The sequence below is a fragment of the Rousettus aegyptiacus genome, unplaced genomic scaffold (assembly GCF_014176215.1).
Source record: "Rousettus aegyptiacus isolate mRouAeg1 unplaced genomic scaffold, mRouAeg1.p scaffold_m13_p_2, whole genome shotgun sequence".
Taxonomy (NCBI): Eukaryota; Metazoa; Chordata; class Mammalia; order Chiroptera; family Pteropodidae; genus Rousettus; species Rousettus aegyptiacus.
In genome coordinates this window covers 37,133,283-37,205,371 of record NW_023416295.1, presented here as the reverse complement: position 1 = coordinate 37,205,371, position 72,089 = coordinate 37,133,283, and the positions used below count along the sequence as shown (strand labels likewise).

The 72,089-nt window shown below is 33.9% G+C and overlaps 1 protein-coding gene and 3 pseudogenes across 1 annotated transcript; 3 read left to right on the top strand and 1 right to left on the bottom strand.

The window, feature by feature from the left end:
- Positions 1-23,567: 23,567 nt before the first annotated feature.
- On the top strand, positions 23,568-23,686 carry LOC118614857 (annotated as a pseudogene).
- A 13,623-nt stretch (positions 23,687-37,309) lies between these two features.
- Positions 37,310-56,820, top strand: ZC3H15 (zinc finger CCCH-type containing 15). The gene is made up of 10 exons (XM_016151286.2): positions 37,310-37,531; positions 44,236-44,337; positions 48,641-48,752; positions 49,419-49,571; positions 49,997-50,088; positions 51,259-51,441; positions 53,049-53,195; positions 53,358-53,459; positions 54,174-54,297; positions 55,995-56,820. The coding sequence occupies exons 1-10, from the start codon at positions 37,457-37,459 to the stop codon at positions 56,183-56,185; spliced, it is 1,281 nt and encodes a 426-aa protein (XP_016006772.1). The 5' UTR covers positions 37,310-37,456; the 3' UTR covers positions 56,186-56,820.
- On the top strand, positions 42,367-42,485 carry LOC118614252 (annotated as a pseudogene).
- On the bottom strand, positions 52,509-52,627 carry LOC118614558 (annotated as a pseudogene).
- Positions 56,821-72,089: the final 15,269 nt, after the last annotated feature.

Below are 72,089 nucleotides of genomic sequence, written 5' to 3'. Positions count from 1 at the left end.
CTTTGCCACATTTCTCTGAAAAGATCATTTTTTAAAAATATTTAAGATAAACATTGTTTTCTCTTTTCTGGAGTATTCACAGATGCTTTCTCCAGCATAGTTAGTTGTTCATTCATCTGTCTTCCCTCAGTATGTTAAATACATCAGTAGTAGAATAGTAAAACATAAGATATTACATTGTATTCACTGGATGTATTTTCACCTCTTCTCTCATACTGTGACCTTCCTAGGGAAAGGAATCTTGCTTGTCTTTTATTCCGAGTACTTGAGTCTGCTAAATGAGACATACTAGGAATTCAGTGTTTGTTGAATAAATGAATTAGTAAATTAACAAAAGTTTGAATGCACTATCTCTTTTACCTCTTTCTCCTTCCTTCTCTCAACATTAAATTGGTCACAAGTTTCTATTTCTTTTCTTTCAAATTGTCTCCTCAACCCATTCTTCCTTCTTTCCCCCATTTTCACTGCCTTGCCAGAAAACTTGGATGCAAAGGAATGCAAAATTCTCTAAGCAAGGGATGTAAAAACAAACAAACAAACAAATAAAGTTTTTGATATTTTTTAATATTATATGAGAGTTAGGACAGAGAAGAAAAGGCTTAATGCCTGAACACTGACACTTGGATAGATTCTGTATTTGACTATCAAAACTAAATGAGCAATAAAATGATCATTAGAACCTCAACATGGTATTTTTGTGGCCCATAGAAAGTTCTGGATTATCTAGTAGCTGGATATACAATTACATTTTATGTTTAGTTATTCTAATGTGTCTGACTTTCATCATTTCTCTAAGTTAACTACACTACCATGTCTTTAGGAACCATCAAACAACACATTTTTGACCAAGTCAAATCACTTGCCATTTTAATAAATTTCTAATGTTTGCTAGCTCATCATAACTCTTTGACTTTGTGTGTTTGTACATTTATATGTGTGTCAAACACCATTAAATATATTCTATTGTTGAAAGAACTAATGTCATTAAAAACTTAAGTAGGGGCAAATCCCAGAGTACTCTACACAATTTTATTTTAAGATAACAGAATCGTAAATGATGTATAGGAAACATCTAATTTCATGGCTTCAAATGACAGAATCAAATTTCTATCCCAAGTGAAAGATTTTCTCTATGTTTACACAAGTAAAGGACAAACTGTAATCCAGTTTGCCTATTCATTACATGCTCAAACTGGTGGATTTGCTAAATAATTGCCTCATGCCATTGGTGTTAAACACAATACAAGGAAAAAACAGAACATTTATGTAAAGTAGATTCAAAATAAACTTTTAGCCAAAATACCACACTCATTTTAAAAATTTTCCAAAAAAGGAAATTGTTTACCTTTAATTCATTAATAAATTAAAGAGAAATTATCAAACTCACTTAACCTATTCAAATGATCAGGAAACAAAAAATAAAAACCTAATTGTGCAAGACAATATCAGTTTATTCAAATGAGTTCACTCAATTTTTTAAAACTTCTGTTAATATAGTATTTATCTGTCTACATAGTATTATAGCCTATGCTCTAATCTACATTTCTGCACTTTTGTAGTTAGAAAATAAGAATGGCTACATTTTCCATATAATATTGTCCTATATTTTGTGCTGAATTCTAGGTTAAAATTTTATCTAAGATTTTTGCTTTGCAATATTGAGTAACTGGTACTGGATTAACTATCCTACTTTTAAACACTATACAACTAAACATAATATATGGATCAAAATGTTCCATTTTTGATGGCAGGTAGCACAGAACTGCAATTCACGAGAAGGGAAACCAATGTGATTCCCACAATAACCCAGACTTTTGGTCTGGAGGCACTTCCCAAACCACTGCACAAAGATGTGGAGCCCAGGTAAAACAAACATAGCAGGCTCCTTCCTCTTTGTAGAAATTGACAAAGCTGTTTACACTTTATATGTGAGTGAAAAAGATACAGAATAGCCAAAATGATCTTGAAAAATAAAAACAAAGTTGGAGGATTCACATTACCTGCTTTCAAAACTTACTATAAAAATTACAGTAATCAAGACACTGTGGTATTGGCTTAAGAATAGACAGATAGATCAATGTATTTGATGCTTGAGAGCTTGTCTGGGCAGGAGTCCAGAGTGACCCCAACCGGAAGCTCCGGTGACTAGGTTTTTGTCTTTTGCCACAAAAAAGAATTCAAGGATTCAACAAACAGCAAGCAGGAAAAGCGCTAATTTTAATAAAGTGAAAGTACACCCTTAAAAGAAGTGCAGGAAGCTCAGAGAGAGAGTCTGCCCCAAGCTGTCTGAATCGTGGGCTTTTGTTTTCTTGGGGGTGTCTCAAGGCTATCCAGCCTGCCTCCTGGTCTTGGCCTGTTTCTATGTAACCTGGAGAGGGGGAGGCAGCCCAAGGCCATCTATCCAGTCTCCTCACCTTGGCTTCTTTCTCCTGCTGGGGTCTCACACTTGAAATCAAAACAGAGAGAGGGCTGAGTTAGGGAAGAGGTTGGAATTTCAGTATGGCAGGGAGAGGACTGAAGAAGGGACTGAGGAAAAAATTCTAGAACCACATCTTGGAGGCTGAGAGAATGCCCATAGACTACCCTGCCTCAGAATAGAATAGAGAGTACAGAAGTAGACGCACAGTTATATGGTCAATTGATTTTTACAAAGGCATCAAAATACTTCAATGGAGAAAGGAAAGTCATTTCAACAAAGAGTATTGGAAAAACGATATCTGTGTGAAAAAAAATTAACTTTAGGTGTCTCTCACAATACTCAAAAACTAATTTGAGAAGGATGATAGATCTAAACACAAAAGCTATTATTATTGGGTTTTAGGAACTCTTTTCATATTCTGATAGGTTATTTTTTTAAATAAGTAGTTCTCAAATATTCTGAAAAAAAGCCAATTTAACTGACACATGACCCACAGTCAATCTTTCTGACTCTCGACTTACAAATTTTCAGAACACTATGTATTAACTATCTTTAGCAAGAGAGAAATAAATTATTTTAAAGTTTCCAATTTTTATGTAGTCTAATTTTTCATCTTATTCTTTTACGGTTTGAGCTTTCTGTGTCTTGTCTAAGAAATCTTTGACCCTAAAATTGCAAAGATGTTCTTTATGTTCTCTTTGCTGTATAGAGGCTCAAAATCAAAATGTATGTAATGACTACTCCAATATCTTCTTTAGTGGATATTTTCTAAATAAATGATTTACCAAAGGTTGCTAAAAACATTAACTAACACTTCTAGACCAGACCATTTGTGAAGGGGCACAAAAGGTAGATACAAATGGCAATCTTCTCTTACTTTAAATACAATGTCTCAAAGTTTGATCCAGAGAGAAAAAATAACAGCATGTCTTGCTCAATTTTCTTGCATTCCTTAAGAACAGGCAATATAGAGCATTAAAATAAAATTAAAAAGAATAAAAACAAATTAATTTGACCCATATGACATTGTGTGCCAAAAAAAAGAAAAAAAAGTGTTAAGCTCCATAGAACTGTTTCACCAATATTGTATTTTCAATCCAGCACCATGATGAAATTATGATAGATCCTTGCCATCTGTTTCTGAAGTGCCCTTTATCTGATCATTTAAACTACAGAAAACTCTACCCAAATCTATTCGGCTACACAAGCTACACCTTGTATGAAATTTAAGGAAATCATCATATGTTATAGCCTGGCCTGACATACAAAAAAAAAAAAAATAGAACTTGGGTGTGGATTGAGCCATTGCCTTATAAGGCAGTAGGTAGAACATTGAGTGCTGGCCTGACCACTTCCCTAGCTGATGCAGTCTCTCCCTTGGTTTCTTGTCTACATTCTAACACTGTGGCTACTACATCGATCATCAGACCAAGGACATATCTCTATGAAAAACTGGAAATTTGTAAAAACTATATCTATTTATATATGCCCATCTGGTGGCATATAACCTTTGCGTTTCTGACTGCTGATTCATCAGAAAATCAACGAGAAAGCTACATAAGCCAAATAAGATTCACAATGTGTACAAATCCATAAACGTCAACCAGCCTTTTAAATCTGTTAGTAAATGCCCAGACTTGTACTAGGTTTTGGGAATACAGAGATAAACGCGACAAAACTTAAACTCCAAAACTGAAATTGTTCTCAAATATTCTGAATGAAGCCAATTTAACTGACACATGACCCACAGTCAATCTTTCTCTCGACTTACAAATTTTCAGAACACTATGCATTAACTATCTTTAGCAAGAGAGAAATAAATTATTTTAAAGTAGAATCCATCTGTGCCTTAAGTCTATAATATTGCAATATTTTTGTTAATGAAAGTATACATTGCTGAATACTATTGGATTAAATGAGCAACCCCAAATTGATAAATCATTGATAACATGACATCAAAATATTGTGATTTTTAATTTAAAATCAAGAGTAGCAGCAATTTAGAAATCACAAATAAGAGATGAAAATATCCTTCTTGAAATTACTGAGAATTACAACTAAAAAACATTTGGGGAAAAGAGAATTCCAGGAGGAATATAAAATGTAATAATAGCACGATAGAGTTATGATAGAAATTTCGGTAATCTTCATTACTCATTTTATAAGCAATTCTTTGCCTTTATGAAAAATTTATTTTGAAGGTCTTACATGTTTTAAGCACTACATTACATGCTAGAAGTCTAATGGTGAGCACAACAATACCAGAAATAATTATAACATCATGGCGCAACCACTCTAATTGAGGAAACATATCAATAATTAATTAATTATGAATAAACAGGAAATAGGAACTATGAAATTATAAATATGCTTCATGTGTATATACATGTGTGTATCCACTAACGCACACACACACACAAACACACAAAGACTTTTGCTTAGTCACAAGGTCAGAGGAGGTCTCATGAGAAAATGACACTTCGGTTAAGATCTGAAAGATTAGCATGAGTTAATTAAAAGAAGAAGAAGATGGTTACATTCGTTTGGAACATCAGGAAGAACACACGCAACGCCTAGGTGGGAACAAGCTTGGGGAATACAATAGAGTCATCGAAAACCTGTATAGCTGAAATAGTGAGAAGGAAAGCACAGTGTGTGATGAGAATGGAAAATTGGGGTAGGAAGAGGATATGCAAGACCTTGAAAGCTTTTTTTTTCAACATAAACATCTAACAAAATGTGGTGTTTCAATTTAGTATTTACAGGACATACTGATGAGATTGTGAGTAAACCAGAAGAGAAATTAATATCTGCTATAAGAAATACTTGGTGTCTTCCATTTTAGGGGAGATAGCACATTTTTATATATAAGAGATAGCTGTGTTATGCTGCATGGTATAGTCACTATTGCCTAATTGTATATAATTCAAATTTGGATGGTGCGAACTGTGTTAGATAGTGTGTATTGATACTCGATAGAATAATATATAAGCTCCAGGACCATATGAATATAATACATATTATATTTCTAAACATGCATTATTAATACATGAGAATGTGATTAAAGATAGTCAACATAATCCTTGCCTTTCTAAACAAATATTCCCCCAGTACCACAAATACTAAGAGTCTAAAATCTACATTTCATTGGTACTTTTGCAAGCAATTTTCTGGTCTAAATTCTGTCAAAGAGAAGCACTCTCATAGCATGTGAAAGGTCGAAGAGAAAGAGAAGTATTATTCTCCTCCAAAGTAATGGGTAAAACCTGTGTCTTGACCATGAACAAGTCTTTGAGTACAAATACCTTGTTTTGGAATTGATCCAGGAGCAGGAGAAAAAGAGTGGAGAAATAAAATAGGGAAGGAAAGAAGGCCAATAAAAAGACATTCACATGTGGATTATTACAACTGTAGTCAAAGAGAACTCATGCCTGCTGAAGATAACTCCGAGAGACTACGTAGAACATATTTCAGAATTGTTCCATTTAAGGCAAGGAACTTGCTGACTCTCAGTAGTTTAGAGTTGCACCTATAGCATTCACTCCCTGGCCCTTATGGCCTGGTCTACGTGCAGTGCCCTTATAGCCAGATAAAACCCTCATACAGAGGGGCATAGCTTCTGAATGTATAAAAATTGATCCTATAAAGTCTCAGGAGATGTTCAGGATGAGCCAAGAAGACAGAGCTCTTAGGTCTTGCTTCAGCACTGCAGAAAATAGAGATCATTGGCATTGACTTTCCTGTGATTCTTGCATTTATAAATTTTCTAAATACCAGAAACACTTTCTTCTGATCTCCAGTCTCTCAGACTTCAAGTGTTGTGTCTAATTTTTTGTATCAAATACCTTTCACCTGAAATGGTTTTTGTTTTCCTGACCACACTAGCTGTTATAGATGATGTAAAAATAAAGATGTGGAGATATTCAAGAAATATTTAATATCTAGTAAAATTTCCCTTGGCCTAATAGGATGGAAGGGGAAGTGAAAGGTGAAAAAATCTATAACAAGTAAAATAGGTGAAATAGATAAATAAATAAATACACACACACACACACACACACACACACGCATACAGCATATTTGTTCAAGTTGAAGTGAAGGACAGGAGAGGGAGATAATTCTCTTTTGTTTATGTTAAGTTTGATGAGAGTCCAGGACACCTAGGACACCTAGATAGGAATTATATTTAGGAGGCAGTTTGATAAATATATGAGTCTGCACTTCAGAAAAGATGTTTGGGCTGATTACATAGATTTAGAGGTCATATGAGTTCCAGCAATATTTGAAGCTAGATTAGACTTCCTAGGAAGACTGTTTAAAATTAAGAGTAGATACAAACACTGAAGGTGTAAGTGGAGAGAACCTGTAGAGAAAGTTATGAAACAGCAAATAAAAAGTAAAAGGAAAACTAGGAGAGAATGATGTCAAGGAAGCCAAGGAAGAAGAAAATTGCAAGACTGACCACAGTATCAAATTGAACAGATTTGGCAAGAAAGATAAGTCTTAAAGTGTCCTTTGAAATGGACAATGATGAGATGATTGGCAGTTGGAGCAAGAGCATTTTCAGTGATATAACTGGGACAAAGCTTGACTGAAGTAGGTTGAAATTTAGAAATTTAGCTGTGAAAGTGAAAAAGGAATGAGGGAGGTTGCTAGAAAAAAATACATGTAAATGTCTGTGTTATGAATTCCATAATTAAATTATTCATTTACCTATGTGTACTCAAGTTCATAAAAACACTGTAAATACAAGTACTTATTAAGTTTTCAAAATTTATTCAACATTTTCATTAGTTTTGAAGGTGTTCATATTGAAAAAGGATATATTATTGAATTGTACATTGGAAACCTATATAATTTTTTTAAACTGATGTCACTACAATAAATTTAATTTTTTAAAAAGCTCATAATTTTAAAAAAGGATAATCTTCTGTTGGTTAATTAGTTTAACTCTGAGTAGTCATTTTAAGTGTACAACTTTTCCTCACATTTAAGTAGTATAAACAAAAATTTGAGCTCCCTTATATACTCAAGTCATTTAGCTCTTATGCTCTTTCCACACTGAAAGTGATAAAGCTTTTAATACACTGGAACTGCCTACTGGAAGCATAGAAATGCTTGTATTAATTGAGAATTTGTCAGTATATTACCCCTGGATACATGTGGATAAGTCACACTGGTATTAGTAAAATCACAAAAATGCAATACAATAAGCCTTTTGTTTTTAACACAACTCATGGCTCATGGCATATGCTACCTCTTAAGATATGAATTTAGAAAATCTTATGCTGAGCACAATGGAAGCATTTTTTTTTTCTATATTAGAATTTACATCTGCTGTGCTATCTAAAATGATTCTGTAGGTCTATATTCCACCAACAGTGCCAGATCCTCAGCACCAGGAAGACATGCCTCAGAGTAATTGTTTTTCAAACCACAGCTTGAGATCAATTAGAGATTTGTTAAATCAATATATTGGGTTACAGTAATGTTTCTAAAGAAATGGAATGGAATGGAAATTATCAGAGTACATTTCCCATAGTATATATAAATATTGCTCCATGAAATTTAATTTGAATTTTATGCATAACTCATATAAAATGTATTTCTTACTATGGTTGAAGGCAAAAAGATTTGAAAGCTACTGTTGTGTCTAGAATATCTCATAGACTGGGGTAGCATTTGAGGGAGGAGGGGGATGTTTGGTGATAGATAAAGAGAGCATTAATTGTAATGTAAGTGCTATGATAAAATAATATTCAGGGTTGTATAGAAGCTGGAGAAAAGGTATTTGCTTAACCCAGTCTGAAGAGAAACAGGAATCTTTAAGAAGAAAATAAATGAAGTTATCTACCAGTTTTACTATTTAACAATGTGAGGTTATTTATTAAATAAAATTCTAAGTGCATTATGTAAAATTAATTTGAAGTACTCCTCTTAGAAATGTTTTTATGCATCATGAAATTCTGTACAATACTGCTTAGATATTAAGACTTCACAGGGTACAACCTGGCCTTTTATCAAATTAAGAAAACGTTATATGATCATTTTATCCACAAATTGTTTTAAAGTACACTTTTCTATTTATAGTTATAAAATGTCTTTAAACAAAGATTATATTATTCACATATGGATACTTTTTCAAAGTAAATTTTTTTACTATTTAAAGTAGTTAGCTCTATATTAAAGAAAAAATAGTACAGATCCAAAATGCGACATACATATTTAAAACACTTGTGTTAGGCTTTAGAATATTATTGTGAAACAAATGGAGACATTCACCTCGATTCTAACCTTGATTTTTATACTGTACAGGACCTCTAAGGAGGGGAGCGTTTCCAGTTTCAATAACCACTTACGCAAGGATAACTCCTAAGTTTGTTTTCAGTTCCAGATCCACCGCTTGTACTGAATTCCCCACAAATTGCTCAAATGCAACATTTTCAAGATAAACTTATTATCTTATTCTGAAAAATAGAATTATCTTTTATGTATCGTACCCGGTCAGTGGCATCACGATCTAACCAGTCACCTGAGCCAGGAACCTAGAAGATATCCTAGATCCCTTCCTCTCCATCATATATTATTTCCAATTAGTTAATAAAACAAATGGGTCTTCCAAATTAAACTTACCCTCTCCTCTTTTTTATTCACCTTCCACTGCCTTTGTTCAACCGATCTCTTATAAAAGTTTAGAAGCCCTGCGACCTCCCATTTTGGTTCCCTGTAATCCAAACTCTTTTCTGCTGTCAGAGTTATGTTCCTATAAAAGATATCAAAGGATATTTTTCTTCTAGTTTAAAATCTTTAATAGTTCCTTTCTTATTTTTAAAGTATTTTATTTTTTATTTTTTATTATGTTTTATTTTTCAAATACAGTTGACATACAATATTATATTGTTTGAGGTGTATAACATAGTGATTAGATACTTATATAACTTATGAAGGGTTCACTCTGATAAATCTAATACCCATCTGACACCATACATTGTTATTATATTATTGACTATATTCCCTATGCTATACTTTATATCCCCATGACTATTTTGTAACTATCAATTGTACTTCTAAATCCCTTTTCACCCATTCCCCCAACCATCCTCTCATTTGGCAACTCTCAAAATGTTCTCTGTATCTACACGTTTATTTCTGTTTTGTTTGTTTATTCACTTCGTTCTTTAGCTTCCACATGTAAGTGAAATCATAATATTTGTCTTTCTCTGATTTACTCCACGCAGCACAATACCCTCTAGGTCTATCCATGTTGTTGCAGATGGCAAGGTCTCATTCTTTATCGTGACTTAGTAATATTCCGTGGTATACATGGACCACCTCTTTTTTATCCATTCATTCACTGATGAACACCCAGGTTGGCTCCATATCTTGGCGACTGTTAATAATGCTGTAATGAGCATAAGAATGTACATGTTCCTCTAAAGTAGAGTTTTGAGTTTCTTCAGATAAATATCAAAAATAGAATTACTGGGTCCTTCTTTGTCTCTTGTTATAACCTTTGTTTTAAAGTCTATTTTGTCTTATATAAGCATTACTACTACAGCTTTTCTTTTTCCATATTCATGAAATTTTTTCAATCCTTTACTTTTCAGTCTGTACGTGTCTTTTAATTTGAAGTGAGTCTCTCACAGGCAGCTTATGTAAAGGTTTTTGTTCTTATCCATTCAGCCACCCTATGTCTTTGATTGGAGTATTTAGTTTGTTTACATTTAAAGTAATTGTTGATAGATATGTAGTTATTGCTATTTTATTATTCATATTTTTTATCTTTTTCTCCTACTTAGAGAAGACCCTTTAACATTTTTTGTAATATTGGTTTGATAGAAATGAACTCCTTTAGCTTTTTCTTCTCTAGGAAGCTCTTTTTTCTGTCCTTCGATTCTAAACAATAGCCTTACTGGGTAGAGTAATCTTGGTTGTAGGTCCTTGCTTTCCATCGCCTAGAATATTTCATGTCAATCCCTTCTGGCGTGCAAAGTTTCTGTTGAGAAATTAGCTTATAGTCTTATGGGTACACTCTTGTAGGTAATAACTGTTTTCTTTTTACTGTTTTTAAAATTCTTCTGTCTTTAACTTTTGATATTTTAATTATGATGTGTCGTAATGTGTGGGCCTTTAGGGGTTCACCATGTTTGGGATTCTCTGCACTTTCTAGGCTTGTATGTCTGTTTCCTTCACCAGGTTAGAGAAGTTTTCCACCATCATTTTTTCACATAGGCTTTCCAGTCTTCATTCTCTCTCTTTTCCTTCTGGTACACCTACAGTACAAATGTTGGTATGCCTGATGTTGCCTTAGAGACCCTTAAACTATCCTTATTTTTTTAGGGAGAGGGTGGATTTTTTTTTCTTGTTGCTGTTCTGATCGAATGGTTTCAGCTACTGTATCTCTCAAATTGCAGATTCAACCCTCTCCTTCATCTAATCTAATAGTGTTGATTCCCTCTAATGTATTCTTCATTTCAGTTATTGCATTTTTTCATTTCTAACTGGTTCTTTATGTTTTCTATCTCCATTTTTAGGTTTCCTATCCCTTTGTTGACATTCTCACTGAGATCACAAAGCTTCCTCATAGCCATTGTTTTGGACTCTGCATCTGGTAGATTGCTTGTCTCTATTTTGTTCTTTTCTGGAGAATAGTTCCTTATTTCTTAAAATATAAGATCTTTAGGATACAAGGCCCTTCTAGTAGCTTGCCTTCAGAGACAGTAATCCTATTTTACCGTAATCGTTTCTCCAGACCAACAATTTATTAACATACTTCTTGTCAGATATTTTTTCTTGGTCGGTACCTGTTTTCCAGACAAAACTCTCATCACCCTTTTCCCATCACATACACATTATTTTCTAGCAATACTAAGCCACTTGCCAATACCTGAGGACACAATTTTTTCTCAAGTTGTGACTTCATAGACTAGTTCTTTTTCTTACAGTTATAGATTTTCTTTTACCATTTTTGCTTCAAGACTCAATATAAATATCCCCACATTGTTTCATGCCTATCTTCTTTTCTAAAGTTTTTGAAATTTTCTTTTCTAAAATTTCTGAATTATCAAGGGAAAGTTAATTATTGCCTCTTCTGTATTTTCATTATCCCTCATAGTTTTATTATAATATTTATAGTATGTTTTTATTAATTTAGTATATTAATTATAGTATTATCCTATAATACTTATAATATTGTCATAATTATTTATGTTTTTATCCCCACTACTAGATATCAAACCTTCACGGTTTGGGTCTCTATTCATCTTTGTATTCTGAGCATGTAGCACACTCTGGCACATAGGAAATAAAATTTAATAAAGATATGTGGAATAAATAAGTCAATGTAAGATAAGAACAGATACATCATTAAGGGATTGTTATATTAAATACTTGCTCTTCTCTGAAAAGGCTCCATGATAAGAATACGTGATCATGAGGGTATCTCCAAATTAAACTTGAAGATGATTATCATTGTCATGCTTACACACAATCAAAACCTATAGTTATTATGTTACTTCTATTTTTTCAGTTTTGGAGAGACTAGTTTTGACTTTGTCAGGATCCTTTTATACACCTCGCTATATTCACTTTGCATCAAATATATTTTCAACATGGAAAAGCAAGTTGGGGGAACAAAAGAAAGACTAATTTGGCATGAATTGATCTTGCCACAAATAATGCTTTCTCTTCATGACTTGTTTAACAGTTTCTTCGACATTTACTCAGAATCCATTTTTAGACAGCAATTTTTAGGATTCACTTTTTCTCTTCCTAAAAATTAAAACTGTTTTGCTCCAGTTGTTTATTTAAAAATTAAAGTTGTTTATCTCATGTTCTTTAGGATTCCTCAAAAGTTTTTTACAGTTCTTTGATCACGTATTTTAAGGTAGTATTTATGTATTTTTTAAAAATATAATTCGACCAGCCCAAGGAGATAAATTCACTAAGTGACTATACTTTTTAATTTCATCTTACCAGTCTTTTATGTTTGCTTCATAATTTAAAGCTCATTCTATTTTAATAGGTAAAATGAGAACAAATACATATTGATAATAGGGCTTTTTCTTAACATCTGTTAACACTGTACCAACAGCTCCAAACAGCAAGCCTGCCCCTACTTCATTCTCCTCCTCCTTTTTCTTGCTTGAAAATATGTTTCAATTTCATTTTTTAATTATTTGTAGCATACTTCAAAAAGTGAATTCATTGTGAACTTAGTTATCCTAATTACTGCATTTATAGGCCCATACCACTCTTGGTTTTTATTTTCTTCCCATCTTCTATATGTAGCCTGTAAAGTCTCCCTTCGGCATTTTATTTACTGTGATTTCTTCTATTGCAGACCCCTATTCATTTTTAGTAGAATACATTGTACATTCACATTTAATTTAACTTCTCAACTATCTTGAGCCACATTTCCATCTCTAGTCATAGTTTCATGCCTCTTTTTTCCTGAAGTTCTGAAATTTTCTTTTCTAAAATCCACTGTATGTACTTGACTATGCTCAGTGTCCCATAGATTTTTCTCTCAAGTGACATTCATTCCACATCATCAATCAATTCTTTCATATTTAGAATTAACTACAGAATAGCTATTCCCTGTAGTCTCTTTTGACCTTTTGAGAGATGAGACTGTGAGCAAAATATAGCGAGAATTTATCAGAAGATCTACTTTTACAGAATTTGATTTCTTGTAGATGTGGAGATGGGTGTGATAAAGAACAATACATTCAAAATAACTATGAATTGGGTTCATGGGCTTTAGATAATGCTCTACCACTTATTATTATATGTGTCTTAAGAAAATTACTTATTATCTCTGATCCTATTTCTTCATCTGTAAAATTAAGTTGAAAATACCTTCTAGAGTTGTTACGAAGATCAAATGAAGTGATTATATATATTTAATTAGCATATGGCAAGTAGAAATATAGGTAACATACTCTATAAAATATTTTAATTAGATTATTATCAATGTTATCTTTCTAAAAACATTTGATGAAGCATGATATATTTAAAAGTAGAAAATAACCAAAAAGACCCCCCCCAAAAATGTTAATAACAGAAAAGAGCAAAGGTGAAGAGTATTATGAGCTAAATCTATTTTATCAGCTTCATTGAGTTATAATTCACAGATACATTGTGAAAGGATTCCCACCATAGAGTTAATTAACATATCCATTACCTCACATATTTACCTATTTTTCTGTATATATGTGAAAACATTTAAGTCCCACTCTCTTAGCAAATTTTTCAGTTATAAGGTTGGCCTTTTTAATAGCCTCTCCCAATTTCTCCAGCCCTCAGGCCCTGGCAATCACCATTCTACTATCTATTTCTGTGAGCTTGACTATTTGTATATTATATTTATCATGTAAATGAAACCATGCTTAATTTGTCTTTCCTGTCTGGCCTATTTCCACTAGTATAATGCCCTCTAGCTTTGTCTATGCTGTCACAAATGGCAGGATTTTCTTCTTTTTTAAAGCTGAATAGTATGCCATTTTAAAAAATATATTTATGTATAAATATATTCAACCATCAATTGCCACTTAGTTTGTTGCCGTGTTCTTAGCTATTATAAATAATGTTTCAATGAACATAGGAATAAAGATACCTCTTCAATATAGTGATTTTGTTTTCTTTAGATATATACCTAGAAGTGGGGTTGCTGGATCATATTTTTAATCTTTTAGGACCCTTCATACTGTTTCCCTTAGTGGCAATTTTTGAGGAACAGAAAAAAACAAAAAACAAAAAACAAAAACAAAAACAGACAATATAGGCTATGACATTTGTGGTAGATTGATTGCAAAGGGTATCAACGCCCTTTGCAACATGATTTTATAACAGTTCTCACCAAGAAGTAAAATCTATTTCCCCAACCCTCAAAGCCTTGGCCAATTAACATGTTCTGGAAGTCATAATGTGCCAGTTCCAAGCCTAAGATCCAAGAATTCTTGTGCACTTCCACTACCTTTTAGAACCCTACCATCACCATGAGAATAAGCCTTGACTAGGATGAGCAACCATAAGAAACACAGCTAAATCATCCCAGACAAGGTCACGGTAGCCTAACCAGTCCCCAGTGGGCCCCCAACTGACCTCAGCCCCATGAGTGAGCCCAGGTGACATCAGTCAAACCCGGCCCAGTACAGGAGATAAGACCAGCTTACCAACAAATTCATATGTAAAAAATAAGTGTGTTTTTCATGTCACTGAGGCTTTGTGGTTGCTTATTTCACAGCATTGTTGTGTTAATAGATAGCTTATACAGATTTCTAGTTAAGAGCATCTCCAGTTAAAATACACCAGACAGTCATAACAATTGACTAGCCCTTCAGTCTATCTATTTATAGCAATTTTTCAAGTATTAGACTTTATGTTTCCTTTATCTTTTTCCACTGATAAGAGATAAGGCATGGAAGGCAAATGAGAAGAATTAGACATGAGCATCTAGAATGCAAATTTTAGTTATGGCTGCGCCACTAAGTAACAGGGGCCTTGAATAAGGTAAATAGTTTCCCTGGGACAGTTGTTCTTAAATCTGGCTATGGAGGAAAAGTATTGGAGATCTTTTTTTGTTTGGGTTGTTATTTTTATTTTTTAAATAGATTCCTCATGGATCAGAAGTGTTACCAGAAAATAAAAATAAAGCTGGTTATCTGAAAGATATGGAATCTCAAAGCCTCACCTTTGCTGTTTATAAGTAATTTCTATGGATTATTCCAAATAACTTTCTTTGTTATCAATCTTTTCTTTGATGAGTTATTTGTATAAATAAGTTTACTGCGAAATAAGTGAAATAAAATAATATTGAATGTCAACTATAATTGAAAAATAAAAATTAAAAAAAGAAATGTCACATTAGCATTAATAAATTGAAGATCCTTGCTAGCAGCGAATTAACCACTTTCATGTGCATACTCTATGTAAGATGGTGTTTGTAAGAACAATAAATACAGTCTGTTCTAGTAAGAAGAATTCTAAAATGGCCATCGAGATTCCTGGCCCCTATCATGCACACATACCTTCTCTTAATTATTTAATCAAACGATAATCTAAGTGCTAGGGTGAAGGCATTTTGTAGATATAATTAAAGTCCTAAAAAATATAATAATAATAATTAAGGTCCTAAGTCATTTGACATAATGAAGAAATTATCCTCTGTGAGTCTGACCTAATCAGGTGAGCCCTTAAAAGAAACCAAGTTCTTCCTGGAAAAGAAATTTTAAACATGAGGAAAATTTGTGTGAGGAAGACTCTCTACTCCTGACTTTACATGCATAGCAAGGAATTTCAATGGCTTCTAAGAGTTGAGAACACTCTCAGCCAAACAACCACAAGAATCTGAATCTTGCCACACCCATATGAATTCCAGATAAGAACACAGCTAACCAGTACCTTGAACTGAGAACAGAGTTGCGCTATGCCCAGACTTATGACTTGTAGAACTGTGAGTTAATAAATGAGTGTTTTTTTTAAAGCCACTACGTTTGTGGTAATTTGTTGGACGGCATTAAAAAACTAACACACTGATATAAAGAGTTTCTTATTTGAATGCTGGAACTCAGGGAAGCTGAGTTCCCAAGTCCATAGCTGTAATTGACTGATGGTCAGAAAATAGGGCGATGCCTTTCCTTACTCTGCTAAATCCTATAACAAAAGTAGCTTAATGTTAGACAAAGTAATAGATCCAGTTTAAAATGGCTTCTTAAAACAAATACATGAGTAAAATCTTCACTATATTGGTCCTCTTTTCTTGCTTATGAAGAATCTCTCCTATCTGCCATAAAAATTAGTTAATTTCAATTATGAATTTTAAAAGTGTTATTCAAAAAAAACCCAGCTAACAGTTCTGACATACTTTCTAGATGATATTATTAGTATTTTACATGTTTAATTTTTAATATCTCTGAAATATTCTTTAATATTACATTTTATTGGTTAATCCTACTGCTCTATAAGTAATTCTAGGTTAATATTCTGGCAGAAACCACTGCTCTGAAGCAGGGGGATATGAGGAGAGAGAGAGTAATCCATTCAGTTTGCCTTGTAAAATATTCTGAAAAATCTCTTTAAAGCACACTTACACAATGAGATAGCCACATTTAGAATTTCTGTAGTTTTTATTCTTTTAGTGATTGCTTCGGTGCTGATGTTATTAAAGAAATCACATGAAGATTACCATGTCAACATAATTCATTCATTTTACAAAAGGTGTTGGCTGCCATCTCTTGGACTGTCTGAGAATTGTATTTTCATAAAACAAACAAATTAGAATTTCAGCCTTTAACATTGCTATAATTTCTTCAAAAAAGACAAGAAAGTTGTGACATTATTTATATGTACTTGATTATCTCACTAAAAAGCTTACTTATAAAACATTTATACATGTGGTTAAATTTCCCTGAATGTGTTGAAAAGAGGTTTATTCAAACAAGTGGCCAAAAAAAAAAAAAAAAAAAAAAAGAGTGTACATTATCCTAACTTTAAACTTTACGTTTTTATTTACTAGTTGCACACTCCCACTTTCTGAGTCTTCCATCTTATAACATAGTTATGGCTATAAAACTAGTCACTTCTAATGAATTCATAAGTTGCCAAGCCTGGATCAGTCCTTCTGAAGTTAGTTATTAATGTGAATCCTCAAAATATAAATCATTTTTATATAATATGTAATATTTATATATGATAATAATTACAATCAAGTTTGTTTTTATTATGTGGACATAATACAATGAGACTAACAGGACAAAGAGAAGGCTTAATTATTGGTATAAAACTACAATCCAGGTAAACTATACTCATTTTATAGTAGTTAATGACAAAAATTCACATTTTAATTTCTTCACCATGCATGATTGCTTCTGTATGGCATCCGTTCAAATATTTTTTAAAATATTGTATAAATTAATACTTTCTATAAATTAAGGAGAAAGTACTTGAGATACCATGATCTCCATATATTTAGTTTTACTTAGGAAATCTTTAAAGTGTGAGACTATAAAAATTGAAACAACAGAATATTACAACAAAAACTGTTTATCTGTTATTTAAAAAGAAAACCTATAACAGCATTCAAATAATTAAATAAAAATTCTTAAGCTTTTCAAAGTAATATGTTAATAAGCTCAAACATCATAATTCCATTGAGCTGTGTGAAAAGTAGAAATCTTAATTGCCAATCAGTAAATTGCAAATGGCATGAAAATAAAAGAACATTTTGTCACTTTTTAAAACTTTGGTTTTCTATATTTAATGTGTCCTATTAAACAATTTGAGAAGGTAAAAAGAGCATCATTTAACGGCCTATCAGGTTGTAAAAATTGTTTGGGTATTCGAAATGATCTAACTTTAAAGTAATTTCTGTTATGTCGTTAAGTATGGCATATACTTGAATTCATAATCATTTGCTCTCACCAAGATCATCTAGGATGAGCTAACAGAAAAATTAAGGAATGGTGAGTCTAATATACAAATCATTTTGAATTCAAATTCATTTGTTTAAGTAAAATTCATATTGCTTGTCATCTTTCTTACGTAGGCAAAAACCTCAAGTGAAGGTGCAAACACATGAGAAGTCAAAAATACGTGAAAATAAAAATCGAATCTCAACAGTTGTTACCAAGAGAGAAGAAATTTGTTGGTACCTCTGGCTTAGTTGTAAACTCATTGTGACACCTGGTGGATATTGTTGAAAAGGCAAGTAATAGCCACTTGCTTCCAATACAAGCAGCCACTAAGCCACCTGTAGCTATCAAACACTTCTAAAATGGCTAACCTAAATTGAGATGTATGTTCAAAGACTTAATATGGAAAAAAGAAATGCATTATATCTCACTGGTAATGTTCTATATTGATTACACATTGAAATGATAATATTCTGAATATGTCTGTTAAACAAACTGTATTGTTAAAATTAATGTCACATTTCTATTCACTTATGTGGGTACTAAAAATTTTTAAGTTATATTTCTAATAGAAATATAAATACAAATATGAGCCACATAAATAACATCTAAGCCTTAGATATTATAAAGGTATAAAATTTCTCAGCTCGTGAAAATTGGAAGAATATTTGTAATTTAAGATATATGTTAGTAGGCAGAATTTTAAGATGACTGCCAATGATCCCCATACTTGTGTGATTTCTCCCTACCTTGAGTATGGGCATGATCCATGAATACGATGAGATATCATTCCCTTGATTAGGGTACAATATATGACAAAAATGAAGAGATTTTTGCATATGTAATTAAGGTCCTTAATTAGTTGACATTGAGTTAATCAAAAAGGAGATTACTCTGGGTGGGGTCTGCCCTAATCAGAGGCACCCTTAAAAGAGTCTCAAAGCAGCAATAGAAACTATCCTGTTGGCTTAGAGAGTCATAGCAAAGAATAACAGTCATTCTAGGGACTGAGGGCCTCAGATCTTCGGCTAGGAGAAACCAAATTCTACCAATAACCTGTGAGCCTGGACGAGGACTCAAACTTCAGACGACCTGCAGCTCTGTCTGACAGCTTCAATGCAGCCTCCTGGAGACTCTGAGACAGAGGCCCCAGCTAAGCTGTGCCTGGACTCCTGCCTGACCCACGGAAACTGCAAGACAATAAATATTGTTGTTTTAAACTACAAAGTTTGTGATAATTTGTTATGCAACAGTAGAAAACTAATACATTATGCCTTCGAGCCATTTTTTATTTTACTTTTTGTGTTATTGTATTGCTAATATAGTTCATGAGGTTTTTTCTTTTTCACCTAAGATGTAATCATCAAAATCAGCAATGAAAATCATCTTTATTATAGAACATACTTTATAACTTTATTGTCACATGTACTTTATCATAGCATATACAATGGAAACAGAAATAAATACAAGGAAATTATATAAAGTCTAATAGAAAACTCTGAGTAGAGCTGTGCGACTATGTAAATCATAGTAGCCCCAATTCAGAGCTTTTTTAAATTTAAAGCAGTGATACATTCTTTTTTCCTCATCATTTTGTGCTCTTTTGGTAGTGAATTTCTCTAGACTTCTAATGGTGAAGAAAATGGGTGCTAGTAAAGGGAAATCCAGGGTTCATGGAGAGTTGTGACCCCTAAACAGAACTCCTAATGATTTAAAATTTCCTCTATGAGAGACCTTCCGCTCTGCTGCCTTGAATTACTGAAATGTATACCATAGTCTTGACCTATGGGTCAATTCCTCAAATTGAAGATTAGCTCAAAGAATAGTGGCACACGAAGGGCTGTGCTCTGCAGCTTACAAACAATTCTGAAAGTGGTGGCTGTCGAATTTCCCCTCTTAACTTAGTATTCATCAAGCTTATAACTTTTCTATACTCTTGAGCCTTTGCAGACACATTTTGCTTTTCCTGTAATTAATTTTCTTTTGCTTCCATGCTGGGAAAAGGTCACCTCTCCTGTGAACTTTTCCCATTACCTTCTTTTGACTTCCAGGATAGCTTTTGCTTTTTCCCAGTTAAAGGTTTCTTCTGTTCAGTGAGGCCAACTAGGAGAACAAGTGTGACAACATGGTGTGGCAATTTTGTGATTTATCATCTCTACATTGATTTCATCAGAGTCAATGAGTGAAGCTGTAGGTTGGTAAAAAAAGTTCTCAAGTGCGCTTGGATATACACTCTTATACAAAAAATACTTTTCCCTTTGTTTCCTCTCTTGACCACTTCCCTTGGGATTGTGATTAGACCCGGGCCTTGGTTTCTCCCATTTGCATGTTATTATAATACAGGGAGCTACCTATCCCCCTTCTTGTTATAGCTCGCTAATATCTGCTGGCATTAAGCCAAAAAGTCTGTTTTCTCACTATCTTTGTATTTTAACTTCTGATTCTTAGAAGGCTTTGTTTCTTAATCTACTCTTTTACTATGTCAACACAATTCCAAAATACAATTAGATCTACTTCTATACCATATTACATTTCTTGTCACTCTAGGATGGAATTAATGGTTCTTAGTACTATAGTTTCAGAACACTCTGCAGACTTCCACTCCAGAATTTGCCATGTTGTAACTACTTAATGTCTATATCCACCATTAAACTAAAAACAGGGGCCATGCCTTGCTCAACATGGCATCCCTAATCTCAAAAAGGCAACAAAACACACCACCTAATTTAGCTTAATTAAAATGTTTAAGACAAGCTTGTATTATCACTAATACTAAACTTCCTATCCCTCTGCAATTAGCTGATTTCAGTTGGTTGAACCTATGGGGAAGGGGGAAGGTGAGGGAAGAGTAAGCATGAGGTTCCAACTCTTAGGTCTCCTCTCCAGCTCCCACACATCTCAGAGCCAGAACCTCTTTGATAAGTCTGTAATTGCTAAAAGTGTGACTTTTCTGTAGGTGAAACTGAAGTTGTGGTTTGTAGAAGAAGAAAGAGAGCAGGTGAAAAAGACATAGTTCTTAAGAAAAAGAGAAAGATTGAAACTATGCTCCAGTTTTCTACATTGAAGGTCATCAGTACCCTTGAGGTATTTTGGTTAGCATCACTTTTCATTACTATTGACATTTATTTTGATAATTATACTGTAGAACTGCTTTTCAAGTGAACACTTTGTGACTCCTATGCTTATCTGAGTTATTATCTCTTATGAGCTGAGCTATTGTTTGAGCCTGTCTCAAACAAGTTTATTGGCAATTGCAGTCTATTTGCCAACAATTTAAGAAGCACTCGTTTTAAACTAAAGCACACCCCAATCCTTAGATACAATCCTGCCTTGGGTTCAAAAAGCCAAATCAATAGACTCATTTGAATCCAAGGTTAACTCTAATCTTGAAACTATACTCATTCCTATTGATTAAACTTTTACTTTTGCTTTATACTGAAGAACAATAGGACCTTGGGAAGGCTAGAGGAAGAAGGCACCATAAATAATCTATTTTATGTCCCTTTGTAATACCAATAAATTCACATAATTTTTACTTCCAACTTCATTCAAAATATAATAGTGTTATTTTATTGTATATAAGAATTATTATTTTCTGATTGTTGAAAGCCTTTTTAAATACCAACTATTTTTAGTATTTCCAAAAAATATTGGGGGAACAAGAGGAAAGGGAATAAATTATATTTACTGCACATGAAACAGACATATTTCTATAAAATATGACAAGAAAAAAACGTGTGTTCATGGGTGCTAATTTCCAAGAATTAATCTGTTTTTAAGGAATTTTAATTTACGTTAGAATTGCCACTATAAAAGTACTTGATATTTTTCTTCTCTCTGCATTTTTCTTATGGATATTTTGATATCCTTTTTATTTTATGGTGAAAAAAGCAAACATACAAGTAAGTGTAGGGATTAATGATTCATAGAGCAAAACTGAAGTGTCCCAAAGAAGAAGGAATTCGGACTCAAGGTGGTCCAAGACTACAACATTGACTCTTGCTTGAGTTGCTGGCCTGTCAGCTTGCCGTACATATTTCGGGCTTGCTAACTCCCAAAAATCACAAGTCAATTTCTTATAACAACACACCACACACAAACATGTTCTTTGGAGAACTCTCACTAATCTAGTAGGTATGTGCCATATTTTCAACTACAAACAATGTATAAGAAATGTCAAATTCCATTATTTCTTCTACATCAAATTAATTCCAGCTCCAAGCTCCCATCTGACATGCCAGCAGGAAGTTCAACCTAGGTTCTTAAGACCTCAACTCTTCTTCCTGTCGTACCCACTGGCTTGGAATGGCGGGGAGGATATCCAGGATGCCAGTTCCAGAGCTTGCTTCAGGAATGCCGGTGACTTTCATTCTTTTGCTGTCTCATAAGCCTCTAGCTCATTCCCCCTTCCCTTTCTGCATTCTGTGTGTAAACCTCCATGGATACCTGATTGGTTCATCTAAGAAAGTTCCCCTCAATAAACCAGGCATTCTGGAAAGACACAAACAAGTCCAAGGGTGTTACTTTGGTAGCTGCCTTCCTTGCTGCACAATGAAAGACCCAAGGCCTGACGCTGATGGGAACTCTATGTAATGAAAATTGACTCAGCCTCTGCTAAACAGGGTAACAGACACAAGGTGTATTTTATTCCTTCAAGACAGACAGAAACTTGGTCTGTTCAACTGTGAACATTCAGTTTTCTACAAGACCTGCCTTATTGGTTACCATTGTTAAAAAGAATACCACAGTTCCAAAATGGTGTTAGTGGCTCATGACACCAAAACCCTACTTACTACCTGACCTAACTGCAGTTTCTACCTTTGCCAGAAATGCAATCCTAATCAACCAGTTTGGAATGTCTCAGATTACCTCATTGGTGTTTACTATTACATGAGCCTTCTCCTTCCTCCCCATCTCCCAAAGAAAGAAGAGGCAATCTGCATGATAAAACTTGTCATTCCCTCCCCGTCTCTCCCCGCCACCTCTGAAAGTCATGTCCTGGTCTGAAAATAATCCTTTTTTTTTCTTTTGCCAGTAACTACCCTACTGCACCCTTTTTACTATAAAAATCTTCAATTTTATACAACCCCTCAGAGTACCTTTCTAGTTACTTGATGGGATGCAGCCTTATTCATGAATTGCCTAATAAAGCCAATTAGATCCTCAAATTTACACAGCTGATTTTTGTTTTTTACCACCGTGCACAACAGTTCTCAAATTAGTTGGTCTCTTGACCACTTTGTGCTCTTAAAAATACTGGAAAACCAAAGAGCTTTCGTTTATGAGGGTTAATCTCTTGATATTTAGCATATTAGAAATTAGTACTGATATATTTATTTAATATTTATTCATTTTAAATTAACAATAATAAACATATTACACTTAACATAAATAGCATATTTTTATAAAAAATAACTATATCTTCCAGAACAAAAAAAAGAGTAGTATTGCTTTACATTTTTGCAAATCTCTTTTCACATCTGCCACTAGAAGATGATTGGATGCTCATATCTGCTTCTTGATTGACATATATGATGAAAATCTAGTCTCGCACAGATATATTGTTAAAGAGAAATATATTTTAATATTTTTCAAATAATTACAAAAAGCATTCTTTGATAATAAACCAAACTCAACAAATGGTACATTAAAATATCCTGTCTTCTCATTTGCCTAGATCTTTTATTTACATATAATTTTAACTCACTTGTTGGTCTTATGAAAAATATTAGTTTGTCTAGGGCCATGCCACCTTGAATAAGCTGGATCCTGTCTGATCTCGAAAGCTAAGCAGGGTCAGGCCTGGTTAGTACTTGGATGGGAGACCGCCTAGGAAGTCCAAGTGCTGTAGGCATAAAGAATTAAAAATAAGAGACTGTAAACTGACAAGGTCCTCGCAACCAAGGGTTACCTCACTATATCTATCTATCTATCTACCTATCTATCTATCTATCTATCTATCTATCAAAATGATTTAAAAATCACATTTGTATTTACCACCACCCATGTCATGAGAAAAATCTATGGGTATCGTGAAGCAGTCAAGTCACAGCAAGCCTACAGTGACAAATACGAGTTTTTCAAAACTCTAAATTTTGCTTGCAAGATTGAATTTTATCATTGGCAGTAAATAATGTTGATGGTTTTCTTTGAAGTGATAGTCTTACTTAGTTTTTTTTTTTTTTTCAAGAAAATATTTGCCAAGTACCCATCTGAATAACCATAATTCAAGTAAAAATTCTGATTCATAAGAAAAGCAACTAATTTAGCTTCCAACCCAACCATTTATTTGACCACATGCTGTTTTTTAAGACCACCATTATATTTCCACATGGACTAGAAAAGCCTTATAAATACTCTTGATTTTGTCAGAGTGCTACAAAGGCATACTTGAGTCAAAGTTTAATAAAATCGGTAGTTTATACTGCTTTATTAAGTACCTTCTTAAGTGACACTTGCTTTTTTTCGATGAGTATATGGCAATGAAAAATACAATGACTACTAGTGCTGTTAGGTGCCCCTGCTTTGATATGTTCTAAGGTGCCAGTCGTGTTACCCACCATTGCTTTTGCATTATCAGTGCAAATGTTAACACCTGTAAAAGCAAAATAAACTCTCAACTTTATTATGAAAATAATTTGACATCATGGGCACCCTGAAAAGATACTGGAGACTCCCTACGTTCAATTTGAGAGTGTCTAATCTACAATGCTGGAGCCCTGGGAAACAAGGAATTGGCACAGTTCTCCCACTTACGTCTTGGCAGAAATGGGCACCTCAGTACCAAATAGCTTCAACTTTAGGTACTAATCCTAAACTAGAAACAGACCTTCAGACTAAGAAGGATGCAAATATCAAGTTTCTGTCAAACAGATTAGAAAAGGAAGACCAGCAGGAGGGCATTTACAATCACAGTGTAATAATAACTTGAAACTAGGGTAGTAAAACACAATTAAAAAAAAAAAAAAAGGAAAGATATGAACCAATTTAAGAGGTATAGGAAAAGTAAATATCTCAATAATACCTTAGCTTTGGAGAAATGTGGTAGAGATGAAGTAAAAGAAGATTTCTCAAGTCCAAGGTTGGTAGTACTAATAGGAGAAAAGTAGAATTAGGAAGAACCACTGGAAAAGAATAGAAATAATAATGATAACAATAATAACTAACATTCACTGAACTTTCACTACTGTATAAAGCAGTATTCTAAGACCTTTGATTTTAGATACCTTTTTGTTTTTAGATTTGAGCTTTGTTTTTGCTTTTAAAGATAAGATAGGATGCTAATAAACTGACAAATTATAAAATTTCTGTCCCACCACTTTGCTAGTAACTCTTCTTTCTCTATTACTGTGATATGAAGAATCCCAGGCATGACTCAAAAGATAACACTGAAATCTTAGCATTTTTAATCTTGGTTAACATGTAAAAAAAAAAAAAAGTAAATGCTTATTTAGTAGAGGGTAATGTGAATTGGTTCACACATTAATTTTTGAAATTACTGCTGTTAAATTAATCAATACAGATTGTGTAGTAAGTACTTTCTAACATGACTCTCAGTGATCCTAGGATCTCTGTCCTGGTAGTCATGCCTTTATGTAATCCCCTCCTCTTGAGCGTGGGCTGGACTTAGTGATTTGCTTTACAAATAGAATACAGTTGACCTTTGAACAATGCAGGAGGGAAAAGGTGCTGACCCCCACACTGCACAGTTGAAAATCCATATACAACTTTGACTCTCCCAAAACTTAATAACTTATAGCCTACTGTTGACTGGAAGCCTTACTGATAATATAGTCTATTAACATATATTTTATATATGGTATTCAGGCAATAAAGTAAACTAGAGAAAAGAAAATGTTATTAAGAAAATCATAAGGAAGAAAAAAATACATTTATCTATTTATTGAAAAAACCATATATAAGTGGACCCACACCACACAGTTCAAACCCACGTTGTTCAAGGGTCCACTACACAACAAAAAATGGCAGGCTAGCACTTCTGAGATTAGGTTACAAGACTTTGACATTCAACTTGCTTGCCCTTTCTTCTCTTACCTGTTCACTCTGATAGAAACCAGCTTTCATTTTGTGACTGTCCAGTGGAAAAACCCACTTTCTAAGGATCTGAGGGAGGTTTCCAATCATAGTTTGTGAGAAATTGAGGCATTCAGTCAAACAGCACACAGGGATATAAATCCTGTCAACAGCCACTCCGGTGAGCTTGGAAGGAGATCCTTCCCTATTTGAACCTTCAAATAAAATTACTGCTTTGGCAACCCCTTGACTTTAGCCAGGGTACCCTGTAAGCCACACTCAGGTTTATGACAAGCAGAACATATAAAATGAAATGTTTGTTATGTTAAGCCACTGAGTGTTGGAGTAATTCATTACACCGACATTGAGGACTAATACAGATGGGAACAGTTGGTCAACATTCATTTATTTAGTGAGTGAATATATATTGAATGTCTCTATGCCAGTTACTGTACCAAGAAGAACAGAAGCAAATGTGACTGTGGGTCTTGTCCTCAAGAAATCAATCTAGTAAGGGAGATAAATAGGTAAATAGATAATACACAATACCTATAATGGAGATAATAGACAAAATTATGTGGGATTGGACGTGGTTCCATAGTGTAGTGGTTAGCATGTCTACTTTACACACAGAAGGTCCTGGGTTTGTGCCCCAGTGGAGCCACAGTCCATGGTCTATGGGCATGCCACCCTGAACAAGCCTGATATCTGATGTCGGAAGCTAAGCGAGGTCAGGCCTCGTTAGTTCTTGGATGGGAGACCACCTACGAAGACCAGGTGCTGTAGACATAAATAATAACTAAATATTATGTGGGATTATAATAAAGAAAATAACTAACTCTATTTGAGATGGCTTCGCTGAGCACCATTTGAGCTAGATTATAAAGCTTGAGCACATTAAGACTCTGGCAAATGGGATTGATTCAGGTGAAGCTGCTACTTCCAGAAATCAAACCAAGAAGACTTCATGTAATTATTGTCAAGACACCTACATGCAGTTAATAGATAAGGGCATGAGAGAGAATAAGATCTCTTCAAAGAAAAAAGCATATGGAGAAAAGCAGAGACCCATGCAGGTAAAATAAGGGAAGATGATATTTGATTGATAAGATGAACAAAGAGGTACATAATTTCCCAAGATATTTAAAACCACAAAATGAAAATTTGAGCTGATATAATTTAATCACTTTTTTTTAAACCCATTTTTTTTTTTACCAAGATAAAAGCACAGTACCAAAAAGCCAATAAATATATGGGTTGAACTGAAAACTAAACACCAGTAAAATCTGTACCATCTAACTACTTAAAAGCCTGCACTCTAAATAAAGAGTTTCTTCTACTTAATAAGTGATTTAAGACAACTAATGTATTTAATGTATTTCACATAAGCCTAAGTTTTCTTATTTGAAAGTCAGAAATTATCGTAACTATATGTTTAAAACCAGATTTTTTTTGAGCTCATATTCAGTAACATATGTGAAAGCACTCTGGAAATGTTTAAATCACTATACAATTCTTACAGCTATTCAAGCAAGGCTATCAGATCACAGTCACTAAGTCTAATTTTCAGATTACAGCAATTTAAAAACCTACTTTCTATTTAACTGACCAAAAAAGCATATTTTGATTTTTAGCCTTGACTTATGGAAATGAAACATGAATTACATATTGGATTCACATGTAAATGTTGGAAAAATTTCCCTGATTTAGAGAATCTGTTGCATTTCCTTAGGAAATTAATAACTTGAACAAAGCCATGAAATAAGGTTTGCTTCATTTACTTTGCTTTCTATTACACAATGGCTTTTTCAAAGCTGTGTGTGTTACCTTCGCCTTACAATATGAAAAGGAGTCCATTTACTGAAGGATACCATTTGCTCTGTGTATTTTTGTGTTTTATTTGCACTTGATGTTTGAATTAATATATCCCAATTCTCCCTCTAATTTACTAGTAGGTTTATTGTAGTTAGTTAAAAAAACAAAAACAAAAACAAAAAAAACCAAACCTGAGGGTAAGTTAGATAATGAAAACTGTGATTTACTAGGAGTCAGAAAGCTGCACAATTAGGCTAATAGTATTTAATAAGACAACTGATAGTGAATCAACATGTCACTTCATTCACACTGTTCTGTAGGTCTCAAAGCAACTAACATATTCTTCCTCTAATAGAAGTTAAGTAGCATATTCATTTTGTTTAAAAAAAAATCCTTTCTCCACAAGAATACATAAGAATATATTTTAAATACATTAAAAAAAACCAATTAACATAATTTTCTCCAGCAGTACTAATAGTAGATAAACTGGAAAGAAAAGATGACTTGTGGAAAGATGGCTAAATCAAGGAAGGAAAAACTAATCTAGAATGGGCTCAGAATGCTTTCCAGTGAGTTCATGAGTTATCTGCCTAATCACCCTGCTTCCCTTCCTTTTAGCCATGATCACTTCAAAAAAAAAAAAAAAAAAGTGAAATAAAAGGAAGAAACTCATCTGTTCTTATCTCTACCTCCAAGTAATTATTTTTGTGTCTATTCATATTCTACTTCTTATTTCATAGAAACTGGTACTTTCTCCACCTTCTCAAGGAGAAAATCTCTTCCTACATTCTCTAATTGTAGTCAGCCTCCCTGATTTTGCTACATCATTAATCCATTTATAACTCCTGCATCTAGGCTATTGGTGATCTTTCAGTCTAGAAATACATTCAAGCTTTCCCAGAATCTCAAACATATCTTTCCCTATTTTTATTAGTCCCTCAATCTACTTTCATTTCTTTTACTACCAATATCCTTGAGTCACTTTTGTTTACGGTTTCCTACTTTCTATTAAATTTTCTACACATTATAATGTAGCTTTCATTGTTATCAACTCTAATAAGATTGATCTCATTTACATCATCAATGCCATTCCAACCAGAACCAATGGACTTTTTTCAATAGTAGTACTATTATCTATAGCATTTGACACAATTCCTTCCCCTAAGAACCCTCCTTTCTTGATCTTTTCAACACTACTCTTTCCTTCTTTCCTTTCTACTTCTCAAATCATTCCTTGTGTTTTTAAAAATATCTTTGCACTATTTATTAGTTATTTATTACTGTGTAACGAATTACCTGAAAATCTAGTGGCTCGAAACAACAAACATTAATTTTCTTAAAGTGTCTATTGGTCAGAAATTGGAGCAGCTTGGGGTTGGAGGACAGGGGTGTTCTGGCTCGAGGTCTCTAATGAGGTTGCAGTGAAGGCCTTGATGGGGACTACAGTGATCCGAAGACTTGAATGAAGCAGGAGGATCTACTTCCATGAATAGTTCACCCATGGCTATTGGCAGATGGCCTCACTTCCTCTTTACCTTTTTATAGATGTTTCAGTTTCTCACTGGCTGTTTACTAGAAGCCTCAGTTCCTCACTACATGGGTCTCTCCATAGGTGGCCTGAGTGTCTTCACGACATGGTAGACAACTACCCCAGATCAAATAAAGAGAGAGAAACAGACGGAAAAGTTGTGATACCTTTTATTCCTCATTCTCTGAAATCGTACACTGTCTCTTCAACTTTAATTCTATTTGTTGGAAGTAAGCCACTAAGTTCAGCTCAACATTCAAGAAGAGAATTACTCTACCTCTATAAGAGTATCAATTAATTTAAGGGCATACTTATATGTTACCACAGATTTCTACATATCATTTCTTGAATGTTACCATTACTTAAGGGGTCTTACCTCAGTCCTTTTACCATCTCACTCTGTTCACTTTTCTTCGGCAATCTCGACTACTCCCACATTTCTAAGTGCCATCTATATTGTTGAATACAGTCATCTATATTGAATCACAAATTATTATTTGATTCATTATTCTAGTCCTGACCTCTCTTCCAAACTTCATATTTGTCTTTTATACTGTCATATATCACCTAGAAAGCCAACTCAGCCTGACCAAAATCAAATTCTTGTTTTCTTCTTCCTCGCTTCCAATTTGGTTCTTTCTTCCATATCTTTAAGTTAGTTGTCTAAGATAGAAAATAAAAAATCATATTCAATTTCTACCTCTCCCCACCACTCATATCCTTTGATATAGATTTATCAATATACCTCCTAAACAATCCTCAACTTATTTCCCCTTTTCCTCATCACTACCTTTATACAGATTGTCATTATTTCTAAGACTACTGCAGTAGCCTAATAATTGATCCCTATGTATAGTCTCTCCTCTTTCTAATTTATCTTTTGTCAGATTTATCTTGGGTAAAATATATATCTGAATGATATATCTCTATAAAAACCTTGAATGGCTCACTAATAACTTCAGTTTAAAGCCCAAGTCCTTTAAAATGATATATAAGGTCCTTTAAAAACTGATCCTGATTTGTTTCTAGCTGCATTTCTTGTCACTGTCTCAACATTGCTTCACCAAATCATTGTTATTCCCCCAAAATGTCATGTATTTTCAGTCATATATTTGCACATGCTATTTTCTCTGCCTGGAATATCCACTACTCCTTACTCTGCTTGGTAAACTCCTATATTCAGAGTTCAAATAGCACCTCCTCTAAGCTCCTCTCTTTGACTTCCATAGGTGAGAAATCACTTTTATCTACTATTGTTCCATATCATCTTGCATATACTGAAGACATATATTTTTCACCTATATGTCATAGATCTTTTTAGGGTTGTTTCAATTTCAACTGTTCTGTCTTTAGATCCTCATAAGAACATGCACAAAAATTTGCCAAACTATGTTTCCCACTATTTTTTATTTCAGAAAATATGGTTGCTAGTGACACTATTTGTCCCCTCCAGGAATTCCAGAATAAGCTATTACAGGAAGAAACTAACCTGTCTCTTGCAGAATTTTTGGAATCTCTTCTGATTTTATGTTGCAAACATGCATCATTGAAGATGACAATGCGTAATTTCAAGCCCAGGGCGCAAGTAAATATTTTACCAACATTTACACCCCTCTCCATGTTGTTCATTTCCCATTCACTGCAATCCCCAACATACCAGTAGAAAGTCACATTCCTAACAAGCAGCTGAGGTGTCATCAGAATTGGAAGAAAGGAAGCCCGCAAATGTGTCTATACACCTAATTAAAGACCCTTATCCTTAGAAGTCTCATCTATTAATTTTGTCCTTTTATTGTAGAAGCTTGGCATTTAGTGACATATAGCGCAGCCCTATCATTACTGGAAAATTCCCCAGATGAAGCTGAGTGCTCATAACATCTTGGCACAGAGGCTTTTATTAATTCATTTTCAATAGATAAGATAAACACCAAAATATCAAAACTAAATACACCCTTACAGAGAAAATGGGAAAAAAACTCTCAGCTCTCAACTTAGTTCTCAGCCATCATTTTTTTTTTTAAACATATTGAGTTCCTTCTAAGAAACAGGTTGCATTAAGCGCTATTAATACAGTGATAAACAAGAGAGTTAGAATCCCTACTCCTATGAAGCTAACATTCTGGGGGAAAAAGACACCAATTAAGAAGTAAACAAAAACACAAAGTTACAAATTGTGATAAATGCTATCTAATAAATTAAGACAATGATGAGATAGTGGTTAACTGGGAGTGGGGGATAGAGGCCCTTTAGATGGAATAGTAAGAGATAGTCATTTGGAGGAATTGGCATTTGAGCTAAGACCTCTGGGATAAAAATGAACCAGCTATATGGGGTCTAGGAGAACATATCCCAAAGAGGTAACAAGAACAACCATACCTTAAATCAGCGGTCTCCAACGTTTTCAGCACCAGGGACTGGTGCACCTATGAGAATCTAATGCCTGATGATCTGAGGTGGAGCAGAGGCGGAGCTAGCACCGGGGAGCAGCTGCAAATAAAGATGAAGTTTCGCTTGCTCATCCACCACTCACCTCCTGCTGTGTGTCCCAATTCCTAACAGGACACAGAGTGGTACCGGTCTGTGGTCTGAGGGTTGGGGATCCCTGCCCTAAATACAGTAAGTACCCCAGTCACTCTGAATGAGTAGCTAAATGTTTAAGCCAACTCAAAAGTCAAACTTACACTACCAGAAAGGTTCTTCCCATAAGCATCCCTGTCACAGTTGCCTCTTTTGTTTTCTCCAAGCTGCTTTTTTTTTAATATTTGTCTGCTAAATGTTCTTCTTCACATGCCATTTTTTTTGTTCCTCCTCAAATTTGTTCATTCCCATTGACACTATATGTTTCAAAGTCTCTCTTGAGTTTGCAAGTCAAATACCCATATGCCATTGGATTTCTCCACATGGATGTCCCACTAACATCCTAAATTCAACACAACCAAAACTGGATCCATTACTCCCTTCCCTGCTCCCACACTCCATACATTGCCAATGTAACCTACCTAGCACCATCTCTGACCATCTGCCCATGCTTAACATCTGAAAGTCCTCTCCTTTTTTTCTGACTCTTTTCCCCCTTAGCTCCCACATTTAGTCACCCAACCTCCCAATTTTACATTCTTAATGTTTCTTGGAGTGAGTTCCTTAGAAATTAATGTCAACACTATTCTGTCTTTACACTACGACTTGGACTATATAGTAATATAAAGTATGTGCTTACCATGTACCATTCTGAGTTATTCATATGCATTATATCATTTCATTCTTCCAACAGCCTTATGAGTTGCAAACAGTATAAGTATCGTTTTTATATATAAGGAAACTGAAGCTTAAGAGGTATTCAGCTATTTGCCTATAGTCACAAAAGTGAAAGCGATATTTAACTCGCGTATTTCTGATGCCAAAATCTAATTTTTTAATTACTTTATCATAGAAATAAGTAGTAAATGAGCTTTCACAACAGAAAATTAAGCATTTAACTTGATTTAAGATTATATTTTACATAAATATTCCCACGTTATTTGGAATGTCTATAAAGCATTTTTTACTCACATGAAATGTTTTATCCATTTCTGCTTGTTTCTTCTTTGTTCATTTATTTGATGATCTGCTAGCTAAAAAATGCTAGCAACCTACCGACTTTTAAAGGACAAATGTGAGGAAGTGAGTGGAGAAAGAAAAATGGCAGTAACCAGGCTCTCTCTTGACACCCTTAGCTAACTTCCAAATGGAAGTGACTCAACACTTCTCCCCTTATGTAGCCGTGTGCCTGGTGGGCATGCACAGACTTCCATCATCTGATAGGGTGAGACTATTGTTTAACTTGTGTATAAAAAGGCACCACTGCCCTGTGGCCCTGTGCGTTAGGCTGTGCCCTTGCTGGAATAAAGAGCTATGTTGCATTTGCCTAGGACTTCCCATATTTTCTTTCAACTACCCCTTACCATGGAACCTCGAATCTGCAGCTTCTTGAAATTAAGAACAAGAGGTTATTGCAAAGGCTCAAGCAAGAGAAGTAGACCTGAAATGAGTAGTTAGATAGGAAGGGCACAATTTGAAAGAAATTTAAGAAGTGGAGTCATTAGGACTTGACTGGATTTGGAGGTTAAAGAAGAAATCAAAGATGACTCACCGAAGTTCCTATTCATGGTACCGAGATAGAAGTTAGACTAGTTTTTGTTTGGGACTATATATGTTAAGACTATTTATGAAAAGCCTTAAGGCAGTAGAGAGTGGTAGGCAGGGTGTGGAGGTGGAGGATAGGCCAAGCCTAAAATGGAGAGTATAAACTGAAATAGCATAATATAAAAAGCAGACATTATTGTGCTGAAGATGTGGTGGCTGAAAAATGACTGCTAGAAATTTATTACTTGCAGGAAATTACTATTTGGCTATCACCCGTGGAAACATGGCTATCGCCATGAGAACATAGGCTATTGCCCATAGGAACATAACATTCTAACAATAAGCTTCCTGCTTCTGTACTTTTGCTTGCACACCAGACCTGTGGGTCAACAGGTAGTGAATAGAAGAAAAACAGACCTTTGTGTTTAGACAGAATGAAGAATGGGATTTGGGACTTAAAAACCCTGTACCTCTTACATTTCAGGGCTGCTTAATTCGGGGTCTGCGTACCCCTGGCAGACCCAGCTGGCTGAATAAAGAGTGTGTTTCCTATAACTCAACTCACTGAGTTCTGGTGGTTTGTGTGTCTTTCGGGGGCTGGCGGCTAAAACAAAGAAAGTATGGAATTCCTTGTATTGAATTTAAAGGGATACGGTAACCATCAGAAAGCTATTACTAGGGAAAGGATGTGATTGATGGGAATCATGGGAAATCATTTTAGCTTCGATGAGGCAAAAAATATTTGAAAATTGTATACCTTGATTTCTTAACAAATACCATAACAACTATCATCATAATAGCACCAAGAAAATATTTCAAATAGAAGCACATAAGCCACATGTAACACATGTAAGTCACTCATTTAAGAAAATTTTATGTCAGTGTAAATTGAAGTGAATTACAGAATTGAAACGCAAACTGACAAGTTAGATTTTATATGCTCTACTGAATCATTGGCAAATCTTTTGTGATAGTTTACTGTTTTGGAGAGGGAAAAAAAAAATGCCTTAAAGGAAACTGCCTACATACCAGAAGCATTCTGAGGCATTCAATATTTAATTCAAAATATTTTCTAATATATATTGCCTCAACCCATAAATTGGATCAGCAACTTATATGCCCAAATTTGTCTCATCTTTATAAGAATTTACTTAGATTAACTAGTAGTCTTGGTTTTAGTCACCGTAATAGCAACACCCACAGCATAGTTTGGTCATCAATCAGTCAGGGTCTGTATGAGTTTGCTAGGGCCACCATAACAAAAATCACCACCTGAGTGACTTAAACAATTGTGAACGACAAAAGAGTTCAATGGAAAGTAACCTACTTTCTGCAGAACCCCTGATCTGATCATAAATTCCTAACTAGGTAGGTCATGGTAGGTAGTAACACTCCAGGCATATAACTTCTTTCACAACAGGTTTATCTTTGTCTTAAGCAAACCCTGTCCATTGTTTTTGTGCACTTAGATTAATATGTCTTTGAAATGGCTCTTTTCAGACCCCACAGAATCAAAACCAACCTCAAGAAAGCACATAATGTAGTTAACTACCCTATAATCCAAACCTCACCTTGTTTGTCCCACCTTCAGGTAATCTTCCTAATGTTCTCTCCTTAATTCCAAATGCCTGAGAGAAGCTGAAACTGACGCTGAGGAGGATTTTCCTCAGTCTGTTGAGATCTTGCTTTCAGGCATGTCTTTGCTCAAATAAATTTTTATAAAAATTCTCTACAAGCTTCAATGTTCTTACATCGACACAATAGAAATTTATATTTTTATAGTTCTAGAGGCTAGAAGTTCAAGCTCAAGGACAAGGTTGGCAGGGTTGGTTTCTTCTGAGGCCTCTCTCCTTGGCTTGCAGATGGCTGCTTTCTTGCTGTGTCCTCACGTGGTTATCGCCTTTGTGCGCAGTTATCTCTAATGTCTCTGTGTGCAAATTTCTTCTTCTTATAAGGATACCATTTTAACGTAATCACCTCTTTAAAGGCCCTATCTCCTCCACATTCTGAAGTACTGAATATTAGTGCTTCAACATATGAATTTGGGGGAGAGGTGGGGAAAGGATTCATCCAAAAACAGGGTCCTTGGTTGCAAATAATTAATATCAAGCCTAACTTAAGTAAAAAAAGAATTTATTAGAAATATTGCTCACAGAATCTAAGAAATCCCTGGGAATCTTAGGCAATCCAGAGTCTTGGGAAGCCTGAAAAGGCAGGCTATGACATAATAGCAGACAGTGTAATTAAAGTCTAGTGCAGATGCTGCAACTGGCCTACCAGTACTGGACTTGTAATACACGTATTCTCGTATTCTTCTAATGTCCTGAAATACTCCAGAACTCTTCCTGAAGTCTTGTCTCATTCTCTTGAGATTAAAAACCTTAGGCAAAAGCAAAAGTCAGAGGTAGAAGGGCTATACAACTATGACCCTGGGGCCACCACTATGAGATTCTAGATTCTTTGTGATTTCCCTGTAGTTACTTACAATTCCTCAGTTTAATAAGAAGGATTACTAATAAGATTTTTCAAAAAACAAAAACAAAAACAAAAACAAGGAACCCAAAGTGTATCTTTAGGGGCACTAAAAAGAGGAAGTTACAGCGAATACATTCTACCCCTACCGGAAGTCTTAAAGGAGAGGATTCCAAAAGAAGTCAATGGATTATAGTATTGAGTAAAGAGGGAAGCAGGCTGGGTCTGTCTTCTGCAAGAACAACTACAAAAATAACAAAAGATTAAAAAGGAAGTAAATAAGACAGGGGAGTCCATCAACCTGGGATAGGAGCAAAATGAAGTAAAACTCATATGCAGATATAGATATAGACACACACATATGCTTACTTGAGATTCTTTGGCATTATCTTATGCAGAAAGTTACTAAGCAAATAATTGTACTAATTAAGGAGACTTACAGCTTTCTCATTAAGCAAATTAATGAAAAAGATTCAAAATACTTTCTGGAAAGAATTCTTGGCACCTAAATGTAACAGTTTAAACAATAATCATGGAACAAAAGTAATTGCTGAGAATTGTACATTTTTTAAAGATAGTATTTTGGTTTGTACCAAATATTAACAAATATTTGTTAGTTACAAATATCTGTACAAGTATTAACAGGACTCATTCATTCCCTCATCACTTTTTCTAACAGGATCTACTTTCGTAATGTGATAGACGTTTACACTTTTAAGTCAGACTGCCAAGGTCGGAATCCCTGGCTCACCTTTTAATGTAACCTTGGGCATGTTTGTTCCTTTCTGCGCTTCATCTAGAAGATGCAAAGAGTAACAACTCCTACCTCAATGTCACTGATAACTAAATGATACTGTGTGTAATATGCCAATTAGTTTCTGGACTTATCAAGCACTTAATATAAGCTGTTGGAATGTGCTCTCCACCCTCAAACTAGGTTTGGTTAAATTCCCATTATAAAGGAGATCTTAGGAATCATTTAGGCATTTTCTGAAATCTGAAAATAACTTGATAAATATAATTCGTTAAAGGAGTTCAAGTGCCTCCTTCTCTGGGCGGTTATCCCTGGCCTCTTCAAATAAAAGGAAACTTTTTCCATTTCTTCATAAACCTTCGCAGAAACCTGAGCATAAGGTAACTTGGGTACCCTTGTCCTCTAAGCAGCCCTGAGATGCTGCAGATGCTCGGTGGTCACTCAGGAGACCATTAAACCAGTGCTAGACAAACTCCACCCAAGGCGAAAATGGACCAGAGCAGCCTAACCTCAGAGAAAGAGAACGTAGAGGGAAGACACAACCCACTCTCCCGGATCCATCCTCCAGCTTGTTGCGTCCTAGAAAGGGCCAGGTGGCTGAGCGACGTCACGTGTTACGCATAGTCATTTTCCCACGTCTCGTCCCTGACCCCTCCCGGCCGGCCGCAGCACAAGCGCACGCACAGCTCCGCTTCCGGGCGCCGGTCCTCACTACCCACAATGCTGTGCGACACCGACCTGTCGCAAAGGCCGCGTTTCGGCGGCGAGTGAGCGCCCAGCTTTCCGTGCGGTGCGGCAGCGACGGCGGCCCGCGTCTTCCGACTCCTCCTGCCGCAGGGCCAGATACCCTGACGGTATCCAGGTGCGCTTAAGTCTGGCCGGTGCCACCAGTCTCCGCAATGCCCCCCAAGAAACAGGCTCAGGCCGGGGGCAGCAAAAAGGCGGAGCAGAAAAAGAAGGAGAAGATTATAGAAGTGAGTACCAGTCCCCTCCCCCCACTCAACGCCGCGAGCCCTCGGGGAAGCAGCCTCCCGGTTCCCTGCTCCTCAGCTGCTGCTCGCGTTTTCCGGGGCCACGTGTCCCTCCCTTTGGCTCTCTGTGGCCCACTGCCCCTTTTCCAACCCCCTGATGACGCTCTCTGCGTCTCATCACTATAGTGACGCTGCTGTCGCCCCCGCACCCAGCCTTTGCTTCTCCCACACGCCTGTCTTCACCGACCCCACTGCGAAACGAGGTTCCCCCCCCCACCCCCCATCCCCTGGACCGGTGCCTGCCACAGGGTTTTGTCCTTTGCTAGTTCTCAAAATTGAAGACGTTTCTGGGTTTTTGTTTAAAAAAATCCGCCGCACCACCTCGAGCCAGACTCTTAGGAAGGCCAACTCTTGACGAGCCTTGTGTTCGTTTTTTATTTACCCATCACCTAAGACTACTTTTGTGAGCCAGCAAATTACTACTTCATTGGCTTTTTCGATTTATCTCTAAACTATTTCAAGTTCCTTAAAGAGTGGAGGCTTCTTTCAGGTCTCAATTCACAGTCTTGTACATGGCGCTTGATATATATACTCTGAATTAAATAGAATAACGCTTTAAAAGAGATTGGGTTTCAGTGTTACTGTGTCAAGTGCTGTACCCGATTTTGTTTTATATATCTAGATATAGATAGACATAGATACACATATATTCTTTAGTATATTGAACCTATAGCTCTTTAATAGCCAAGGAACACAGTGACTGTTCTTAAATGTTTTATGTCTTTCAACTACTGTATTAATGCGTTTCCTTAAGAGAACCATAGTTGAGATTCCATAAACGTATCATAATAGCCCCCAACAAGGTTTTTCTTCCCTTGGTTCCTGTCGTTCTCATAATTAAAATCAATAGTTTCTAGCACTTTGGATGTAACTGGAAAAAGCCATGACCATTTTCCTGCATACAGTGTATCTGCGTAATGGACGGCCTTTTGTGGAATAGTTTTAATTAGATTGTGACCGAAGTGCACGTCGGATGTTTTGAAATGAGATGTTTATTTATAACTGATTATTTTTAATAAACTCTACTGTTTGGTTTAATTAACATGCTTGTCAAGACTTCTAGTAATCTTGGCCAATATTGTTACTGCCAATTTGTACTATTTAGAACTCATGAAGTAGCATAGCCAGAAGTTTAAAAATAGACTGATTGATACCTTCACACCTATGTCTGGCATCACATTTTGGACAATTTGGATTCCTGGCACTTAGGTAGATCTCTGGGGATGGGGATCTGATGGTGTTCAGTACTGTGTAAACCAAGGGCATTTTAGGGATGACGTTTTGTCATTTTCCTTTACTGAGCTTGAATTAACATGGTAGACCATGATACAAAGTAAAACTCTTGTACAGATGTGAAATTAAATGTTATATGACAATTTAAAGTATACTTTATGCCTTATTGACTTTTAACTACAGTAGTTCCTCTTTATCAGTAGGAGATACCTCTAAGACCACCAGGTTATACCTGAAACCTTGGGGTAGCACCAAACCTTTTATGTATGTTTTCCTTGTATGTACATACTTATGATAAAGTTTACAAATTAGGTACAGTAAGAGCATAACAATAATAGAACAATTATAGTAACATACTGTAATAAAAGTTATGCAAATGTGGTCTCTTTCTCTCTGATAATCAATCTAATAACCTAGATGGTTACCAAGTGACTGACAGGGCTGCTAAATGACTGGCAGATAGCATGTACAGTGTGTATATGCAACATAAAGGAATGACTGGCATCCCAAGTGGTAAGGCAGGAGATTCCATCATACTACTCAGAATAGCTCACAATTTAAAACTTAATGAATTGTTTATTTCTGGAATTTTCTATTGAATATTTTCCAATAGCAATTGACTGTGGGTGACTGAAAACATGGTAAGCAACTGCAGAGAAGGTGGACTACTTTATATACAATTATTTTACTTTTAATTGGTAAAACTGGTATTTTCGTTTTAAGGAATTGTACAAGAAAGTTATTTATAGTATCCCTCAACTGAAAATGATAGGTATATTATGGCTCCATTAATCTTATAACAAAGTTAATTTTAACTAAGGAGAAAGCAACTTCAGTTTCATTAATAAAGACTTTACCAAAGAAAAATGCAAAATAAGGTAGCTGCATTCTTTAATTGACAGTAACTGTCTTAACTGAGTGGTGACATTAAGCCTGTATTTTTTCCCCACATTTAATATACATGATGAGTGCTTTTTTAAAAAATAGTAGTAAGGTTTGTACATTCAAGTGTGTTGCATGGACGTTTGGTGCCACGGGATTGGTACAATATTGTGAATTGTAGTGTTAAATTATATCATTTGTCATGAAACGAGATTTATAGAGAATATTTTTGTTATCCGGCCTGGTGAGAAAACAATATATTCCACTTTATTAAATACTATAAGTGATTTTTAAAAACTTCTATAACGCCCTAGTAGGTCTCAATGGCTGTTACAGGGGGATTTAAAGTTAAAATATATTTTATGACCAACTGAAAATGAACTTAATTCAAACTGGGTAAATACTGGTTATTGATCTCTATCATAACTTTTGTGGAAAAAATTTTTTTTCTTAGTCTATTTTGACTTGTAAGACTAATACTTATTTTAGAGTCTGGTTAATTTTGGGAGATTTTGTAGAAATAAGACCAGAAATTCTAAGTTGGTCAGAACTGTTAATTAAGTAGAACATACGCTTTTGAGCAGCATTTTTCAGTAAACTTTAAATAAGTGATAGCCCTACCTACCTATGCCCTCTTCTGTACCTCTATTGGTCTACTTCCACCACCACAAGTGCTTACTATAGAAAAACATGTAACTTTTGAGAATTCTAAGCAAAGGAAGTAAAAAGAGGCAAGAGAGGCAGCATAATTTAGTGAAAAAGCACCAGCTTTGGGGTCAGATAGACCTGGGTTTGAGTCCCATATTTCAAATTAAAATTTCAAAAACTAGTTTTAGGCATATTACATGACCTATCTGAACCACAGTTTCTCATTAGCAAAATGGAACTAAATTACTATTACAGAGCTGTGGATTAAATGAGATGACTTATATAAAGTATCTGATATATGGTATATACTCAATAAATGGCAGCTGCTATTAATATCATAAATAAGAACTAGTTAGGGGAAAGAATCAGACTGACCGGCACTGTCTATACAGGGCTTACTTTCTGTCCCTTGAAATAATTTATATTGTCTGCATTTTCCCTTTCCTTCTTTACATTCTTCAAAATTTCATGAGTTAATTTGCATTAAGTATTTTCTTTCTGAAACAAGGATATCAAAAGAGCTATGATTCTGTTAGACATTCACCCAGTTGTCCGGAACAGTATATACTATTTGCTTTACTTGTAGCTAAATTTTGATAAATTGATGTTAGCTTTTTGAAATGGGACCTTTGGTTATGGGAAGAGGGAAATAATCTTTGGGTTTAGGGCAAGGAAATGGGACAAGATATCCAGCAAGGTTTGTAGTAGCAAGAAAGTAGTAATACAGAACAACAGAGTTGGGAGGTGTATAAAGGATGGAGAAAGAGAAATGATTAGTGACAATGAAAAACAGCCAAGGTCAATTGTTGGTTACTTGACACTGGATTAATCAGCTGCAGTATCCATTGCATGGATGGACAACAAAAACACATTAGACAGTGCATATGTGGGGGGAAAACTAATGAGTTAAAACAGTGTTAGGCTTTGTTTACCCTGGTGTTCCAAAAGGTAGACCCCCCCAGTTATCCTGGAGCACTGTTCAATATTGACCTGCCCTCCTGTCCCTTCCTTTTTTCAAACATCTTCTAAGAGTGGAGACCAGCCTGTAAAAGAAGCAGGATTACATATGGGGGTAAAGGTGAGGAAGAAAGGGTCAATTTTAAGTGAAATCTGGAATTCACCGAGGGTTTAATTAAGGCTTTTGGAGCCTCAGAGGGCCATCCTTTTCTTAGCATTACTACTTGTTTTCTAAACTCCTTTGTATTCAATTTCCCAAGTCTGAAACACACACACTGTTTCTTCCGTATAACCTAACCTTTGGAATTTTATATCCCTAGTTTTATCTTAACCATGATTTGAAGTTGATTATAACTTCTAGTCTTCCCACTTCATATCCTCTCTCCTCCAAATTCAGATTAATCCTTAGGTAAGGGTCTGTCCTAAAGAAACAGGGAGGAAGCCCTTTTGAAGTATTCCAGATTGCAAACCATCTGTTTTCAAGAGGTATTGTTGGTATCCCAGATCCATAGTCTGGTATTCAGAAAGCTTTTTGTGTACCAAAGGGCCCAATAACCTAAGTAGGTTTCTCTGGAAAGTAGTTTTTCATGGCGAAAAGAACAAGGACTTTGCTAGGAGTCAAATGTACCTTGGTTCATATATCATCTGGGTCACTTAATAGTTAACACTTCATGGGCCAGACACAATTCTTGTTGTTTTGGGGAACTGGAGAGAAGAGAAACAAGCCACCTGCAAGTGATAACTTTACACAGCTACACAGCTCCTTTAGTTCTCTCAGTGGGATAAGTATTATTACCCTTTTTACAATTAAGAAAACAGCAGTTAAATAACCTGCCTAAGATTACTAAAATAGGAAGTGGCGGAGCTAGGATTCAAACCGTGGAAATTTGACTATGGAGTCCTTGCTATTAACCACTATCCTGTACTGTCTTTTTGTAGTAAGCCTTTTAACTTTCACAACAATCCCAAGAGGTTAGTGAGACCCACTTTACAAATAACAAAACTGGCAAAGGCGGCGAATCGCCCATTTCTATTTGAGATTAGAATTTGGGCAGTCTCACTATGGCCATGCCACCCTGACCATGCCTGATCTCATCTGATCTTGGAAGCTAAGCACAGTCAGACCTGGTTAGTACTTGGGTGGGAGACCACATAGGAAGACCAGGTGCTGCAGGCAGAAAAAAATTTAAAAAAAACAAAAAAACAAAAAAAACTTGGGCCATCTCACTCCAGAGTTTATACACTTAAATCATTACTCTGTACAGCCTGCCCCTTATTAACAATGTTACTTCAAAAGAATTGAACATTTCTGAATTTCAGTATCCATATTTACAAAGTGAGATAATAGTATATTGTAGGATTGTTAAGAGGCCTCTCTGCTTCTGGAACTTTAAGCACAAAGGAGGTATAGGGAGGGGGGTGGTTAAAATGTGAGCCTGAAAATGACCACTAAGGAGTCTGTGCCGTAAACCAAGAGATGCCCTCCCCTTCCTGCTCTCTCCTCTGGTTCTTCAAACAGGTTTATTGCTTTCCCAGCTAAAGGATCCTTCTCCCTAGAAACAGAAAAGACAGGAAAAAACTTCAGATATTAATATTTGACTTCTTTGCCACCCATTCACCTTAGGGTGAAGCCCACTAGTCAAACCTCCTGTATTCATTTCCCAGGGGTGCTGTAACAAATTACCACAAACTGGGAATCTGAAAACAACAGAAATTTATTCTCTCACCAATGTGGAGGCTAGAAGTCTAAAACTAAGGTGTAGGCAGAGCTATACCCCCTCTGAAGGCTCTAGGGAAGATCTCTCCTTGTCCCTTCCTGGTTTCTGGTTCTTTCCTGCATTGTTGGTATTCCTTGACTTATAGCTGCAGCACTCCAGTCTCTCCCTCTTTCACATTGCCTTCTTTCTGTGTCCTTTCCTCTCCTTATAAAGATACCAGTTATAGGATTTAGGGCCCACCCTAATCCAATCCAATCCAAACTTATCTTAATTTATTATATCTGCAAAGCCCTATTTCCAAATAAAGTCACATTCTGAAGTTCTAGACAGACATGTATTTTGGGAGTATGCTATTTTCAACCTACTACAGCTCCCAAACACACACACTTTGCAATGGCTTCTAAATGTTTCTGTACTGTATAATTATTAAATAGGAATAGCCAGAGATTACAATTAGTGCTTTGAACATATAAGCATTCTATAAGTGACAACTGCTATTATATTAATATATAACTTTCCCACATTGTATTTTAACATTCCAAGTTTAAATAACATTTTGCTTTCTAGTTAGGTGTAGTTCAATTTTAATATTTGCAATTTAGCAACAGCTAGGAATGTAAACTTTTCAGTAGTTTAAGTTCTTTAAATTTAATTATTTTGAGAGGATAACTCTACCCCAAAAACCAGTCCAGAACTTAATGTGTTGTCTTATGCAGTATTCCCCAAAACATATTCAGTGGTATTTAATCCCTCAGGCTACTCCAAGATAAATGCATTCTGAGGTAGTATAAGATTTGGAATTGCTCCCTTCTGGTATAGGCTCTAAGATATCTGGTGCTTAAAATTTTAAAAATGCTGTTAACCAAGCATTTTACTAAATTCATTTGACTACATATCCTAGTACAACAATTCTGCAATCCTGTGGAGCTGATGATGTTCCAAAACACTGGAAAAAAGTATCATAGAATGTCAAGCTTAATGATCTGTAGTAAGTATGTATTGAATTGTAAAGAATTCTGGGTGATGTTTTGAGGTCATAAGTTGCCTTGATTTGATTTTTTAGTGTTTTCCATGGCCGTATGTAGTATAAGAAAGAATAATTTTCTTACCAACAAGTAAATGAAAGAATGATTTTTAAGTAGGACTGAAAAATATAGATAAGAAATTAATATAAATTGCTAAGATATTTTTATATTTTTTCTTACTTAGGACAAGACTTTTGGTCTAAAGAATAAGAAAGGAGCAAAGCAACAGAAGTTTATCAAGGCTGTCACTCATCAAGTTAAATTTGGTCAACAAAATCCACGTCAGGTAGATAAAATTTCTGCATTTTCTTCATATGGATGTAATAATAGTATGTTACATATGAAAAGTATTTGGTATTGTAATCGTATTTCAAATTGGAATCCTACTCTACAAACTTTTCTGTATCTTGCCTTTGTTACTCAGCAGTACCTTTTAGATGGTATTTCTCCAGCCACTTTGTTATAGCTCTTAATTTATTCTAATGTCCGCAGACTATTCTTTTATGTGGGTGTACTATATGCATCCATTTCACTGTTTATAAGTGATCGCTTTGTTTTCAACTTTCTGGCTCTAAGAATAGTACTATAAGAAATATCCTTATACATGTGCTCTTGCATGCATTGTGCTTTTCTTTTTGTGGCATAAATGATCTGGCGGCACATTTCTATACCATGGGAAGTGGATTTCTAATTTTAATAAATTTGATCACTTTCCATAGCGATTGTAATATTTCACATTTTCATTTACAGTGCATGAGTTATAAGTACTAAAGTTCTTTTTAATGTTATCATTGTGATAGTATAAAATAATACCTTATTTTTACTTTATTTCCCTCACTACTATTGAGTTTATTCTTAAATGCTTGTTAGGTATTTGGGTTTGTACTGCTCTGACTTGCTTATTCAGATCCTTTGCTTTTTTTCTTTCTCTTGTCAGTTTATGAGACAACTTTTGTGTCTATTACAGATAATCTGTGATGTTTCTTTTACATTTTGCTGTACAATTTTTAATTTTTGTGTTGTCAGATATGTTTAGGTTTTTTTATATATGGTTAGATATTTATATAGATATATTTATATATGGTAACTGCCACTAGATATTTGTTTTTCCTAGATTTTTTAATAATTATTTTCAGTCTGTATTTGTCTTAAAAATTTATGTCACTAAGTTTATTTTCTTTCAAATGAATAACTACTTATATTAGCATCATTTATCCCACTGAATTGAAATACTACTATTGACATATATTAAAGTCTCAGGTATGTTAGGATCTGTTTCTGGATTTCTGTTTAATAGAGTAAATAAATTCTATTTATTGTGTACCCCTCAGCCACTTTTACATCGATTTTGATTGTAGTGGCCTAGTAACATTCCATTAGCTATTAAGGAAAGTCTTTTCCCCAAATGTTACTTCTTTTCTATTTTTCTTGGCTTTTTCTCAGGCATTTATTCTTTCATATGAATTTTGAAATTATTTGTTAGCAACTCATTCAAAAAAAGTTTATCTGCATTTTCTTCAAGTTCTTTAGATCTTTGACTTTATTAGAGTTTAAGATTTTATAGACACAGATTTTTATTTTAAAAAGAACTTTTTCACCATACTATCTCCTTTTACTTAACTTTTGAAAACACTTTTTTTCTTCTGAGAATATCAGTACATATTTGTGAGATCGTTAACCCCTATCTGAAATAAATATCTGTCACACATGCTGTCTACAAATCAGTACCTTCAGCACTTATCTTTTTCTTACACACAGCTTGATTTGTAGAACCAAAAGCTATTGATCCTTCTACACCTGGTTTAAGAAAAATATATGCTCAGTCCTTGGAGTCAGGTCAACTTAGGTGTGAATTGCCTAACTTATTTGTTACATGATCTTAAATTATTTAGTGACATTGTTCTTTACCTGCATAGTGGAAGGGCAGTTACCCTTTGCAAGGTTCCTCTGGTGGTTAAATGAAAATATAATGTAAATCTTAAGTCATAATACAGGTATGTAAGAAGAATTCACTTTCTTCCCTTATTCAACCTCTCCACCCTCCCTCTATTTTTTTTTCCCCCTAGTGGAAAGGTTGAGGGATAATTTTAAATGTCATAGACCTGAGAAAGCTGTAAAATTGGTGGCGGTAGTTAGGTTTGGTAGTATATTCAGTATATTTTATGATTTTGGGGGTATATGGCCCTTTATCTGCAAACATGAAGTACCTAACTACGTATTTAACATTGGAAATGAACAACTGTTCTGGTTTCAAAGCTAGGCAAGAGATGCTTCTCCCTGGGCCTTCTGCTATCCAGGGTGACTCGATTCTGTCACCTCTAGACATAGCTCTCCTCACAGGCAAGGAGTCGATGAGGCCAAGGATATGTACCCACCCAGAGTGTGCACCACCCTCCCCACAACGCCTTGGGGCCTGCAGAGGTCATGTTAACCCCACGTCCATCTTAAGAGTATACTGCATTGCCAGTATGCCTGAAGTAATCAAAGGCAGGATGTGTGCTAGGAATGTGTTCAGAGCCTGGATCCATACCATGTCCTCCCCTGCACCTTCCACCTTCCTGCAGACACTTGGTAGAATGAAATTCAAGGTGGTGAGAGGAGGAGCCAGTAGAGTTGTTTTACTGACATGCTCCAGTGTAGAACTTCATGGGGCCTGAGCATTTTAAATTTTAACCTCTCTTTCCAGGTCTTTAGGTATATTTGTCAAGTAGGGGTACACACCATGTTTTATTTAATAATAGTTTTTTTCTAACTTAAAAATATTACAAAAATCATCTGTAGGTTTCTGTTGTACTCTTGCTCTGGGCCCCACAAATGTTTGAAATGGGCCTAATGAGCAAAGGATACTTTTACTAAAAATAAAATGACTTTAAAATTTTTTCTTAATATTTTTCTGTTTAAACACATTTATCACATGATCAAAGTCAGGATTTGGAAGGTCTTTAACTTAATTATAGCATCTGACCATTCCTTTCTTAAAATTTCCTCTTTTTTGAATACTTTTTTGTCCTGGATTTCTGTCTATTTCTTTCATGTTTCTCGGTCCCTTCAATGGGCTTTAAGGTTCTGTTGACTCATTTACAGGGAATTGTCCTCTGTTCTTGTCAGTTTTTATGCCGTCCTTGAGTAATCTCACATACACCTCAAATCAATTTTCTGTAAACGGCTATTTCTAAAATCTTTATCTCAAAGCAGACCCTCTCTCTAGAAGTCAGGATTCATGTAGCTGCCTTCTATGCTTCACCCAGATACTCTATATAAGCATCTCATACCCAGTATGTCTAAAACTGAGCTCATCTCCACCGTCTACCTTGAAACCTCCTGTATTCCCTGTCTTGTTTAACAGTACTAACCATACATGTGATCATCCTCCTAGACTTCCCTCTCCTTTTTTCCCTCTCCCTTATACCTCATGTCCAGTCAGTTAGTCCTGTCAGTTCTACCTTCTTAAAAGCACGCTCTCGCTGTTTTTCTCCATCCTTGCTACTAATGCCTATTATAAACACTATTTTTTGCCTACAACAATTGCATTAGCCTCCTAATTGTCTTTGCCTTTATTTGTGGGCTTCTTCTAGTCCACCTTTCATAGAGTTGCCATCGCGATCTTTATAAAATACAATCTAATTGTGTCACTAGCTTACTTTAAACCCATGAGTCTTACTCTGTTGCCTACTGATACAGTCCAAACTTCTGATCAGTGTTTCTTGTACATTATTTCTTTTGGTCCCTATATCTTGCCTTGGCTGGCTCTCTCTGCATTCCTCTTGTTGTCCATCAGAAGAATTCATCCATAAAATATTAGGTCATTCTGATTTTCTTAGGCATTTAGGAATTCCTTGTTCCCAGAGTACCATGTGTTATATTATAGTTGTTGACATGTCTGTCTTCACACTAGATTCTGAGCTTCTTTAAATAAGCGTCTTTGTCTTTTCATCTTTATATTCCCTGTCATCTAACATAGGACCTGACATATAAATATTTGGATGAATCCTCTAATCATATTAGGTATGTAAATTGTGTGCCTGAAACTATGTCATGTTTGTTTTGTTTACTCTCCCATGTTGAACTTGGCCCTTTATTTTTCCACAAGGCTACTATAGGTGTTTTGGGTGGTACAATTCTTTATCATGTGAGACTGTGCATTTCAGGCTATTTGCATCTCTGATCTTTAAAACATACCTACGCATTTCTAGGGCGTGGGTTGTTACAAGAAGAAAATCCTAGGCGAAAACTATTTGCTAAAAATGCTGGGCATGTAGCAAATGCTTAATAAATGCTTATTACTATAAGCTTTTGAATATGCTTTTAACTTAGCATGGTACCATTAAAGATTTTTTTTTAAGTAACTGCCACAAGATTTAGCAGTTTTGTTTAATAGTTTAACCATGCCATTTAATATATACTGAAAGGCCATTGTAAAACCGATATTAAGAGGTAAGGACTATGGATGTATGTGTGTGTGTATATATATAAATGTGTAAAAATATGCAAATATCTTTGTTATGTTAGTGTTATATATATTACTGTATAGTGAAAACAATTTTACTGTATGAAATCAAATTTTTATATTATATCTGGGAATATTATAGGTAGCACAGAGTGAAGCTGAGAAGAAATTGAAGAAAGATGACAAGAAGAAAGAATTGCAAGAGCTAAATGAACTATTCAAACCTGTAGTTGCAGCTCAAAAAATAAGCAAAGGTAAACTTTAAATTTCAGAAGTATTATTTCTATCAAATGTGATTCATGTTTAAAAACTCTTAATTTTTATATATATGTTCTTCATATCATATGCTAATTATGTCTGCTATGAAAATGGTGCTCCCTTTGTCAAAATTATCTGTATCAATGACTTTTTTATGATTCCTCTCTCTATATATATGTACAACAATGTCATTGTTCGGGTTTTAAGTCCAGCCATTAGCCTCACCACTTAAGGCAAAATTAAGGATTTAGATAGTTCACTACTAGATATATAACATCTAATCTTCGGTAGTAGCCAAGGCAATCCTAGGGTCATATAAACTGTAAGTCCCAAAGTCTCGACAGTATACCTCCATTTATATTTCTCTTTTGCCTCCTGCCTCATTAACTGCTACTAGACAAATGACTGACTACAGAATAACTTACATTTTTGTTCAGTTTCCTATCTCCTGTCCCCTTCTTTGGTAAGAATAAAAGAAACAAAAATAGATATAAAATGTTATAGAAAGAACTTGTAGTGTCTTACTAACACCTATAAGTGGTATTTTTCTCTCATGTCGGTGAATGGAAAATAACAAGTTAATCAAAAGTTATTAATCTCTGAAGCTGTATTTTATGGTCTGGCAGAGTGAGATACAAAATGCCATATGCCTTTTGACATAGGTGCAGATCCCAAATCTGTGGTATGTGCATTCTTCAAGCAAGGTCAGTGTACTAAAGGAGATAAGTGTAAGTTCTCTCATGACCTGACTCTGGAGAGAAAGTGTGAAAAGCGAAGTGTTTACATTGATGCAAGAGATGAAGAACTTGAAAAAGGTATTTTTTTTAAAAACACCTTCTTATAGATAGGTGTCTATTTTTGTTCATTGTTACAAAGATATTTAGTAACTTGAATATTTCACTCTTGGTAGGATAGGGTTTGTAAAAAGTAATGTTGTTTTTCATAAAGTCTGAATTTACTACATTATGCCATAAATGAAGTTTTTAAAAACCAGTGACCTATTTTGGATTTCTCTCTCACCATTTCTTATCGTACTACTTTTCCATTTCCTAAACTACTTAGGATTTTAGTGAAAAATCTCACAACACTGTTTATTCTTATCTTTGGTGTTTTAAAGAAAATGTGTTAAGTCACGAGTCTTATAATACAGGTGTCCTGTCTAAAAGCAGGTATGCAGTGAATGTATTTTTGGAACGGTAGATAAAACTACAATATTTAGTCTTCATTTCTCTTTATTTAGATACTATGGATAATTGGGATGAGAAAAAACTGGAAGAAGTAGTGAACAAGAAGCACGGTGAGGCGGAAAAGAAAAAACCAAAAACTCAAATAGTATGTTCTTTTCTTGAATTGAGTGGTATTTATCATTAGGGACAATTATGTGGCAAGGTATTGCTGCCCTCTTATACTGGATTATTCTTTAAGTTATTGGATCTCTCCATAAAGATAAGGTGCATCGAATTTTGTTTTTTGGAATTTACAAGTATAAGTTATACAAAATTAGATTTGTGTTTAAAAGTAACATTTGAAAACCATGTGACTAGTCCTAATGCTATTTTCTGAGGTGATCTTACTTTCTCAGATGTGAATGAACAGAATCACATATTCAGATAAGAATTCTTTCATTTTTTTGTGCCAAATGAACGGCAAGAGAACTATTAAACTAACCCACTTAATAATAATTTATTCTGTTTTAATGGTAGGGAGGGTTTTTAAATCACAAAGGTGAAAATTATTATATACGAATTGCAGAATGAGTTTTTGGTAGGTAACAGCTTTAGTATTCCAGGAAGTATACTTTTAAAAATTGATGCCTTATTTCTCAGACCCTGCATTCACGTTCATAACCTTTATTTATAGCACAGTTACAGTGGAAAACCTTGTGTGTGTTAGAAAAATTCAAAATATTAGTTTTTCTTACATCTGTTCTATTTCCTCAGGAAAAGAATATTCTTTATTGTGAATTTTTCTCTTAATCGCAGACTTTATTACCTGAGGCTTCAGTACAATTTCATCTTGCCCCCATTCATGTTTTGTGTTCCTTTTCTACCTTGCTTCCTTCTTAGATATAAGAAATTGCCTATAATTTCAAATAATTCAAATAATGTTTACATCTGCATGTGATTAGTTTTGGGGAAAGATCAAACTTAAATAAACTAATTGGTTTTAGTTTTATAACTATTTATATTTTCTCTTATTTAAAAATCAGATTTTCAGATTACACTTAGAAATGCTAAACTGAAAAAAGTCCTTTCTGTATAATTCAGAATTTAGCACAAGGTCGAAAACAGAAATTTTATATAGATCTTCTCTGAAAAGAATTTATCATTGTAATAAATATTTTAAAATTAATTTATTTGTACATTTCTGCACAAAGAATTCTCTGTACGGAATGATTATTTAAAGTATATGAATAAAAATATACTCATTCTATATACTTAAGCATTTATCTTGAAATGGACTATACCGAACAACTACTTCTGAATAATATTGTCTCTCTAGGTGTGCAAGCATTTCCTTGAAGCTATTGAAAACAACAAATATGGCTGGTTTTGGGTATGCCCTGGAGGAGGTGATATCTGCATGTATCGTCATGCACTTCCTCCTGGATTCGTATTGAAAAAAGATAAAAAGAAAGAAGAGAAAGAAGATGAAATTTCATTAGAAGATCTAATTGAAAGAGAGGTAACTAGTATCTTTTTCCTACTGGTAGAAGAAAACCAAAACAGTATTTATTGTAAAATTTGAATATTTACCACTTGGGGGCAATAGTATGTTATGAAAGGGGAAAAAAATATTATGACCCTTTCCCAAAATTGCCTTGCTTTTTCTTTAATTATTCTTGTATATCTAAAATGTAAACCTAGCTATAATCATTGGCCAATTAAAATGTTAAATTTAGGATCATGAAACTTTTTTTTAAGTACTAGCCACTGGTTTATCAAATAAATTGTGTCTCTATGGTTGATATACTAGTATATCAGTTCATTAAAATGCTTAGTCATTATTCAGATTAATTGAACTTGAAGTTTTAGATGTTTTCCTCATGTCTTTTATTTTTTTCATAACTTTACTAATCATTAATGCTGTTTGGAAGGAGACAACTCTACCACAGTTTTTTCAGTTACATGTTTTACTATCATCCTTGGACTCAAAAGGAAAATGAGTCTCACTGAGAAGAATCTTTAGCTACTCATCTCTGAATAAACAGAAGAGTTTATTCTATGAGTTAGCAGATAGGGGTACAGATTTAGCAGGTACGGCTTGCGGGAGTGATACAAAAATGTTAAGATATTGGAAATACTAGATTTAAGGTTGTACATTTCAGAGTGTGTCCATTTCAAAGTATATCCATTTTGCCATGCCTTGGATAATCTAAATATGTTGTGTAAATGTCTAATGTTAGAATTATGTACATTTGTTCTTAAATGGATATATTGTTTAGTGTCTCGCGCTGGAGGTAATATAGTGCAATAGAAAATGTAGACTTAGGGAATGTTCGTATTCTAGTTCTGCATATTAGTTGTTAACCTTTGGTAGATTTCCCATCGCCCTCTGTTTGGTCATTCGTGAAGATCAGTGTATTAGCATATCTGTATGAGCATTAACAATATTTGACAGATGTTCAGCAAATATTTTTGTTTGTTTTTTTGTTTTTATTTACTTACTTGTTTAAGGTGGGGCAACCCTTGGTTGACCTCACAGATTGCAAAGACCTTGTCAGTTTACAATTCCTTATTTTTTATTTTTTATACCTACAGCACCTGGTCTTCCTAGGGGGTCTCTCATCCAAATACTAACCAGGCCCGACCCTGATTAGTTTCCAAGATCAGACGGGATCGGGCTTGTTCAGGGTGGCATGGCTGTAGACAGCAAGTATTATTTTTCTATCTATTTATTACTTGATTATTGACCTGAGAAGCAGGTGGTGTTTTTCACGTACTTTTTTTCTCCTCTACTGAAGAACACAAATGAGACTTGTATATTGTTGGTGCTTTTCATATTTGTTGTTTTCATCAGTTCACTTATTTAAAACAATTTCTTATGGCAAGTTTTACTCACCTTCAATTTTGAAAAGAAATCTAGTTCAGAATAATATATTTCATTATGTTTAGAAATGTTGGTAATCTCTGGACACTCGTTTTGCCCATTGCCATTGCCATGTTAAAAAAAAAATCAGGTTATTCTAAAAGTAATGTCTTCATAATAGTCACAGGCAAGGACTTAAGAGAAAACTGTTACATACTATTACAGGTGACTTGGAGAAAAACATTAACTCTTTTATTTTGCAGCGTTCTGCCCTAGGTCCAAATGTTACCAAAATTACTCTAGAATCTTTTCTTGCGTGGAAGAAAAGGAAAAGACAAGAAAAGATTGATAAACTTGAGCAAGATATGGAAAGAAGGAAAGCAGACTTTAAAGCAGGGAAAGCATTAGTGGTATGTCGCAAATGCACCCAAATAGATGCTTTATTCTTTCTTTAATTTTATAATTTCTGTGTCATGCAAGATTTTATCCTTATTTAACATATATGTCTAAAATCAACGACCAAGAAACATTTGAATTTTATCCTGACTTGAAATATTTGTGTATCTGAATAGATCAGTGGTCGTGAAGTGTTTGAATTTCGTCCTGAACTGGTTGATGATGATGATGAGGAAGCAGATGATACCCGGTACACCCAGGGAATAGGTGCTGATGAGGTAAGAGGAAGCTTTGATACCTCATCTCCTCATGTTGATTGAGAGAGAGGATAGAGAGTGACAGTAGAGCAGTATGGTCAAGAGTGCCAACTCTGGGGCCTTGGTTCAAATTCTGACCTTGGAAATTACCTATACTCTAGGCCTCCACCCTTATCCGTATTATGGATATAAGGACAGTCCCTGTATCGCAAGGTACTTGTGAGAATTAAATGAATTAATTTATACTTATTTATAGTTCTTTTTGGAACTTAGTTTGCTGCCTGGTATATAGTTTTAAGTGCTTATATGTATTAGCTGTAAAAAGTATTTGTTTCATTCTCTCTTGAAAAGGAAAATTTGTTTTCTGTATAATAGTTTATAGAAAAAATCATGGTTCAGAGACACTAAAAAGAGCATTTGGTTGTAGACAACCTTAGTAATTGCAGATAGCTATTTTTTGTATAGCTATAAAGTTCTGACTTTTGTCTTAGAGTTGGAAGATAAGAATATTGTATTCTGTATGTAAAATGTGATCTCAGGAAGAAGCTTCAACTATGGGATTGCTATTTTTTCAAGAAGTTTAGAAAAAGAAGTGTATTTTGGTGATAGTCATTTGTTTCCACTTGTCACTAGCAATAATTTTGATTCATTAAGATCAACGTCAGAAGTAAAAGCCAAGTAATTTATGAAAATTGTTCTTATTAGTAGTAACTTTCTTTCCATGTGTTTTTAAAGGTCGATGATTCAATGAGTGTAAATGATATAGATTTAAGCCTGTACATCCCAAGAGATGTAGATGAGACGGGTATTACTGTAGCCAGTCTTGAAAGATTCAGCACATATACTTCAGAAAAAGACGGTAAGTATGCATTTTTGTGTAATTCTAAGAACTAGGAAGCTATCTAAAGGGGGTTAGAGCAGGCTGAGCAAACTTAGATGCCAGTAGGTACCAGACTGATAACATAAATGTGTGGTTTGACTATATATAGAAGTAGCAAGTAATAGAAACTTTAGAAATGGGTGGCCGGGAGGCTGTCGAAGTCATTAACTGAAACTAGAAAGGGACAAAAATGAGTTTGGACATGTAGCTAATGAATTCAGTTTGGAACCTCAAAAGGTTGAGATGTTTTAGCTGTCAAAAGTGGCATTGTCTATGATTCTGCTTAGAGATTGGCAGGAGAAAAAGTATGAAGATCTTCGCATTGCTGACAATGAATTCACCCAGGTGCAATACATAGGATGAGAACATTCTAGAGTATACTGCAAATATTACTATTTGAGATTAGTCTAAAGAAGAAAAGATTGAAAAATATACTAAGGACAGAGAAAAATTAAGAAACATTTGAGAAAAATTGAATAAGGTAAATTGGAAATAGTTGTTTAGCTGCAGTTAGGGAAGGAGTTGTAGGAATGGGGTTCCAGAGTCCGCCAGGACTGCAATGATATGAAGAATGAGGAGAAAAATGAGTACAGACCACTCACTCTTAAGACCTAGGGAGAGGATCCTGGTCATGGGAAGGCCTTTTTAGGATATGGGAAATCTAAGTATGTCTGTAGGCCAGAGAAAAAGGATTTGGGAGAGGAAGAAAAACTGAAGATGAAAGGATATTAATTATAGAAGCAAGATCTAGAAGTATATATAATGAGATCAATTAAAAGTGAAAATGGAGAAGGCTGGCTAAATGTGTTTGAAAATAAGATTGTTGTAATAACTTATATTTAATTGTACCTTGAGTGAGTGGTCAGCAGAGAGAGAAATAAGTTTGGCATGGTTGCTATGAGAGAAAAAGGTAGCAAGAATAATAATCAAGGCACAAGTTGAGAGAGAAAAAGCTAAACCTGAATTTTACAATAAAAGAATACAAGTTATAACCTGAAAAACTGGCCTGTCCTCCTGCTACTGTCAGACTATTGTCTTAATATCAACCTGCAGACCAATATGTTCCTTTTAGAGATAGGGCTTTGGGTGATAGTAGGCACAATTACAAACACTTAAGAGATTAAAATCCCCAAGACTTTGACATCGGAGATGTTTGAAATATCTAAAATATAAACTAGGCTATTAAAACTATCTCTGTGTAACTGTTGATGTCATTGAACAAGAAAAGGCAGCATTTTTGTTAATCATTTATAGCCTATAAGGAAAAGTAGATATATAGCCCTTGGTTCTTTTTTCACATTTTTATGACAAAACGAAATGATTCACACTCATTTACAGCATTACAACTAGTGTGGTTTAACTATGTGCAAAGCCAAAAGCTAAGTAGCTGCTTATATCAAACATTTTTGATTCTATAACCATTTATTCAAGTAAAATAAAATGTATGAACCATTAAGCAGTCAAATGTCTATAGTGGAAGACGTTTTATATGAGGTATAGATAATTGTTACAAATAACTCAGAAAAAGAAAGATCAGTTTTTGTTGGTGTAATCTTAGAGAAGGCTTTCATGGGAAAAGAAAAAGAGGAAGTGTCATATTAGTCTCTGACCATCAGTTACTAATGGAATAGTATTTTCTGTTTCTAGGCCTTATTGATTTCAATTTTTATTTTTAGAAAACAAATTAAGTGAAGCTTCCGGAGGTAGGGCTGAAAATGGTGAAAGAAGCGATTTAGAAGAGGACAACGAAGGGGAGGGACAGGAAAATGGATCCATCGATGCTGTTCCTGTTGATGAAAATCTTTTTACTGGGGAAGATTTGGATGAACTAGAAGAAGAATTAAACACACTTGATTTAGAAGAATGACACCAAACAAGTCAATGAAAAAATTAAGCTGACTCAGCATGAGTTGAAATTGACTACATTAATTTTTTTCCACCTAGACTTCTTCAGGATGTTTGTTTCCCATGCTGGTATTCTGGAGGGCTTAAACTCTCCTCCAGAAAAGGAATATTCTCCCTACGTTTTGTCTTCTGACTTTGGCTACATCTCATAGTAAGTTCAGAGTAGTTCATGATAAATTGAAAATATAATGGTCATTGCAGAAAATGATTGATTGTTGTAACTGTCCACTCAAGTAGGAAGTGTAACTGCTTTTCCAGCTTTTGATTTTCATTGGGCATGTGTTATTACAAGGACAACAAAAATTTAAAATATCCTTTATTTAATTCAGTTTTTAATGAATGATTTTATTTCTTTTGTATTTATATATGTTTAAAAGACTGCCTAAAATATGAGTGCTGTACATCACAAAGGAAACTGCATATGCAGATTCAGTATTGTAATTCTTTGAACAATTAGATGGACATTTAAAATGAAACCTTCAATCTGACAGGATCAGTTACAATGCCCTGTGTTAAACTGTTTTAAACTTTTTCTTCTTCTTTTTTGCCAATAAAGTTGTAAATAAAGACCATCATACATTAAAATTCAAATATGGACCCTTTTTTTTAAAGTTTTCTATGAAAGTTTTCTTAGCACTTACAACTTGAGGATTTTAACTAAATATCTGTTATAGTTAACTAGCACAGAAAACATAGACATTTAAAGAATTTTCTTAAAACCGATTACAGAACTATATAGAGTACTGACAGTGCTGCTATGACCTTAGTAACACTAATACTAATCCTCAAAAGGAGACTATAGGTGATGTTATATGAAAGGGTTGTTCCTGAATTGATAGATTATCAACCTAATTAAATACTACCTACAATTGAACCAAATACTATTTAAGCATCGGTGTGGAGATCCATGGTGTTATAATAGTACATACTAGAGTTTGAATTTTTTTGAGAGTGTAAACAGATCCACTAGACAACTGGGCTGAGGGCCTTTGACATTGAGATCCCCTGAAAAATAAAATATATTTAAAATGGGCATAATTTGCTAATGACATATTTAGTACTAATTATACCTTTGATTATTTTTATAAAGTGTTTTTAAATATTGATACTGTGCTTTCTTTGTTATTTGCAAATATAAATGGGTTTTAAGGCAGCTAAGATAATAGCACTGAAATGTCTGGTGACTTGGATCCTACTCTTATTTCTGCTTCAGATAAGTTGGCATTATTTTCAAATCCTTGAATCTTAGCTTCTTCATCTGCATATAGAAGTTAAAGTGCTTCTGAATCATAAAGCCTAAGAAAAACAGGATTGTAAATCTTGTTAAATGAAAAAATCAAAATCAATAAAGAAATTGACTTCCTAGCTCCTCAATACTAGTACTATAATTGGCATTTTTCAAATGTAGAACATCATTAGCCAAGTTTATTTTCCCATCTACAATGAAAGGGTACTTTTTGTTAAAAAGACTGCCTGAGTTTTAAAGTTTGTATCTATGAAAGATTGTTCTGTTCTTTTTATAAAAAATGTTTTAAATATTATTTATTGCATTTTTAATGAAACATTTAAAATACTCTGATGAGCTTAAATCTTTCTAAAGCTATAAGCCAAGAAGTTTTTTTCCATTTTTAGAACCTAAGAATTCTCATAGAAGTTAAAATCTATTTATTTTACACCTTAAGTGTTTTTTTTTAATGTATATAAGGTAGCGCTGTGTAAACAAAAGTATACAACCTTACAAACAGATGTGTGATTTTGAAAACCAAATTTTCTTTAAAAAGTGAGTCAAAGGGAAAATGCTACAGTGTGGAGGTAACTTTTGATACCTATAGTTCTTTAAATTTAAGTCAGCCTTCATCTGCCTTGCCCTTAGGTTTCTTTTATTACAAATAAAACATATGCTCAGAGAATGCAAAAGCATTTTAATCTGAGAATATCAAAATGCAAAATTAAATTCACTTCCACAGTAACAGTAGTACATTTCACAGGCCAGTAGGTATAATTTATGTATTGTTTACAGTACAATTACCCTATATTAATACAGTAAACCAAAATTGGCTTTTAAAAACCTGTTTACACATAAGTTTAATTTTAAGTAGTTTTTTTCTTACAAATTACTTCTATATAATTCCCATCGTTAAGATAGATCTCTATAATCCAATGTAAATTAAATAATTTAGCTTCATTTTAAAATCTGTGGTTTAAAAATTTAAAAATCTTATAACGAATCTTATAATGTAAGCCTTCCACAGAAGAGGAACTATGGTTTTGCACCTGTTTCCTTATAGTCTGTAAAATGAGATAATTTCCCCAAATGTAAGAACATTTCATTTTCTCTTTAATATCTATGAGGTTACATCAGCCTATACTTTTTATTTTATACTCAGTAACAATTATAGCCTATAATGAGCTCATGTTTGCCAAAATCTTTCTAGTTCAGAATAGTTAAATTATAAATTTTTCCTTATTGTTGCACAAATCACATATGTTATTGTAAACCCACCATGGATAGACTGATAAAATTGTATGATTGTACCATATATTTTTAATATTTAATTAGTCAATTAATCATTAAGTGATTTAGAATGTTAAGAGTTATGAAACTACAGGTGTAGTAGATCATTAAAATATCACATCATCCTCAGTTTTTAACAAAGTGAACAGATGGAATTTGTGACAGAAGTTCATACAGATGATTTATGATATTTAATTTCTATTTCATATTCTAAGCATTGAAGTTTGTATAAAAAACTTTCAGAATCACAGACTACAGACTAATCCTCTATATTGAGTTTATTACTGTGATTCTGATATATATTATACTATTATGTTAATGCTTCCGGATACTTAAACACTGTGCTTGTACTGTATGAACTCATACACATGTTGCAATGAATATATCTCAAGGAATACCAGATGAAGGATGAATTACCAAACTTGTGTTTTGGGTTTTCATATATTTTTAAGTGTGTATCCTACTAGTAACGGCAGTGTTTTCTGAAAAAAAAGATAATATTTTGTTTCTCAATACTTACAGAGGCAGAAATTAGAAGTTCACAGCATTTGAACTCTAAACTAGAATTTAGCAACATCTGTAAAATTTCATAGTATATTCAGAAACAAACCTGAATGAAACATTAGTACAAAATGCATTTTATACCCCTATTTTAATGTTGTATGTTTACTCTTATATTGTTAATTGCTTTCTGTTAAAATGCAGAGAAGAGAAATGATTAGTTTTCATTCATTTAATTAACATTTGTGTGCCTTTTCACAAGTAAGTCACTTATTTAGGCATTGTAGGTAACATGAACTATATGACGTAGTTTAAGACATTCTCTGCCTTATTTGAGAATACAATTTAGAAGGGGAAAATCACACATAGGTAAGGCTATAAAACATGAAACTGAGATAAGTGCCTAACCATTAATAGGAATGCCTTTTCAATTAAACTATAGGCGAGCTTTTTAATTATTTTGTATTCAAATATTGAGTATTTAGATTTTCTTTTTTATTCAAATGTCCTTTGTGAAAATACTGTGAGATGTTCGTTTTTAGGCAAAGGTGGTTATTTTATACCTGGTACCCAGAGACATAAATTTCTGTGACAGCCAATCTGATTTGCAAACAGATGAATATATGTAAAAGAAACATCTTTGGAGACTTAAAGCATGAGGACTTAGTTTCCTTAGCCCTATCTAGTTAGCATCATGCTGTAATTGAAAAAGACAATGAATACTTACCATTTTTTGGCAGTTAATCTTTAGTGTGTACCAGTGTTTTCAAAGGAATATGTCAGTTTCATTTTATATATGAGGCTATGTTTCTACCTGTGAATCCTTTATTTTTATCTAAGTCTTAGGGAATTCTTTCAGTGACAAAGGTCATCAGTACCACTTTTACTGCTATACATGGTTTAAGAATTTTGTCACGATGTTACTACTATTTTTAATAGGTAGCTATTTATTTTGAGCAGTCTTGTTCATAACTTTACATCATGTGTATAAATGTTTCAATGTACAAGCGAGTAACTGAAACCTTTCAAGTTAGAAGTATAGTATACAATAATACACTAATTGGGTCGTTTCATGATTGTGCATTATTGTATACTGTTGACCCTTGAAGAATAGAGGTTAGACGTGACACGCCCCCATCCCACCCAAGTTGAAAATCTGAATAACTACATCCCAGCCTCCACAAATGCAGATTAAAAATACATTGACCCTTGAACAATGTGTTTGAACTCTGTGGATCCACCTTATATGCAAATTTTTTTCTCCCACAAATAAGTGGACCTGCTCAGTCCAAATCTGTGGTGTTCTAAGGTCAACTGTATATTGTAAATATTGCACTTAAATTTAGAAAGATTTAATGTGGTAGAAGTAGAATCCATTGCATTAGTAGGAATTTCATCCTTGAATGTTTACTCATTCAATAGTGAAAATAAAGACTTTCATAACAAAATCCTTTTGATAATTTTGTGAATATGTAATTGAGAAGCCAGTTAATTTGTAGAGATGTATAACCAAACCAGCTGTCATTTAACTGTTTATAACCTAATGAACTAACCACATTGGTGGTTCACTCCATGGACCACCATTTTCTTCTAACATACTAAAAATTATTAAGTATTTCTACACCTCTTACTCTGATTACCCAAAATAGAAGGAAAGGTAAATAAATATTTAATGAACCTTTATATTTCAGATCTATCTTCCACCTCTGTAGGGGAGGGGAAATTAATCACTAATAGTTTTAGCCTATTTATCTACAATAAAAAAAGACTAAAAAGAATTATGTGCTCTAGTTTGAGCTAATCATTTCCATTTTTTTTATTGGTCTTTTTGTTCTCAGAGAAGTCAAACGGTCAGCTGTCTTAATATGCAGCCTTCAGGAACCCTTAGATATATGGAATGGCTTATGTATAGGAGACCCTACCTCTCCCTTGACAACCACCCCACCCCTGTTCTCTCCCAGGAAGATTTTTAACAGCAAATAATTATTTTTAATTATTAATCATTCAACATTAGAGAGAACTAAATAAAGATTTAATTTTTAGGTTTATTACAAGTGACGAAAGTATCAACAGAGGTGAGTTGTCTATAAAAAGACAATGGAAGGCTGGGAAGACATTCACAGGGACAAAAGTCTTATGCTAATCATAAACCTCTGTGTCCATACACAGCATGCTACTATGTAAAAATAACATGCTACTGTACAAAAATATCCTTTAAAAGGGCAAAAATGGTTTATGATAAATTCTCTTCATAATACATTTGCACAAAATCAAAGATTTCATCTATTCAAGAACATAGTACTTTTCACTTTACATGTGATTCATAAATATAAAAGGATGAAATTAAATCCCTTCAAAAGATTCTAAAACATTATGAAACAATCTTGATTAATACCAATGAGCATGTTGAAGTCCATCTGATGCATTCTCTTAAAATGTAATTCAGTAATGCAAACTATTAACACTGTAAGTAGGAAACACAGTTCCTTGTCCTCCATGTTTCAAATTTGGGGACATTCCCAGAGACATTTGACAATAATTTCAATCAGCTATCTCTACTGAGAGATAAACTATTACAAAGAAAATTCTCAGTATTGGAAGAATCAAGTGTACCTTGTTTAGATGTTTCTGTTATGTCCTACCCCCCACATAAACAGTTTATGTAAACATAGTTATTCAAAGAAGTAGAAGATAAAATAAGATGAACATTCCTTGAAGAGAAAATACCAGATACTATTCTACTGATGTTTGGAAATAATTGAGTTTTCTGAAGAAAAAATTTCAGAATAGTAAAATAGCCATACCAAAATGCTTTATAAAGTAAGCACCCTAAAATTTTTCATGAAAAACTGGAAGTTCTATGAAAGTTCACATTTGGATATGTTTTTATTATGTTCAGAAAACATCTACCTTTTCTTTAAAACAATCTTTTAAGTGTTTGCAGAGTGTATCTTCAAAGGATGGTTTTCAAATCATTTCTGGAAATTTTAATTACAGTAGTGACTGTGGGGGGAGAGAGGCAGTGGTAGCTATTTAACCACCACCACCTCAAATGCCATTCATGGAGTAGAAACAGCAAAAATGGAATTTTAAGTTTTCCTGAATGATTTTAGCCAGTTAGCATTTTAAAATTAAGAGATATAATTGACACAATAAAGCCAATCATCTTAAGCTTCGTTAAGTTACTACTTCGTTTTTATTAGAAAAAGCACCAATCAAACTTAATAGGAGCTTTACATGCTGTCTAGAACTCTATCAGCTTATTTGAAGTGAAACTAATGAAAATAAGCATAGATAGATTTCTTTTTTTTAGATTTTAGTTAGGTTTTTGCATGTATAATGTGATGTATCACTACTCATTCTTCTTGAACAGAATTGCATGGTGCTAACAGTTTTCAAAAGCTCGTCCATCTTTTTCATCTTTTCTTCCCTTTGATAGTTGAAGATCAGGAGACCAAATGTAAAATTGACTGTTAGAACTTGTTCAGAGGCAAACAATAAAAGCATAGGCAAAATAAAGTGAGCTATGATTTCAGAGGTTTTGACAACAAACTTAGGCTGCTAACAGGTTTAATCTTGTACTGACATTTTAATATCTGATTTAATTACATACATATGAGTTATCATACTTGCATGTAGAACTGAAAATGAGTCCTATGAGAAATATAACAATATTTAGGAATTTTCTGTGGAATGGCTTTTATGTAGAGGTTTTTTGCCACAGTTTTAAATGAAATTTTTCAGGATATGAACTTAAATAGTGAGTTATTTAAATGTGTAAATTAAGCCAGATTTCAGAGGTAAATTAATAGAAATGTCTGACAAAACTAAATGACTTTCATAGATCTTTACTAAACTTTTTAAAACAGCTTTATTGAGATAGAATTGATGCAATAATCTATATATATTTAAAGTGTACAATTTGATGTTTGACAAATGTATATATCTGTGAAACCATAATCACAAGATACAGTGTACATAATCATCTCCACGAAAAGATTCCTCTTGTCCTTTGTAATCCTTCCTCCCCAAGCAAGTACTCATCACCGTAGATTAGTTTACGTTTTATAATTTTACTTAAATAGCATCACATAATATGTCCTCTTTTACTTTCATTCGGTGTAATTATTTGGAGATTTATTCATGTCATTTGCATGTATTACTAGTGCATCCTTTTTTGTTGCTAAGTAGTATTCGTTTGTATGGATATAACAGTTCATTCACTGGTTGATGGACTTTGGGGTTGTTTTCAGTTTGAGGCTTTTATAAAGTTAGTGAACATTCACATACAAGTTTTTGTATGAACATGTGGTTTCATTTGGGTAAATGCATAAAAGTGGAATGTCTGGTTCATATGTGTAACTTTACGAAATTTTCACAATGTTTTCCAAAGTGGTGATACCATTTTATATCCTTATCAACAGTTTATAAAAGCTGCAGTTGCTCCACATCCTCACTAACATTGATGTAGTCAGTTTTAATTTAGGTCTATTATCCATTTGGGGCTAATTTTTTAAAAATTGTTCAAAGTTTGGATAAAAATTCACCTTTTTGCCATTGTGAACAATGTAATTGTTTCAACGTCATTTATTAAAAGGACTTATCCCTACACCGAATGCCTGTGCACATGTGTTAAAAATCAATTGACCATTGATTCAATTTTTAAAAAAACTTCTCTGATTCATTTATCTCCTTGTCTGTCTTTGTATCAACACCATACTTTCTTGATGACAGTAGCTTTATACTTATAAAGTCTTGAATGGTAGAATAAATTCTGCGACTTTGCCTTTTACAAAGTTGCGTTGGCTATTCTAGATTCTTTGCATTTCCATGTGCATTTCAGAATTAGCTTGTCCATTTTTCCAAGAAAAATCTTGGAATTTTGATTGGCCCTGCATTAAATCCGTAGATCACGTTTGGAAAGAATTGACATCTCACATCTTTGGTCATATTTATTATTTCTTTTTTTTTTAATTTACTATTGTTCATTGCTAGTATATAGAAATACAATGAATATTTGAATTTGGATTGTATTCTGCAACCTAGCTAAACTCATTCAAGTATCTTTTTTGTAGATTTTATAGTCTACATATACCATCATCTGACAGACATCAGTGAATAAAGAGAGTTTTCTTCCTTTTCAATCCAGATACTTTTTTTTCTTGCATTATAATATAAGTCAGCAAACCTGTATTTATAAGTATAGTTTTATCCAAACATTTGTTTATGTATTGTCTTGTGTGCTTTCATGCTACAGTGGCAGAGTCGAGTTGTTGTGACAAAGACTGAATGGCTCCACAGAGCCTGACTTAGTATCTCTTCCTTACCAACAACAACAACAAAATTGATCAAACTCTGCCTTACTGCACTGGCTTGGACCTTGAGTAAGATAATGGATAGAAGTGATAAGAACAAACAATCTTGCCTTGTTCATGATCTTGGGTGAAAAGGATTCAGTCTTTCACCATTAAGTTATGACTTTAGCTGTAGATTTTTCATAGATTCCTTATATGAGATTGAGCAAGTTCCCTTCTATTCCTAGTTTATTGAGAGTTGGGGTTTTTTGTTTTGTTTTAATCAGGAATGAATGTTAGATTTTGTCAAATGTTCTTTGTCTATGTAAGTGATCATATAGCTTTTTAAAAATTTTTTAATGTGTTAACTTGGTGAAATCAGCTTTGAATTCCTGGGATAACCCTACTTGATCCTGATTTTTTTTTTTAATGTATTGTTAAATTTGGGTTGATAACATTTTATTTAGAATACTTACATCTATTTTCATAACTGATGACTTAGTCTATAATTTTCTTGTAATGTCTTTGGTTTTTGGATCAGGGTAGTAGTGTCCTCATAGAATGAGTTGAGAAGTATTTCATTTTCTGTAAGATGTCATATACTGTAGTATATTTACCTTAAATATTTGATAGAATTCACTAGTGAAACCATCTGGACCTGTAGGTCTTGTTAGGAGAAGGTTTTTAATTAAATGTTCAATATTTTCTAATAGACATAGGTCTACTTGGAGTATTCCTTCTTGTGTGAGCTTTGTTAGTGTTTGTCTTTCAAGGAATTTGTTCATTTTGTATAAGTTTTCAGTGCATTACTATGAAGTTGTGCATAATTTTAATATTTTTTTCTTTTTACTGACCAGTCTTGCTAGAAGTTTATCAACTTTTGATTATCTCAAGGAACAAGTTTTTTTTTTTTTTATTGATTTTTCTCTGTAATTTTACTGTTTTCTGTTTCATTGATATCCACTCTGATCTTTATTATTTTTTTTCTGCTTACTTAGGGTTTAATTTGCCATCATTTATTTTCTTAACATGACAACTAAAGTTACTGATTTGATACTTTTCTAATATAGGCATTGAATGCTATAAATTTTCCTCTAATTACTGCTTTAACTGAATCTTTTACATAAGTTTTGATAGGTTATATCTCATAAATTTTTATTTTTATTCAGATAAGACTACATTTTAGTTTCCCTTTGACCAATGGGTTATTTTGAAATGTGTTATTTCACAAATATTTGGAAAGTTTTCAGGAATATATGTTATCAATTCTTAATTCTATTGTGGCAGAGAATATATTTTTTATAACTTGGATCCTTTTAAAATTATTGAAACTTGTTTTGTGGCTCAGAATATGGTTCATCTTGGAGAATGTCCCATGTGCATGTCTGCTGTTGTTGGTGAATATGTTCTATAAATGTTTCTTAGGTCATATTAGTAATTAGTGATTTTTAGTCTTGTTGCATCCTTCCTGATAAGTGCTGGCGTGGCATATCTTTTTCTACTCTTTTACATTTAAGCTATCTGCGCCTTTATATTTAAAATGAGTTTCTTTTAGACAGCTAAAAGAAACCTTTATTCAATGTAATAAACATTGCCTTTTAATTAGGATGTTTAGACCATTTATATATAATGTGATTATATGATTAGGTTAAAGTATGCCATCTTGCTGTCATTTTCTATTTGTTCTATTAGTTCTTTGTGTCCCCATTTTTCTATTACTACCTTGTTTTTGGATTGAGTATTTTGTATGATTTCATTTTGTCTTTTTCACTTATTAGCTATAGTCTGTATCAGTTTTGATTGAGTATTCTCCTCACGGATTTGTTAACCAAAGAAGAGGTTCAGGCTGTTGTCAAGAACAAGAAACATTTATTCGAGCAAAAGGATTACAATCTAAGAGACAGATTTAGGTAGCAACTCAAACTGTGCTCTGGAGAGAGCAAAGAAAAGCAGGGTTTAGATAGGCAAAAATCACAAATGTAATTCGTTCATGCAAATGAAGGATCCTAGCTGAGTTAACAGGGGTTGGTTAGTTCCAATATGCAAATGAGGAAGGTGAAGACTCTAAGGAAAGAAGTCCATATGTGTTTATGTAGCAGTTGTTATTCTAGAATGTTTTTTAATCCAGGATGTTTATGCGGTTAGCAACAGGTTTAGCAACTTAATAGCTCTGAGAACTAAGGCACAAGATATGCATAGGCCCTACTTCCTTAATAGCCTCCTGACTATTTTAAGGCCTCTCTTAGCAATACTTCATTTTTATTTTTTTCATTAACAGGTTATATTTTTCTGTTTATTTTGTCTGATAAGTTTTGATTGGATATAGACATTTTGAACTTTACCTTGTTGAGTGCTGGATATTTTGGGGTTTTTTTGTACATATTCTTGAGCTTTGTTTTATATGTGGTTAAGTTACTTGGGAACAGATTTAGTCACAAAGTATCAAACTCTAAGTTAATTCTTCACCACAGATTCTTATGTTTACCCAGGGAACTTATGTTTTTAGTCAATACTAATAAAAATCTACCTGACATAAATTTCTTGGCTGATATTAAAAGTGTTCATATTCGAAAAGATTGATCTCATTTTTTCTATTAAGATTCTTTTTTAATGGTTAAGCATTTGAATAGAAACTATATGTGAATATACTATGAAGTATTAAAATCTCATGAAAACAGGTATAATGAAATAAAAGTCAAAAACTTCAGGGAAAATTAATAAAGGGGTCTCTTGAGTAATTGACAGAACGATCTTGTTATAGTACATGGTTCCTTGGATTCCCTGTTAAGAAGATGTATCTATATTTAAAGTAATTCTATGAAACCAAAGAGATGTCCCCAAATTGCAGCTTTCTTTTTCCCAAGGCTGTTTATTTTAAAGCTACAATAACTAATAACAAGTTATTTAAAACTACAGAACTTTATAGAATCTAAAATATTTAGTGGATGACCTCAGAGAAGATGCAAATATATCTTTATGCCTTGTTTTTATTTCCATCTGTTTAGATTAAAAGCTGCTGCTTTTAATTGGCTTTTAAAACTCAAGAAATACTTGGACACATTTGACCACTTTTGTTTTCTTGGTTCATTTACTTGCCCATATATTGATGTGAAGACTGAAGTTAATGCCACACTAAAAGTGGGGGAAACATTTGATGTGATAATAATGACCGGTTCAAGATCTCAACTTTAAAAATTAGGTGCTAGGAATTCAGGGAACATACAAAATGACAATTTATTTTGCCTTAACCTCTGAACATATCATTGACATAATCATTTAGCTGCATTATCATCCTGGGGAGAAAAAAACTGCTCAACATCTGCATAGGCTAATACTTTATTAAACGTACTGCCAAAAACCGTTTATAGAATTTTTTAAATGACATGAATATGGTATTTCATTAAAAAAAAAAGATGAGACCATTAATAATATCAAACAACAATTAATATCTAGCTAGATTCTAGCCAGTCATTTGTTGACCATTTACAACTTATTACTGAATATACATTACCATCAGGAGCATGTTAAAAATTTTCAGTTTTACATTTGAAAGACCCACTGCCTACCTGGAAAAAATTGTTTGCATCGATGAGTAATAAACTCTGCATATTGGAGATTTCCACAGTGCCTGAATTTATTTCACAATATCGGCAAAGAATCTGAATTCTTAACTGGATACATATATATTTATCTTCCAAGCAGATATTAAAAACACATTGTCTGCTTTTCAGAGAGTTTTACCAGAAGTTACTGCACTACATATTGAAATTGTTTGAAAAGATTCATTATCCTGCTCTATTTTCTCCATAAATTTAACACAACTCCAGTGGTCTGTCCCATTTGTTCTCAGATATGTGGAGAAATATGTGGTCTGTTTTAAAACTTTTTCCTCCAAGAGGTGAATTTTGTTAAATGAAAGAAAATATTGTTACATAATTGCAAAGTAACTTTTTTCAGTTAGACTTATAGTAAATTATATATGTTAATTGGTACTTACTGAAACATCAAAAAAAGTTTTTAAAAGAGACAAGTTTTAAAAGCATACAGGTACTCCTGCTATTTAATTTCAACTTCTTGGACCATTAAATGAAGTTTTACCTTTAAAGGGCTTTCATGTGGCTTCATTTTAAGGGCAAAAGAATATGAATTTGCCTTACAAAATGTAAGAATTTTAAATACACTTTTTTTCTCATTCATCAAAACAGGCTTGAAATTAAAAATTCAAATGCCTTTTTTAATGTTTAAGGCATATCTGGTCTTTCCTGGGTGAGATTTACATCTCTGTATAAATGAAACAGTGTCATGGGCTCTCACACGTGAACACTAGTGCCTTGTCAATATACTACACAGTTCTGAATGCACTAATAATATAGACTTTAATTCTGTTCTTTAGTCTTCATGCCATCACTGATAGTGTAGAATAACGAACCCTCAGCTAGATAGGCTATGGCAAGTTATGTAGGAAAACAATAACATTTTTTATACATATATTAATGAACAGGAAAGTGAGTGACAAAGGATGTAGACACTTCAGTAGCCCACATCACTTACTACTAAGATATATTAAATTCATCATTTTAATCATTTTTAAGTGTAGCAGTTTAGTAGTATTAAGTATATTTACAGTGCTGTACAACAAATCTGTAGAATGTTGTCATCTTATAAAATTGAAACTCTATATCCATTAAACAAGTAGTTTCCTCTTCTCCCATCCCCCTTCCCTAAGCCCGAGGCAACCATCTGTCTACTTTTTTACGATGTTAACTGCTCTAGATACTTCATATGAGTAGAATCATAGAGTATTTGTCTTTTTGTGTTTGGCTTATTTCATTTAGCATAATGTCCTCCAGGTTCATTGATGTTGTAGCACATGACAAGATTTCGGTTTTTTTTTTCAAGGCTGCATAATATTCCATTTTATGTAAAAAACAGATTTTCTTTATCCATTCATCTGTCAATGGACATTTGGATTGCTTCATCTCCTGGCTATTATGAATAATGCTGCAATAAACATGGGTATATAAATACCTCTTTGTGATCCTGCTTTGAATTCTTTGGGGTTGGAAGACTTAATATTATTAAAATGTTCAATTCATTTAGCAATGTTTTGTAGTTTTCAATGTGTAAGTCTTTCACCTCCTTAGTTGATTCCTAAGATTTTATCCTATTTGATGCTCTAGTAAATGGGATTTTTTTCTTAATTCCTCTTTAAATTAGTCATTATTAGTGTATAGAAATGGAACTGAGTTTTGCATGTTGATTTTGTGTCCTGCAACTTTGCTGAAATCATTTATTGGTTTTTAATAGGTTTTGCATGTGTATGTGTGTGTGTGTGTGTGTGTGTGTGTGTGTGTAATATTTAGAGTTTTCTACATATAAGATCATATCATGTGTGAACACTGATAATTTTACTTTTTCTTTTTCAATTCGGATGCCTTTCATTTCTTTTTCTTGTCCGATTGCTCTGGCTAGACCTCCAGCACTATATTGAATAGTAATGACAAGAGTGGACACCCTCACATTATTCTTGATCTTAGAGGAAAATCTTTCAATCTTTCACCTTTGAGTATGATGCTAATTGTGGAGTTTTCGAATATGGCTTTTATTATGTTGAGATGCTTTTCTTCATTTCTCATTTGTTGAGTGGTTTTATCATGAAAGGGTGTTGAATTTTGTCAAATGCTTTTTCTGCATCAATTAACATTATCATGTAGTTTTTGTGCTTCAATCTGTTAATGTGCTATATTATATTGATTTTCTTATATTGAGTTCGCTTTCTGTTTTATACATGTCTGTTTTGTTTATATCATTTTTACAAGGATTGTGTATTCTAAAATCTAAAAAAAAAACAACTATGTGTTTATATATGCATATATATGATTGACAAGATGAATAACTTTACCACCTAAAAATAAATGTCTTAACATTAAAATATATTTATTCTAGAAAATTTAGAAAATATAGAAAGTATAAAGAAAATCATCTAACTCCTACAACTCATAAATACTCAGTTAATATTTTTTCTCCATTATCTAACATTGTAGCATAAGTATTTTCTTGTCTTGAAAACTATATATACAACATCTTAATAGGTTTAATGGCAGGAAAAAGGTTTCCTTTTCATGAGATTATGCCTAAATTTCTAAAATATTTACTTAACATATAAATATATTTAAATTTATATGTTATTATAAATATATTGTAAGTATTTAAACTGAAGATAATAGAATTAATTACTGGATACTTAAATGGAAGTATTTTTGAAGAAATTTTTTTCCTTTTTACCTATTTGGATTTTGTTAATTTTTAGACTTGATGTTTCTTTACTTGGTGTTCAGACTCTATAGAATTGAGAAGGAGCAACATTCCTATGTAGAAGCATTAGTAATGATGATGATGGTGGTGGTAGAATTTCATATTTTTTGAGTACTTACTGTGTCCCAGGCATCAGGCTCATCTCATATATCCCTCACAACAACCCTGTGAGCTGAGTACTATTTTTCCCATGTTGCATAAAACGTAAATGAATTCCAGAGAAGTTAAGAAAATGTCCCCAGGTCAGATAGCAAGTATGTATCAGAAGCAGATCAAATCTCAGTCAGCTTTAAGGGCATTATTTTATGAATAGTTCTTTATTCTTAACCTTAGCTAATATACTGTGGGGCTATTGTGATTACCAATAGAAAAATCAACATTACTATGATTTAATCAGAAGAATATCTGAGTCTATTCAACTACTCTCTTCTGGGCAATGGATCTTCAAGCTGCATTAATTGGGCTAAGGCATAGTGGATCCATTCAGAATGAATACTGAACCCTGGGACCCCAATGATTGTGCAGTGATACCCATGAACTCCTAAAGCAAAGCTTAGCCATTTAATGAATCCATTTGTTCCATTCTTAGATCTAATCATTTCTTTCTCAGTGTGACATTATCCTTACAATAGTCCTTATTACTAGAGCTTTTTAATTAGAATGACCAAAATACCCCCATTAATAATGTACTACCATTATTCATAGCATTAATTGTGTGAAGCCAATGCTCTTGCTTCACATTGACGACTTGCTGCCATAGAGTAATTTATTGAAATCATTATAGGAGAAGGGATCAGTATGGAAACTGGCCATTTGGCTGCTGGGTCTACTTACCAACAACTTTAGTTCAGTCAAACGTGGAGGAAAAAAAGTGGTGGATCTTAACAGTTTTGTTTCTTTGTTAAGCATCTCAACTTTTTCATTTATTTAACAAACACTTGTGCAACTACTGTGTACAAGCAATATAGTAGGTTTTGGAGATAACAGAAGTTAAATTAAAAAACAAAACCTAAAAACAGCTGTCTCCACAAAGCCCCAGACTAATGCGGAAGATGGAAAAGTGAATGTATAATTTTAATACAGTGTAATACAGCTATGCACATGTGCTATGAGAGCATGTAAGAGGATCATGTAATTCAAACAGGGAATGTCAGGAAGTATCCCAGATATCTTTGTATAATAATGCTTTAACTATATTCTGGGTAAGCACATGCACACTAGGCAATTATATAGCAGCTAGG

Bases quoted from the DNA above. Each gene is read 5' to 3' on its own strand.
- ZC3H15 (XM_016151286.2), top strand. From the start codon at position 37,457: ATGCCCCCCAAGAAACAGGCTCAGGCCGGGGGCAGCAAAAAGGCGGAG. The intron at 49,572-49,996 runs GTATTTTTTTTA...CTCTTTATTTAG, and splicing joins AGATGAAGAACTTGAAAAAG to ATACTATGGATAATTGGGAT. The intron at 53,460-54,173 runs GTAAGAGGAAGC...GTGTTTTTAAAG, and splicing joins AGGGAATAGGTGCTGATGAG to GTCGATGATTCAATGAGTGT.